The sequence below is a fragment of the Rosa chinensis genome, chromosome 2, assembly GCF_002994745.2.
Source record: "Rosa chinensis cultivar Old Blush chromosome 2, RchiOBHm-V2, whole genome shotgun sequence".
Lineage (NCBI taxonomy): Eukaryota > Viridiplantae > Streptophyta > Magnoliopsida > Rosales > Rosaceae > Rosa > Rosa chinensis.
The window spans coordinates 9397811-9467555 of record NC_037089.1 but is presented as its reverse complement, the minus strand read 5'-3'; the positions used below and the strand labels follow the sequence as shown (position 1 = coordinate 9467555).

Genomic DNA, 69745 nt, shown 5'->3' with positions numbered 1-69745 from the left:
GTGATGTAACAAATCCTCCATATTGTTGGAGGTGTATACAGATACAGAATATATATAGAGTACAATATAAACTCCTTGGAGTACACACCAAGATATATCCTATACAATTTACTATACTTGCCTTATTCTAGAAGATTCTAGAGAGATTTGAGGAGATGTGAGAATATCTCTAACAGATATGGGTTTTCTTACTTGGCTGCAAAACTAATATGGGTCTCGCTCAAAGTTGGGGGAAGGTTCAGAAATCCAAGCGATGATGATGATGATGAAGTTGATTTGGGTTTTAATTATTTAATAATGAAGATGAAATAATAAGCAAGTAGTAGTTACAGTAGGGTGTTTCGGAGTTCCCTTTCAAAGTCTATGGTCAATGACTCCATTCTTGCCTTCTCCTTCCAATCTCCTAAGGCTCATGGAAATGGACAAATTTTCCTATCTTATTTTATAAATATGTGAACCTTTTGTTATTTTTAGGACGTGAATATGTGAACCTTTGGCTTTTGCTAAATTTCATTTGTCTTTCGATTTGGGTATTCTTGTCACTCGTCGTCTTCATCACAATCCCAAACCCAGTCATCCTAGACGAAACCAAACCACCTCCGCTGCTCTCAGAAACACCGACGGCGGCGCTCTTCTTCTTGTTCTTCGGCTTCTTCATCTTCCTCGAGTAGCTGCCACTGATGTTGCCTGCGGATTGGAGTTCGCGGAGGCTCATACTGGCGCTCTTGGTCTTCAAATTGGAAGAGTGCGCAGGAGAGAGAGAGAGAGAGAGAGAGAGAGAGAGAGAGAGAGAGAGAGAGAGAGAGAGAGAGAGAGAAGGAAAAAAAGGATTGGCAACGGAAAACTGAACTTCAGAAGAAAAATGAAAATCAAATTAATTGTAACCATTAGATCTAACCATAGACACGTGTTTCAATCTGCTTGAAAGCTTAGATAGCTCAAGTAATATAGTAGCTTAGGACTTAGGAGAGGATACTTTCCCTTAATTAATAGTTCAGCAATAGTACACATAATGACCCACCTTAGTGAGGTTATCAGAAAGAGTCATTTTCTAAGTACACCCTTAGTTTCATGTCATTTAGCTACAAATTTTTACCAGTAAAATCATTAGTAGCTAAACCAATTTTTAACATTCCGAATGACAATTTATATTGAAGATAATAGGCAGGCCTTCTCAAAGTGCTTGCAAAAGGTATATCATCTTTCATCAGTCAGCGTATACCATGTTCTCAGTTATATTGAAGCTCATATCATTTACCAACCAAATTCTTAGATGATGCAAATTGCAAATAGAATATTTTATATGGGATCAAAACATTTCGATTTGCTAATCATATTAAGACATTTGTAGGACAACATTAACAAAAACCACTAAAGATTAAAAATGGAGTATGACACTGTAACCTAAAACTATACCTGTGATGTAAATAGCTCGTGACTAGGCATCAAAAGAAACTCACAACATAAACAAACCTGATAGCCATGACATTATATAACATACCCCTAGAGCAGGTAACCCACAAATCACATAGCATTGAGGTACCTAAAATTATATACCTCTTGACAAGGTATAAAAAATAAAACAAACAAATAAATAAATAAAGTCATAGCATAATACAACCTACCTCATAACCATGAACATCAATAGATATCATAACTTTGGAATAGCTAACCAGTGGATCGGAACTCATAACATAAAAATAAATAATAATAAAAAACTGGTAGGCGCGCATTAAATTTTTAGAACTTGAAAATCATGCCTGCTATACCTTATAGCCATGAGCCTATGACATTGAACATACCTTATATATAGCCATGATAGTAAATAACATTAAACAATCCTTATAGCCATGACATTATATAACATACCTCTAGAATAGGTAACTAATAAATCGAGTGGCGGTCCCAAGCGCCATTGTTGCCGAAGTGTTGGCAGTCATTGAAGCTTTGCAGAGTGCCTGGTCAAAGAAGTGGACTCATATTTGGCTTGAAACTGATTCATCACTTGTAGTTCATTACTTCAGAAATCCATTGCTAGTCCCATGGAGGTTGGGGGTAGCTTGGAATAATTGTTAATTTGTTTATTGTTCGCACAATTCATTTCAAACTTAGTCATATCTACAAGGAGAGGAATATGGTAGCGGATGCTTTACCAAACTATGATACTATTAATGTTGGCTCTAGCTGGTGGGATGCTTTACCTGCCATCATAGCTGGCCCGTATGGGTGTGATCTGTCCTCAGCAAAGGTTCATAGGTTTCGTTAGGACTTTGTTTACTTTTGTTTTATTTTCAGTAAGTTTGTTGGCTTTAGTTGGTCCTTGTATTAGTGCTTTAATGTTTTAGTTTGTGTATTGTGGAAATGGTTTAGGCCTATTCCCCCATTTCTTTGTATTTTTTTTTAATTATTAACAAAATTGCGATTGAGGGACAAGAAGTTGGCCCTTATTTCGCTTCCTTTAATATATATATATATATATATATATATAAAGGTAACTAATAAATCACATAGCAATGAGGTATCTAAAGCTATATACCTCTTGAAAAGTATCGAAAAAAACTGACAACATAAAACAACCTATGTCATATCCACGAACATCGCTAAATACCATACCTTTCGTATAGGTAACCAATGAAAACGACAAGTTTTAAACACACCTGTAACTCCTTAGTACATATCTTTGGTAAATATCCACGTTATGTCCACGAACATCGCTAAATATCATACCTTTGGTATAGGTAACTAATGAAAACGACAAGTTTTAAACACACCCGTAACTCCTTAGTACATAGTCCATACTCAATACACCACCCATTTAAAGTTCTCATTCTAATATTTTACTAAATAAAAAGCCCAAAGTACCTAAAATATGCTTAATCTAAAAAACCATGAAATATCTTATTATTTGACTATACTGTACTTGGCTTTATTGGTTTGATTTTCTAGGTTCTGCTAGAATGTCCCAGTGCTTTGTATTGCTATGTTTCAAGGCCTGGCTTTGGTCTAGTCCTCCGGCCTTTATGCATTTTACCTTATTTTCAATAAAATTAAGGGGTAAGATGTTGAGCTAGTCCTATTCCCACTTCATAAGAAAAAAAAGAAATAATAAAAAAATATTATACTAAGGCTTCTATTTAATATGATTAGTATATATTATTATATTGACGTTCTATAAATTATTTGTGTTAGTTATTGGGAAATCTTCTAAGTTTTGTATGATTTGAGTTCTCATCAATCAAACACCTTGTTGATCAAGTATAAAATTATGAGTTGAACATTCAACCAAAACTATATCAGGGGTTTCTCCACTGTGGCGGAACTACAAAATTGTCATTATAAGGACTAAACAAATTAATAATTATAAAGTTTTCTACCTGTGATATTTTACATTATAAAAATAAATAGACTAATCATAACTTTTAGAAGACAAAAAAATTAACTAAAAAATGGGAGACCTTTTATTTAAAAACACTTAATGCCATAGTGATTCCTCTCACCCCGTTTAATTACAATTTATTTAAGAAAAAATTAAATTAGATGGTTTCTAACTTTATTCTTGTATTAAATGAAGTGGCTATGTATAGAAATTTGTTGTGTTTATCAAACTATTTATACATAATTATAAAATAATATAAGAAAAATATAACTATTTTTTTCTTCTTCTAATGCATAAATGTCTATTTTGGTTATTTAACCTACCTATAAAATATGATTTGAAATGTAAAATAATAAAGATGTGTATTAAGTAGTTAGATGTGTGTGTTTTAAATTTCTTCAATGAAACTCATAGCATACAAAAAAAAATTAAAAAGCCAGTAGGCATTAAATATTTAGAACTTGAAAGGTTGCTACCTTATAGCTAAGAAAAGTTTTAAATACACACCTCTAATTACTTAATACACACTCCATACTTAATACACCACTCATTTAATTTCTCATTCTAATATTTTACTAAATACACAACCCAAAGTGCCTAAAATATCTTTAATCTCAAAAATCATGAAATATCCTATTATTTGACTATATTAAGGTTACTATTTAATATGATTAGTATATTCTAGTATATTAATTGAAGTTTTGTAAATGACCATATTGATTACTTGTGTTAGTTATTGAGAAATCCATAAAGATTTATTATTGTTCACTTTAAATAGATGCATATAAATAGGTTTTGTATTATTTGAGTTCTCATCAACCAAACACTATGTTAATCAAGTATAAAAATTATGAGTTGAACATTTAACCAAAACTATATCAGTAGTTTCTTCACAATGGCAGAACTACAAAGTTGTCATTAGAGCATCTTTAGCAATGCTAGCCATTTTAAAGTCAAATTTTAGCTAAATTAGCTAAAAAGTTATTTTAATTAGCCACTTTAGAATTACGTCTACATCATTGCTCTCTATTTTAGCTAATTTTGAATTTATATTATTTTTTAAATGAATATTAAATAGTTTAAATGTATTTCTAAATTACATAAAATAACTTAAAATGAATGTTTTAAATTATAGAGAGCTTCATCCCGCTCTCTATATTGAAAAGCGAGATAGCTAAAAGTTATAATAGAGAGCCACTTAGGAGTCTGGTGCAGCTGCTAAAATAGATAAAAAGTTAAACATGCTCTTCAAAATAGTTAAGGAGCCACAATAGAGAATCTGCTAAAGATGCTCTTAGAGGGGCCAAACAAATTAACAATTACAAAGTTTTTTCACCCGTGATGTTTTATATTAGAAAATAAATGGATTAATCATATCTCTTAGAGAAAAAAAGAGGAAATTAACTAAAAATGGGATCCGTTTTAAAAACATTTAATGTCATTGATTTTGAAATTCTAAATATTATGGTTTCTAACCTCATTTAATTACAATTTATATAAGAAAAAAATTAAATTAGATAGTTTCTAACTTTATTCTTGTATTAAATTAGGAGGCCATGTATAGAAACTTGTTGTGTTTATCTAACAATTTATACATAAATAGTTTAATATAATGAAAATATGACTATTTCTTTTTCTTTTAATGCATAGATGTCTGTTTTGGTCATTTAACCTACCTACAAAATCTAATTTGAAATATAAAATAATAGGGATGTGTATTAAGTGATTAGGGGTGTGTATTTAAAATTTCTCTATAGCTAATCATGACATTAAAATACATTGTATCCATGACATTAAATAACATACATTTAGAATAGGTAATTTGATATCACTCTGGTGATGTTGAAGAAGAAGTTGGGCAGGCCACTCCCAAGTGGCGAATAAGAATCCTCTCCCTAGCAAGAAGTTGAATGTTGCTACTTTGCAACTCACTTACCCTGTAGTTACTGGTACTGATCCTAGCTCTAAAGACAAGGGCAAAGGGAAGCTTTAAGTTTCCCTTCTCACCTATCACTAGAAGTATGGTTTTTTACTACTTGCATCTTAGTTCCTCTAGTTGTACATCAATTGAGTTCTCTAGGCGACTAGGTTACCACTCAAAAGGAGGTAGGTAGTGAGGATTTTTTTTGTTTTTTTTTTTAGGCTCAATAATGGAGCACATTTGTCAACAATGAGGATTATCTATCTTTTGCTTGGTGGCTTGTGCCATTTATGATTTTGGTAAGACCATCTGATGTACGTACCTTCTAGCCATAGATAAGTAATGAAATTATATATTCTTCAAAAAAAAAAACATCTAGAGTAGGTAATTAACAAATCACATAGCAATGAGGAATCTAACCTATATACCTCTTAACATGGTATCGGAAAAAACTCGTAGCATAAAAAAGCATAAAATAATCTACTTCATAGTCATGAACATCACTAAATATCATATATTGGGAATAAGTAAGTAATGGAATTCATAGCATAAAAAATAATAATAAAAAAAGTCAGTAGGAATTAAATTTTTAGAACTTGGAAATCACGCTTACTACCTTATAGTCATGTCATTAAACATACTTTATAGCCATAACATTGAATAATATATCTCTAGAATAAGTAACCAGTAAATCACATAGCAATGAAATATCTAAAACTGTATACATGTTGAAGGTACTGGAAAAAACTAATCGCATAAAACAACAAATCTCATAATCATGAACATCATTAAATATCATAACTTTGGACTAGGTAACCAATGAAACTCATAGCATAAAAGAACAAAATAAAATAAAATAAGCTGATATTGCATTAAATTTTTGGAACTTAAAATTCAAGTCTGCTAGTTACTTCTTTCTTCTTCTTTTTTTTTTTTTTTTCTTTTTCCAACTGTCACTTGAAAGTCTGGTGTTTTACGCAAGTTCATATATGTATAATAAGTATGATATAGTCGAATGAATCTCTATGTTAGGTATGCAACTAATACAAACCATTATACGAACTAAATTCTTAATGACATTTTATCGAATACATTGATTGTGCCGCAATGAAAAGTAAATAACACCAAAAAAAACCATGAACATTTCTGTATGGTATAGTGGAATGAACTTCTATATTAGGTATGCAATTAATACAAACCATTATACAAACTAAATTCTTAATGACATTTCATCAAATACATTAAGTGTGCCGCAATGAAAAGTAAACAACACAAAAAAATCATGAACATTTCTCTCCCAATATTAATCGCAAAAACAAATACTACCAATAGTAAGAATCAAAATGAAAATACCTAGAGGGCTTGCTCTTCTAGGGTTGGGAGAGCGCCACCTCCAGCCTCTCTATACCTTCCTCCATCATCAATAGAGTATTGTTTCGGTACCACTGTCAATGTCGGTTTTCTCACGCATAGCTTCTGTCGTGCCCTGTATCAGGTCGTGGTTTGCTTCTCAGCCTGTGGCAATCTCTTATTTTCATATCCATTCTGACCTTGCATCTATTCATTGGGGAGAAGCTGTTGTGAAATTTTAATTAAAACTTGCAAGCACACTAATCGTCGTTAGTATAGTGTGCAAGTACGAGGTCATTCCAACTGAGGATTGATAATCAATTTAAATCCCAACTCAATTAATCCAAAAACCAGCTCAGTCCCACGCCCGGTTCCATTTATTAAATCATAATTTTGCATCAAAGAGACATAAAACCTGAACCCTGAGCTATATAAGAAGAATGACAAATATCCTCATAAAGAACGTCCTAAATAATTGCATGAGTCTACTCTAACCATACATCATTAAGCATACCAAAGCTAGCAAGATGCGCTAAATGATCTGCGACACTACTTACTTCTCTATAGATGTGCCAAATATATATTACTAGATTGAAAAGCCATCATATAAACTTTACAATATTCTATTACTCGATCCACCTCAGAAAGATCATCTCCTCTTATTTATAGGGCAATAATCAATATGATAGAATCACTCTCAATATCAATATATGTCAAACCTTGGTGAATACCAAGTAATGGACCCACTCTACATGCTTCAACCTCCATATTTAAAGCTGAGTGAGCATGTACAAATAATCTAGCTAAAGCCGCCATTCCCACTCATCATTTCTAGCCACCACCGTAACCCTTCCTCTACCATCATCTCTAAAAAACCTCCATCAATGTTTATTTGGAGGTACTCGGGGGGGGGGGGGGGAGGACACAGCTCTCTTCATCTTCACAGTAGGCTTATAACGAGCTTTTTCAAACTCCTCCAAATGTCTAACAACCCACGCTAATTTAGGGATCTTCTTCGGTTCTTCCACGCTAATTTATTCCTTTCGTTCCAAAGATCCACAGTGCCATAGGAGAACAGGCAAATTTGCTCCCCCTCCAACACATATCGAAGTATAGTTATATATAAAGAAATGTATAATGTCAGATCATTTTCCGCGATGAGTTTTTTTTACAACTTTTGTCACATTGTCAATGAGATATCTTTATCGTTGCTCCTAAAAAAATTATAGAGAAGAAATAATTTGAAATAACCGTACCATTCATTAACAGTTTAATCAAACAATATATGAACTGCATATGTCTAATAATGTTAAATAAAAATGTGCAAATTTGGGGTCATTCATTCCAAATGAGCCGTTGAGAAGTTTAGGGTATGATGCTTACAATGACTCTCTCTTCTCAGGCAGAAGATACGCTTGTTTGTTTGTCAAGTAAGCAAATTAGTAATACGATAAACAAAGCGATTAAAATAGGGTTTGTTGAGCTCTGTTGTAACGGTGGCTGCAGGAATGTTTGAACTACAGCACAAGTTGCAATACAAATATACAATAATATAGTTTACCATCGTTAATTCAAATGATAACCATTCAATTCTGGCATTTTATATGATCAAAATCTGATATTCTTAAAGGGTTTAATGGTTTCAGTCATTCACCATTAACTGAATGTGGTTATGTATATGACAAAATGTGATATTCTTTAAAGTGTTTAATGGTTTCAGTCATTCACCATTAAGGCATTAACTGAATGTGGTTATATATGACAAAATGTGATATTCTTTAAAGTGTTTAATGGTTTCAGTCATTCACCAATGTCTAGATTGGAGATCAAGCAGAGATATATCGAATAACGGACGTGGGTTTGATGTTGGATGGCTAATTTAATTAGAAAGGTGAGCAGCGGTCACCGGTCAAATATAGTACACTCGCATCAAGAGATAGACTAGGTGTCCGGCCTCTGCTCCTTCAATGCATGTGTAAGTCGATTGATGTATTAATGTTGATAGAGTAACAATATCTAAACAATAAATACTTACCATAGAATGCTATGAGGAGTCAGCTTTTATAGAGGCGCTTAGCCTCGCTTGCTTGTCTGATTTCTGATGTGGGATTATTGATGCACATCAGCTTGCTGACCCTTACTGAGAAAGGGTTTTGTGTGAGTATGTGGGGGTGTGTCCCGACATGGCTGGGGTTGAGCTTGCTCGGAATTGGAAGTTTTGTTCTTGGCAACCGTGGATTACTCTGGTGGGACTGTAGCGTGGCCAAATCAGTCACCAGAAATATGTTGTTTTTGCTTGGCGGTATGCCGTAGGTACATACTTAGCCAAGTGTTGATATGTACTTTCGTTTAGCGAACATAAGTGTTGATATGTACTTTCCTTAAGCGCACATAAGTTTTCACATTTAAGAATGTACGACTGCGCGTACAAAGATGATAAAAAATAAATGCGCAAAATGCAGACTTCGTCAAAATAGTCAGATTTTTCGAACAAAGTTAATCATACTGCGACATTCTCTTTACTTAGATCTGGTCATTTTGATTATATTTTCCTCTCTCTTTTTTTCTAATTGTTTAGAGTACTACTTTAAGGAAAGGAGATAATTAGGTATATACTCTACTTTCCACAATCGTTCACATCATCAGGAGCTGGTTAATTAGATTTTATAAAGAAAAAGTGGACACATATCATTTTCCAGAATATCTATATATAGTTATATACCTTTTCAAAGTTGCGGTATATTTGTAGACAAGAATTGTCAAATGAGAAAAAGCAAAAAGAAATTCAAATCAAGAAAATAAAAAGGCTACTTGATCCTCCCTGATGCGGCAAAATATTATAAATAATAATATGGGCATAGAGATGAGCTTCCCAGCTTGACAAGGTTCTAAACCCCATTATTTTCAAAAAAAAAAAAAAAAAAAAGGCTACTTGATCTCTCTATATAATTCCAGATGCATCACCTACCACTAAACCGTGTTGCTAATTAGACTGGCTTTTGAATAAGTATGAAATTAATTTCATCATCTTTATCAACTTTATTAGTTGATTTGTACTTAGTTTAACTTGTTAATTGTCTCATTCTGTGATCTTTTGGTTGTCTAGAAGTGGTTGGAATTTTTCAGCTAATTCAATTCATTTCATATAAAAAAAAAAACTATAAGAAAATTGTGATGCCCCGGAAATTCGTAATTATTTTCTGAGGATTTTCCGGAATTAATTTTATGTTATTGGACGGTTTCGTGGCTCGTGGATGGAGCGGAAGTGTTTCGAACGAATTTCTATTCGGAAAGTGTGACTTTAGGGGTGGCGCAAAGGTTGACTTTTTATTCGTTGGGATTCTCCAAAAACTTCCTTCAATAAAGTTGTAGAGCGCGTCGATACGAGTTCGTGGACATGTGGAACGCGAGAATCGGAGTTCGTATGAGAAAGTTATGGCCATTGGAAGGAATTTCCATTTTGGTATAAATAGAAGTTTCCCAAAGGAGAAACTTACTATTTTCATAAGTTTCCTTTTCCGGAAAACCAATTTTCCTTTCTCTCTCTTCTCTCTCGGTCGACCCCTTCAGAAACGAAATTTTTCTTCTGACCCGACCCGAACCCGGTATTCCGACCCGATCGGAACTTGCATCTCCGACGACCTCTTCCGGTGAAAAGAGCCCAGATCAGTTCGCCTCCTTGCTCCGGTCGTCTTTGTGGTGGTCTCTAGCAGCGATTCTCCTTCACGGCGGCGCTGCAAGGTGGCACAGGTTGTGGAAATCAGACCCGGTCGGAAATCCTTGTTCCGACGTCGGCGAGGCTTCAAGTTTTCTTGGTTGAGCTCAGAGCAGCCTCGTTGATCGATCCTTGGTGATTGTTTGGATCGATTCACGTGAAACTTGGATCAACTCGGATTGGATTACTATTCACAATTTGTGAGGTAGTTTTCGACCCTTTATGCTTGTTTTCTGACTTCGAGCTAGTTAGGAAAGTTCACAAGCATGCTTAGATGAAGAACTTTGATGTTGGGAGTTTTGTGAAATATTGAGTTTTGGCCGGCGGCGGTGCGCCACCGCCACAGGCGGTGTTCCGGCCATGTATGGGACTGTTTCTGGTATTATATGTCTTCTACTCGTCGATACGGGCGTTTCGATATATAATATGCAAATTTTGGAGTTCGTTTGGAATTGTTATGATTTTTGCAGTTTCATACCGATCGATTTATTCTATCCGTGAGGATTTGAGCTTCTGATATACTTGTGGTTTGGCCACATCGATCGTGGACATATTCCGGAGACCTTGGGAGGTCTCGGATGTGGTTTTTCCTCGATTGGTGCCACTTTGGGGATTTTAGTTCAAAACAGGGGTTTCGGACTTAAATCGTTTGTGAATTATTACTAAGTGGGAACCGATTGTGATTAGGTACTTGACGAAGTATTTGGATGAGTTGTTGGTGATAGTTTTGGTTCGGTTCTGTATTGAAGACGCAGCAGGAGTTCGAGGTGAGTAATCTCACAAGGTTCATCAATGAACAGAATTACCATTATCGTTTTGGCGTTAATTATTTAACTGCAAACTATAGTTGGTATTAGTAGGCATTCCTGAGCGAATGACTACGTATATATATATATATATATATATTTACGTGAAATATATATATATTCTTGTGGTTGATGTGTGATGAATAATATGCATGATGGGTTCATATTATTGTTGAATGAGACTTTTCATAGAATCAATATTGTGGAAAAGATGTTTTCTATTGTTTGAAAAGTATTGAGTTTGAGGTTACATTTTGGAGTCAAGCGTGACTCATTTTAAATGTATTGGTCCTTGTACCAAGGGTCACAGATGGTGAGCAGGGATAGGGAAAGCCGGAACTAGATGGTCGTAACGTTTTTAGGTCAGGTGTGACTTACTTAACGTTGACTTGAGACCAGATAGGGTCTGAAAAGCATGAGTCGCAAATGGTGACCAACGGTTGGTTCTAAGACCAGACGGGGTATGAAAACCAAGAGCCACAGACGGTGATAGGTTGCAGATGGTGGCCATTGATTTATCTGTGTTATGAGTCTAGTTACCATGTTGTTTTTGAGTTATGGAATTAACTGTGACTATAGATGATATTAATGGCATTTCTGAGTGAATGATTACGTGTGTGCATATATATATATATATACATATGTATTCATGTATTGGTGGCATTTCTAAGTGATTGACTATGTGTGTACATATATATATATATATATATATATATATATATATTATGGGATATATATATATATACATATGTATTCATGTATTGGTGGCTTCGTGGTGAATCTGTGTTGTTGTGTTGTGTGTTTAGGTTGGACTGATTTGTTGCCATAGTACATCATGGGGGGTAGCGGGGAGCTATCTGATGCTCATGAGTACGTGTTTTTAAAAGGGAGTTTCGGGGATTCTTTCTTTTAAATGTCCTGGGAGGACTTGTTTATCATATTTAATTGTCAGAGCTTCAATTATTATGATTTTGTCACGGGGTGACTTGTGTTGATTTGAGAATGTGTTTTAAAAGGGAGTTTCGGGGATTATTTCTTTTAAATGTCCTGGGAGGACTTGTTTATCATATTTAATTGTCAGAGCTTCAATTATTATGATTTTGTCACGGGGTGACTTGTGTTGATTTGAGAATGTGTTTTAAAAGGGAGTTTCGGGGATTCTTTCTTTTAAATGTCCTGGGAGGACTTGTTTATCATATTTAATTGTCAGAGTTTCAATTTATATGATTTGGTCACGGTGTGACCTTTATTGTTTCTTTTGGGAAAAGAATGTGCTGTTTTGGGAAAACATGGTGTGTTTTCCTTATTCTCGAGTTGAAAGGTTTTCCTCATGTTTGGCGTGAGTTGTGCGGGCTTTCATCCCGTGAATTGGTGTGAGTTGTTTTGAGTTACTCATACGGGCTTGCAAAAGCTTACCGGGTTTGTTGTGTGACAACCCGGTACACCATTCCAATGGTATAGGGGTTATTCTGCAGGTCAGGTTGATCGTGGCTGATGCTGAGGTAGCGTGCTTGCAGCTTAACGGTAATAAGTCAATTTTGTGACCTTACCGTTACAGAGACTTCCGTTTGTAGTGAGCTCTGAGGAGTATTTATTTTTATTTTGTTGTTGACAATTTAATTCGTAAACTCATGTGTTGTGTGACTCTGTGGGGCGAGTCAATATAGAATTTGTGGGTTCAGGGCATCAATATGTACTTGGGTTAAAAGGGAATAATTTTCTAAGTATTTTGTATTGATGGCTGAACATTTCACGCATATATAATTATGAGGTTATATATCGATTTATTGTGTATAAAATCAGGGGCGTGACAAAAATTATGCTGAGGCACACAAACATAAAATTAGGGTTAGTTTTCATGATTAGCAAGCAGGTCAGCAAGTTTTTAGGGTATTAAGTTTTGACTTTTTCTCAAATTTTCCTTGTTTCTTTGTACTAATTCATTTGATATTTTTAGTTTATGGATTCATTTGCTTGTTGCATGTGTGGGATGTGATTGCACTTGTTCCATCTCATGCATCCATATATTGATATATATAATTAACATACAAATCTTCAATCTTATAGTGAAATTCTAGTGCATGTTTTAAGTCTTCATCGGGATATTACTTTTTTTTTTTTTTTGGCTGAAGCAGCTCGGTGAGGGAAGAATCAAGACCTCCCTCACATCCTAAATTTTATTAGAAAAAGGAAAAATTACAAGGAATAGGAACTAAGAAAAACCTCCGCAAAACCATAAAAAAATTTATAAAAAAAAAAAAAACAAGAACAACAACACAGCAACTCATCTCGTTTATTAGATAATATGCTTAATAAATATTAAATTTTTTTTTTTGGAAATAATATCATGTTGGTATATTAATACTCAGGCCAGAAATGACCATTACATATCCTCCATATACCATCTACGGGTAGATAAAGAGTTTATGGTAGTAGCACAGTGATACATAAATTAGGTCAAATCATTTGACGGTTCTATGATCATAAAAGGAGCCTATAGACTATTAACTACTACATAGTAATAGGCAGAGTAAACTAGACTCAATGACGCTCACTAAAACCTAGAAGCATAGCTCCCTAACAAAGTAGGGAATTATTGTAATCAAAATGACTAAACTAAAATACTAAAGGCCCAAGGAAACAAGACAAAATGCCCAACTCCAGGCCCAGTAGGATTGGCCTGACCCGAACCCAGGCTCCATCTCTTGCACCCGCCAGAAGCTTGTACAGCTCCGGTGTACCGCCGACCACGCTGCCACAGCCTCTGAGACCTGTATGGCCACGACCCTGCAGCCACAACCCCCTTTGCCTCGACCCAAGCAAACCGAGCTCACGCTGTTGTGAAGTCAGCGTCGCCCCGATGCAGCGCACGACAGTCCGCCCTACGATCTAAGTATCGCTCTAATTCTGGAAGCCAACGGAACCCGCCGACCACTGTACAAGAAGACCACTGTGATCTAAAAAAACGTCGTCCAAATCCCGCCGAGGCACCCTGCCAATACCTCGAGCAAAACATAGTCTCTCATGAACTCTCCCGAGCAATAGTATCAGTCACCCATCCGGCAGCAAACCGTAAACGTTAGTGAGGCCAGAGACTAGCCAAGATGTCACGGCACCGCCGGACAGGTCAAATCTCACAGAAAACGAAAAGATTCGACCTTAAGGTTTCATTTACGTCGTTTGTAGTAAATATCAATTTTTAAGATAGGTTGAACTGAATTTACTCAAACTATTTATTTCTTAATTACGTACAATTTTGGACATTGTAACTTTTTATTAACTGTATGTGATGTGATGCTTAAATATAATTAGAGAAATAAAATTAAAAAACATAAAACATGCCTGATCGACACAAACACAACACAAGTTTATGAATTGGCCGGCGTGGTCAAAGGATCTAATTGCCCCCATTAATTCGCACGGCTTAACATTATAAAACATTAAAGGATTGAACACAAAATGGTCCCAACTATCATTTTAGTTATAAATTTTTTTTTGGACGAGTAATAGTTATTAATGAGTCGAGGCAAAGCATGATCCCATTGTGCAGAGTGGTCACAACTGTGTTTTTAGACCACGCATCCTATATTCCCTCACCTGATTAGAATACTATCTGTCCTCACCAAACTGCACAATAGTCTAGACCAACCTGGTCCTTTTTAAATCATAGATCGTAAAATTTACGGTATTTTGTAGTTAAATATTTTAATGATTACAAGACATGTATACAATATTTTCAGAAACGGTATTATTACCGAGCTAATTTATTATTTTTGGAGTTGGTCTACTGTTGAACGAAACATATTATTTCCAAAAATCTCAAATAAGAGTGTAAATAAGTTGATTTGAGACGACTGCCAATGTGATCAAGCTCAATGTAGTGTGTTTATTAACAAGCAGAGTTCAACTCAAGCTTGAGCAATTTCTTTTTGAAGCTCAAGCTCCGCTCACCTTAATTCATTTTTTTCCAAGCAAAATCTCAGCTCAATTGTGAAGCAAGCTCAAGCTTCTATACAAGCTTATCTTGTCTTTTTTCGAAGACAAATTAAATTTATAAAAAACGATTCTGAATTCAAACTATATGGAGCCGTATTCTATTGTCACTGAGATAATAGTTTCAATTTTGTCTTTGTAACGTACTATATGTTAGTTTTGTTTCATATACTATGAAATCAAATTAATATTGTTTTTTTTTTCCTCCACGGTAAATATATTTCGGACATTAGTTTATCTATATTCACGTGGCAAGATGGGAGGGAAAGAAACCTGATCGGATCCGGTCAGACAAACCCGACACACGTAGCACGTGGACCCTCTGATCCAGCGCGCCAACCCCCTTCTTCTCCCTCCACACTCTCCTCTTCCTTATTCTTCTTCCTTTCCCCTCCTCGTCTATAAAACAACGCGTCCAAAACCCTCGCTTTTCCATCGAAGCCACTCTAACAAACCCCCCGAATTATGTTTACATATTCACTCTCAACCTAACCCCTTCACCCTTTCCCTTTGTTTTCTCATCCCATTTCTCTATCTTCATGGACGTTCGCCGGCGACCCCCACTACCTCCCCGCGCCTTCGTCGGCGAACCCATGAAGCAGCACCAGAGAAATCACCCCAAGGCGTCCGACGCGCTGCCGTTGCCGTTGTACTTGACCAACGGCTTGTTCTTCACGCTCTTCTTCTCCGTCGCTTACTTCCTCCTCCACCGCTGGCGCGAGAAGATCCGCACCTCCATTCCCCTCCACGTCGTCACGCTCTCCGAGATCGCCGCCCTCTTCTCCCTCTTCGCCTCCGTCATCTACCTCCTCGGCTTCTTCGGCATTGACTTCGTCCAGTCCTTCGTCGCCCCCCGCGCTCCCCACGACCCCTGGAACGACGTTGGAAAGGCGCGGCGGCCCCGAAACGATGTCGTAAGGACGCCACGCGTCAGAAACGACGTCGTAAAGGGGTCGCAGTTAGTGCCGCAGTGCGAGAACCAGCGCTGCGGCACTAACTCTCCTCCTCTTTCTGTTTCGGTACGGCCCGAGCAGGAGGACGAGGAGATAATTAATTCCGTAGTGTCCGGAGCGACGCCGTCGCACACTCTGGAGTCGAATCTCGGGGACTGCCGGAGAGCCGCCGCCATACGGCGGGAGGCCCTGCAGCGAAGGACGAGTCGTTCGCTGGAGGGACTCCCCTTGGAAGGCTTCGATTACGACTCTATACTCGGACAGTGCTGCGAGATGCCGATTGGGTATGTGCAGATTCCGGTGGGAGTCGCCGGACCTCTGCTGCTCGACGGCGAGGAGCTCACTATCCCAATGGCGACCACCGAGGGCTGCCTCGTCGCCAGCACCAACCGAGGCTGCAAGGCCATTTACGCTTCCGGTGGGGCCCACAGCGTCATTCTCAAGGACGGCATGACCAGAGCTCCGGTCGTGAGGTTCAACTCCGCCTTCAGAGCGGCCGAGCTCAAGTTCTTCCTGGAGGACCCGGAAAACTTCGATTCTGTTGCCATCGTTTTCAACAGGTTTTTTTTTTTAACACAACCGGTGTTTTTCCATATTTTACTATTAATCCATGTGAATTCTGGGTTTTTGAGGGTAGAAATGTTAAATCTTTTTTTTTTAACAGATCTAGTAGATTTGCAAAGCTTCAGGACATTAAATGCGCGGTTGCAGGCAAGAATCTGTTCATGAGGTTTACATGCAGCACCGGAGATGCGATGGGGATGAACATGGTCTCCAAAGGGGTCCAAAATGTGTTGGATTTTCTCCAGAGTGACTTCCCCGACATGGATGTTATCGGCATCTCCGGTAAGAGTTAGATTTCTTTGTTTTAATCACCCGAAATTAATCGTATACGGCTTGCGCTGTTCTGCCATGAGTTATATATATGAACAAGGAAGGCATACAAGAATTGAAATACCTTGTTAATGACGTAGGAGCTAGTAGTAGTAGTAGTAAGAATTCAACTTCATTCCCTGCTCTAAAGTCTACTCCAAGGAATGTTTTGGTAGGAAAATTCTATGTTGGATTTGACTGGCCGGTTCCCTTTTTAACTACTAGGATGTAGATTCTAATTTACAATAGATTCTGCTACTTGTACAGGATGAAATCTTCGGATTTCCGTATACGACAGTCAATGGTATTAGTTGTTTCCGGTTCACATCACTCTCTCTTAAGTTACATCACTTCTGTCATAAGTAACATTTTCTCAATATGCTTTGGCTTGATGATCTGATGTGCGACTTATGCCAACTATCAATTTTGCCGGGTTTAGTAATTGGTACAGCCGATAGGTTTGTTGATTTAATTAGTAAACTATCTCCGTGTTGCAGGGAATTTCTGCTCAGACAAGAAACCGGCAGCGGTGAATTGGATAGAAGGGCGAGGCAAATCAGTAGTGTGCGAGACTGTGATCAATGAAGAAGTGGTGAGGAAGGTACTGAAGACCAATGTAGCTGCCTTGGTGGAGCTCAACATGCTTAAAAACCTTACCGGGTCTGCAATGGCCGGTGCTCTTGGTGGGTTCAATGCCCACGCCAGCAACATTGTCAGCGCAGTGTACATAGCTACCGGCCAGGACCCTGCTCAGAATGTGGAGAGCTCTCACTGCATTACCATGATGGAGGCCATAAACGATGGAAAGGACCTACATGTCTCAGTCACCATGCCTTCCATTGAGGTACAAAACAAAACAACTAACTAAAGCTAATTCTTACCGCTTGCTTTTGGGGTATATTTGCACATTAATGGATTCACCTCAGTGAATTTGTCATTTTCTCCCTCTAATGATTCATAGTAGTTACTGGAATGTGGACAAAAAGGGTTGGTCCATGGGTGTGATTCCCAACCATAAGCAATAAACATGACTCGATTCACAGATTTTGTTGTTTTGTCTATTGGGAAAGAAAACACTGGTGCCATTTTCACTTTGAGATCCTCACTCAGTCAAATTTTTGCTTTTTAAAAACTTACAGGTGGGAACAGTTGGAGGTGGAACACAACTAGCATCGCAGTCAGCCTGCCTGAACTTACTGGGAGTTAAGGGTGCCAGCAAGGACTCTCCTGGTTCAAACTCAAGGAAACTAGCCACCATTGTTGCAGGTTCTGTTCTAGCAGGAGAGCTCTCTCTCATGTCAGCCCTTGCAGCAGGTCAGCTAGTTAACAGTCACTTGAAATACAACAGATCTAGTAAGGATGTGTCGAAACTTGCCTGCTAAAGGTGGAAAGAAGAATAAAGTAAAAAACCCCAAAGGAAAGAAAAAATAAAAAATAAAAGATTGAGATGTAGAAAGACTTCAATAACATCACAAACGGACACTGTGATGGGGTTGGGGGTTGGAGGGAAAGAACATGTTGGTGGGAATGTCACATGTGTTGGGGAGGAAGCTTACCAGAGAATGCACATGGCCGGGAAAAAAAGTCACAAAAAAGAAAGAAAGAAAGACGTTAGAAAGGGAAATAAGGGCGTCTGTGGAATAGTGTCAGTAGTCTTTTCAAGATGTATTGAAAAGCTGGCAAATTGAAAAGTGGAATAGGTGGAGGAACAAGAGGCTTTCCCCAAGTATCTGGTATATATAGCAAGCAGGCTTGTAATCTTTGATCTGTTTGGTGTTAATTTGTTGTCTTTTAGTTTGTAATTTTAGGGATTTAAATTAAAGCATTTATCAGAAAAGGGTTTTTGTCCTTGGGCTTAATTATTTTTATCTCACTATCAGGCTGGATTCTTGTTTTTCTTGCCTTTGTTATAACCCAACCTGGAAACTGTTCTTTGATCTGTGATATTTTGAGTACCGGTACCCATTGTGAGACAACAACCTCTCTATGATTTGGGGTTTTCAACTACAGGAATATATATATAGGCAAGGCACTCATTGTGAGACAAACCAATTCTCGTGTGAAATTGACAGTTTCAATTGTAAACCACTCGAATCCAAAGTCCGATGTTTGAGTTTACAGTCACCCTATGTAGTAGCAAAATTGAAGGCCGCTGCCTTTATGAGAGACTAATGATGACATTTGGCGAATTGTCTGAAAGAAATTAATGCTGGGTGACACAACCAACCAACCAACGTGCATCGATCTTCATTTGCCTTCGAACATGCATCGCGACTCACGAGTCGAGTTGGTATCCAAGACAATCAACTGAATCAAGTCTCTTCTAGGACTATGGGGTCATTTACTTCAACTGGATTTGGACGATGGGAGTAGTTTCACAATAAATACTCCCCCATGGCAAATGATGGGTTCTGGCAGCTTAGATTCATTCGCCATACGCAACATATAACATAGTCGACATAGACCTACAAAGCAGATCAAACATTCTTAATTCGTGTTAAGCAAATTAAGGCATGCAATTACAACACGAATCCAGCTACAAGAGTTGGGTGGAGATCTTTATCCACGCTTCGAGATAGGGACAGTTTTCACAGGATTTGAGTCGACCTCTTTTTGCCCAAAAACAAAAGCAAGAACATAACAACAGCAAATAGGGCAGATTCAAGGGTCCACAGTGGATTGAACAAATCGACCCGTAAAAGTATATATGTCAAATGGGGGACAGCTCGATTTCGCAGGCCACAACAAGTGTCAAGTCAACAACAACAGAGAGAGAGAGAGAGAGAGAATATCTGATGCTTTAGAAAAAGACAAAAACATAGATACGCCGTCTGTGGGAATCGAACCCACGACCACGTGGTTAAAAGCCACGCGCTCTACCAGCTGAGCTAAGACGGCTGGTCGATCTTTTTACACTTCGTTTCATTCATAAGTGAGACTTGTTATGGAAGTATAATGTCGGTAGTAACAGTTCAAAATTATGATGGTCCATGACAGCAACGGAGGCCCATATCTTACATGGAAATACGAGAACCCTGCTAAATTGGGTCCATCCTTCTTCAGTGAATAATGCCTTTTTGGACTTCATTTGGGTCCATTATTGCTTCTTCAATGAATAATGCATCTAACCTAGGGGTCGTCAACGGGCCGGGCCGGGCCGGGCCGGCCCGGTTCATTCATAGCGGGCTCGGGCCGGGCCTTGCCATATTTTTAAATAATTGCGGGCCGGGCCGGGCCGGGCTTTATTAAAAATCAAAGGATCCAAGCCCGTCCATATAAAGCGGGCCTTGCGGGCTTTTTCGGGTCTGGCCGGGCTTGGCCTTGCGGGCTTTTTTGGGCCGGGCCTTGCGGGCTTTATTTATAAATAAATATTTAAAGACACAAGTTTTTTTTTTTAATCAAGCTTTGGAAATTCAATGGATAATGATCAAATACAACCAAAGATAATAGATCTATATAACTATATTGTACCAAAAAAAATCTATATTTATATATAGATACTAATTTATTGATAAATAAATTTTTAAAGACACTAATTTTTTATAAACCTATATTTATATATCATACACTCCAAAGAGCAACCCCTATCAATTCAAAGAAAATGGAAAAACCGACCGTTGGATGAGTTTATTACAATAAATTATGAGTATGGTAAAAAATTTAGCCAATTTCACCATATTTTAGAATCCGATCGGATTGGTCAACCGTAGTTACTTATATGTTTTATTGTTTGACCGATGGCGTGGCAACCGCGAAACGTACTTATTTTTTCACATCACGTTTGTATATATTCCATCGATGGATGTGCGTGGACATAAGATAAAAAAAATTAATTTTAATTACAAACACATTGGTGTATACCAATTTTATTCCTTTAGTTGTATGACTTATACATTGCATTTAAATTGTTTAGGTTCATTCTAAAGCAACCATGAAGTAGAAAATGAATTCGGAGAAATCAACCGCTCGATGGAGAGATTGTAATGTTTTATGGTGATTGTAGAAAATCTAGCCAATTTCGTTATTGTTTCGAATTCGATCAACTAGGTCAAACGTAGTTACTCTTATAAACCTATATTTATATATCATACACTCCAAAGAGCAACCCCTATCAATTCAAAGAAAATGAAAAAACCGACCGTTGGATGAGTTTATTACAATAAATTATGAGTGTGGTAAAAAATTTAGCCAATTTCACCATATTTTCGAATCCGATCGGATTGGTCAACCGTAGTCACTTATATGTTTTATTGGTTGACCGATGGCGTGGCAACCGCGAAACGTGCTTATTTTTTCACATCACGTTTGTATATATTCCATCGATGGATGTGCGTGGACATAAGATAAAAAAAATTAATTTTAATTACAAACACATTGGTGTATACCAATTTTATTCCTTTAGTTGTATGACTTATACATTGCATTTAAATTATTTAGGTTCATTCTAAAGCAACCATGAAGTAGAAAATGAATTCGGAGAAACCAACCGCTCGATGGAGAGATTGTAATGTTTTATGGTGATTGTAGAAAATCTAGCCAATTTCGTTATTGTTTCGAATTCGATCAACTAGGTCAAACGTAGTTACTCTTATAAACCTATATTTATATATCATACACTCCAAAGAGCAACCCCTATCAATTCAAAGAAAATGAAAAAACCGACCGTTGGATGAGTTTATTACAATAAATTATGAGTGTGGTAAAAAATTTAGCCAATTTCACCATATTTTCGAATCCGATCGGATTGGTCAACCGTAGTCACTTATATGTTTTATTAGTTGACCGATGGCGTGGCAACCGCGAAACGTGCTTATTTTTTCACATCACGTTTGTATATATTCCATTGATGGATGTGCGTGGACATAAGATAAAAAAAATTAATTTTAATTACAAACACATTGGTGTATACCAATTTTATTCCTTTAGTTGTATGACTTATACATTGCATTTAAATTGTTTAGGTTCATTCTAAAGCAACCATGAAGTAGAAAATGAATTCGGAGAAACCAACCGCTCGATGGAGAGATTGTAATGTTTTATGGTGATTGTAGAAAATCTAGCCAATTTCGTTATTGTTTCAAATTCGATCAACTAGGTCAAACGTAGTTACTCTTATAAACCTATATTTATATATCATACACTCCAAAGAGCAACCCCTATCAATTCAAAGAAAATGAAAAAACTGACCGTTGGATGAGTTTATTACAATAAATTATGAGTGTGGTAAAAAATTTAGCCAATTTCACCATATTTTCGAATCCGATCGGATTGGTCAACCGTAGTCACTTATATGTTTTATTGGTTGACCGATGGCGTGGCAACCGCGAAACGTGCTTATTTTTTCACATCACGTTTGTATATATTCCATCGATGGATGTGCGTGGACATAAGATAAAAAAAAAAAATTTAATTACAAACACATTAGTGTATACCAATTTTATTCCTTTAGTTGTATGACTTATACATTGCATTTAAATTGTTTAGGTTCATTCTAAAGCAACCATGAAGTAGAAAATGAATTCGGAGAAACCAACCGCTCGATGGAGAGATTGTAATGTTTTATGGTGATTGTAGAAAATCTAGCCAATTTCGTTATTGTTTCGAATTCGATCGACTAGGTCAAACTTAGTTACTCTTATAAACCTATATTTATATATCATACACTCCAATGAGCAACCCCTATCAATTCAAAGAAAATAGAAAAACCGACCGTTGGATGAGTTTATTACAATAAATTATGCGTGTGGTTAAAAATTTAGTCAATTTCACCATAGTTTTGAACCCGATCTAATTGGTCAACCGATTACCGATATGTAGAATATATATATATATGCACATATTCTATATAGAATAATAGAAGTATAAGAACTTCCACACACTCACACACACATATATATATATATATATATATATATATATCTCTATATATATTATTATATTATATATATAAACACACACATATATAAATATATATACATATATATATAAACACACACACACACACACATATATATATCTCTATATATATATTATATATATAAACAAACACACACACACATATATATATATATATATATATATATATATCTCTATATATATATCCTCTATATAAACACACACACACACACACACACATATATATATATATCTCTATATATATATATTATATATAAACACTCACACATATATAAATATATATATACATATATATAAACACACACACATATATAAATATATATATATATACATATATATAAACACACACACACACACACATATATATATATCTCTATATATATATTATATATATAAACACACACACATATATAAATATATATATACATATATATAAACACACACACATATATAAATATATATACATATATATATAAACACACACACACACACACACATATATATATATATATATAAACACACACAAATATATATATCTATGTGTGTGTGTGTATATATATTTATAAACACACACACACATAACTACAAATATATATATATATATATATATATATAATATTTTACGGGCTTTTACGGGCCTGGCCTAGCGGGCTTTTACGGGCCGGGCCTAGCGGGCCTTTGGCGGGCCGGGCCTACGGGCCGGGCCGGGTTTTTGCGGGCTTTAGGCGGGCCGGCCCTCGGCCCACCAAGGCGGGCTTTTGCGGGTTTTTTGACGGGCCGGGCCGGGCTAAAAGCCCTCCGGGCCGGCGGGCCTCCATCGGCCCACTTGATCCGCGGGCTTTTTGATGAGGCCTTTATTCTAACCTACGAGTTGTCTAATTTTTTTAAAAAAAATTTAAATTTTTTAAAATGGGGTTTAGAACTCAACCTAATTGGGAAGCGCAGCCCCACACCTAATAATACATATTACCTAAATCTGACTACAGGAGCTTCATTAAACTTTGCTTCTAATCAAAGGGCGAGGCAATATCTGTTTGTTTTGATGCAATTGCAGGAATAAACTATTTACTTACACAATATGTTGATTTTTTGTAGAAATCAAAGATTATTTAAAAGTCAAATAGTTCAAATTTTAGATCTACACTGCCAAGAATATACAAATGAAAGAGAGTTCGGTGACAGAGACTGATTAGACCTGAGTTCTTTCTAGAGTCTACTTCAGTTGGAAGTCTTTGTAAAAGTTCAAATGTATGCAAGCAAAAGTTCTTGAGAAGTTTTAGGGCAACATTGAAATATTTGGATTATTCCTTGCTTCCAGATGGAGTGGATGACTAAATGTTTAAATGCAGAAACAGGAAAGAAGGTAATGCCCAAGTGAATGGCCAAAATGGTACACCATTATCATTATGAACAGTTGAAAACAAGAATCTGATATACCATGCACAAAGCACAAATGCTGAAAGTAGTGAAAACTCAAGGCATTCAAACAAACATATGCGGATGTATAAGGTTGCAAATGTCATAACATGAGTTTAGTCATCTGCGAACTTATGAACGAGTTCAACAATTGGATTGTCAAGCTAAATGCAATAATGATGACTGCAAATATCCCTAAATCTTTCCTGTCCTTTTCTTGCAGCCAAATGACAGATAGTTAATGGCTCCTTCCACATCAGAGTTTTTATTCACCCTGACACTCATTAAACTTTGCTTCTAATCGAAGAGCTGCTCTTATATCCTTCGCCAATCTCAGGTAGTCAATCGGTCTTCCCCTCCTGTGATCCAATCTCTTGCAAGTAATGTTCTGCTTCCAGAGCTGCCATGCACCCTGCATCATTATAGAACGAAAGAAATTAAGTCATACAGGTCATAAAGACTAGAACACCGACAATGGAGTTAAAACACAATTTTGAATTTACAAAAAAGAATACATCTAGCGTCATACGGTTGCTCATTCAGAGTGAAATATAATGAAAGTCATGAACAATATAATAAAAGGTCAGTTGGATCAGATTATGCAGAACATATGTAGCAGGCAGGCAGCCACTGAAATCCATCTTCAAGTGTAACTATAAGAGTTCATCTTTTACTGTGGGCTTACAGCACAAACAACTCAAGTATATGAACAACCATGAGGCTAACTTGACCCCATGAACTTGAGCCTAGCTCAAACTCAAGCTTAATCTGATAAGGAATTAAATTCATTTACAAGATGGCTTCAAAAATGGGTAGGGACTAGGGTGAATTCAATTTCATGGTATTCAAATCTGGAGACAGTGGAGAGTTCACCTCATTTATAAACCTACTTTAGATAAATTCATATACAAGATGGCTCCAAAAATGGGTAGGGTGAATTCAATTTCATGGTATTCAAATCTGGAGACAGTGGAGAGTTCACCTACTTTAGACATGCATCATGCGTGGTTCAGTTCAAGTTCAAGGAGAGTGTTGGGGGGTGGCTTCAGTCAAGTTTAAAGTCAGCTAGTCTGCATAGCCTAGACTGCTACTTGCTATATGGTTCAGCTTAAGGAGAGGAGGGGGTGGCTTGAGTCAGAGCTTGATGTCAGCTACTGTCCTCGACTTCGTTATTCAGTCAATGCATATTGATCATGAATAGCGAAGCCCTTCTATGCTCCTAGATTGCGGCATTATCTAGTATGAGTAAGAAACTAAACAACAATGCCCTTGCAGATACAATTGATCTTTTAATAACCTTTGGGTCAAAAACATAACTTATATGTACACCATGTCAGAAAGGTACCCACATGACCTTAGCAATCATATATACATAAGCAATATTTACCAAACAGCCTCCAGTCCATCATGGAAAGGAAGGAATGAAGTGCCCCCTAAGTTATCTTAATTAATCAAAAGGATAGAATAAGAACAATGCAGGAATATGTTATCTTGTGAAACAACCTTACAAGAAGACTATCTAAACTATTAATCATACAAAAATATTGTTTGAACGTGTGTAACAGTTTGGCAACACCAACATATCCCACATATGTGCAATATATCCCAGTGGACAGTGGTAAGTGAACATTTGTTACGAAAGCACATTTATGCTGATTTGAGTTATAGCTCTAAGCCACCAAGCAATCCAAAAAGGGCATCATAAAGTATACATTTCTAATCTTAAGCAGCAATGAGGTTCCTTTATAGCTTCAGCAAAGTTAGGGATCAAGAGGAGCTACTTACCAGTCCCGGCAGCAGTAACAGCCTGCCTATACTTCTTATCCTGCACATCTCCGGCAGCAAAAACTCCACGAACGCTAGTCTCCGTTGTGCCTGGCTTGGTCTTAACATACCCATCAGGATGAAGCTCCAATTGCCCATCCAAGAACTTAGTCGCAGGCTCGTGACCAATTGCAAAGAAGAGCCCCGAAACCTTCAAGTCAGACACTTCTCCGGTCACAACATTCTTGACCTTCAAACCTGCAAGAGGGCCCTTCTCGCCTTCCCCATAAGCCTCCACCACCTCAGAATTCCAAAGCACTTTGATCTTAGGGTTACTGAGAGCCCTGTTCTGCATAATCTTCGAAGCCCTAAAGGTGTCCCTCCTGTGGATTATGTTGACCTCAGACCCGTACTTGGTGAGAAACGTGGCCTCCTCCATAGCCGAGTCACCTCCTCCGATCACCGCCAAGGGTTTGTTCCTGAAAATCGGAGCAGCTCCGTCGCAGACAGCGCAGGCCGAAATCCCTCGGTTCCAGAAGCCTCCCTTGCCCTCGCCGGAGCCAGGGAACACGAGCCGCTTCGCGACGGCGCCGGTGGCGACGATGACGGTGTCGGCCTGAACGGTTTTCGCATCAGTATAGACCTTAAACGGCGTCGTCGAGAAATCGACCTTGGAAACAGTCTCGGTGAAGATCTGAGTACCGAACCGGACCGACTGGCTCCGGCAGCGGTCCATGAGCTCCATGCCGAGAATCCCTTCCGGAAACCCCGGGAAGTTCTCGACGTCGGAGGTGGTGGTGAGCTGGCCGCCGGGAGCAATATCATTGGCCATCCATCCCTCAAAGAGAATCGGCCTCAGCTCGGCCCTGGCGGCGTATATCGCCGCCGTGTGCGCAGCCGGCCCGCTGCCGATGATGCAGACCTTGGTTTTCAGGGCTTGGAGTTCATCCATGGCGGAAGGTGACTTGGGCGGCACGGTGGCGAAAGATTTTGAAGAAGAAGAAGAGCTAAAAGAAGCGGCGGCGCTTCGAGCTCTTTTGAGTAGACTGCGCAACTTGTTTGGGCCTGAGAACCTCATTTTTCTCTGATATCTCGGGTATTAAAAGGCCCGAATTCTCGCCCCGGACGCGTTTTATGTGTTAAAAATCAAAACGGGTTTTTGCTGCTGCTTGTTGATGGTGATGGAAAAAACATAAGAAAACACGTTACTGTTGAGTTGACTAAATATAGGGATTTTTTTATGCACCCAAGAGGGCAAGAGGTGGGAGGAGCAATTACTTGCTAACCAAGACTGTGCTTGTCTTATGATCAAGGTAAGAAACTCTGTTCTTGTTTGTTAAAGAAGGTAACATTGTTCTTTGCTTCTGGTACTTAAACCAATTTGGGCTGAGAAGCCGAAGTATCCATTGGGGGTGGATATTTTAGCACCGAAAACCGCTTCAAATTATTGAAATTTTACTGTTGAAAACCGACTCGAATCATTGAAACTGCACTGTTGATTTCGGTTTGGTTGTCTAAACTGAATTGAAAGCTATTCTTGTTTGGTAAAGAAATAGCTTTGTGTTACTTAACCCAACCCTACATAAAGGAATGGTCGCTTTGATTTGTAAATGAAAATATTTTTATTTCTTATAAACTTATACATGTGTCAATTTTTTATTGGTTGATTGGACAAAATTGTCAATCTGACTCTCGATTGGAGAGTCTACATCAACTTAGGCCGAAAGCTAAAAGCTCAATACACAACGTCCCCTTCAAAAATTAAATAAAAGTGAAAAAGAATGTTTACGGATTAATTAATGACTAAACAATTTTATGATTTTTGATATTGTCGATAGAGTTGCAAACGTTACTATTAGACTTATTAATTTATAAAGGGAAAACGATGCAACTCATGTCTACATCAATTTCTAATATCAATTTCAATGGGGCCTTCTTCCTCATGAATTTAACTTGTTGACAAATTCTGTTTAAAGTTTTCAACGATCTTTTCGGCTCAGCAGTCTAAACTAATGACTTGTGGGTTCTAATAGCTTCACTTTAGCTAATGCCACCGCGTTGCCACTAGACTACCAAGGAGACAGCGTTCCATGTAGTCATCCTTAATTTAAACGACTTCACGCTGGTTGGGCCGTTCGCCTTGTCCAACCAGCAAGATCCCACAATTGGCCCAAAGAAAGTGATGTTCGGTTGACTATCTTTTAGTTTTTTCTATTTTCCAAAATCATAAGTATAAAATTAAAAAATAATGAAAACAAAAAAGTCGTGAACGATTTAGCCTATAACAACAACTACCTCGCGGGAAAAGGGTACCATCAATTTATTTTATTTGTCAACCATTTTATTCAAATAAATGTTATCTAGGCTCTAGGCTCAAATGGTCATGCATTTGGTTTCTTGGACGTATAACGTCACCTCTTGTATCCATAGTTCAAACTTTTCTAAAATTTTGAAAGTGTGAAATATCTCTTTCCTCCATTTGGCACGCTTAATGCAAAATGAACTCTAACACCATTTGAGTAGTTGGAATATTAGAGTCAAAGTTCTCGCCCAAATGAGTTATTATCATTTAGAGAGAAGCCTATATCATCAAATTACTTGCCTATAGCAAGTGGCGGATTCTGAAACTTTTCTCATAATGGGCAAGACTAAAATTGAACGGTCATTCAATATCAAAAGAATATTACTCTCATAGAGTCATAGGTGAAGATCAATTAAAATTCATTGATCACAATATATATATATATATATATATATCGATAAAATTTACGAATAAATAATTGATTAGAATTTAAAAAAAATCTCTAAAAAAGAAAAATTAATGAGTGAAACTCTATCGAAATGATGAACATCTATCGGCTTCAATTGATTCATTAATCAAAATAAGAAAATGAATTGATGGAGGGTCCCTGCCCACTTGGAGCTTGGAAGGAAGAAAAATAAAAACCAATAGCAAATCAGCAATAGAAGTGCAAAAAACACCAATAGTCAATGAGTTATGACCCTTTCGACACTTAACTCATTGACTTAAAAATATCACTTAACTCACTCATAATATTTACCATTATCTTATACTTAACTCACTGTTGTTAAATCTCTTGTTAGAAACAGTTAAAGTTGAGGACTTGAGGGTATATTTATTTAACACTAAAGTGTACATTTCCAACTTGAAAAATATTTTTTTTTCTAAGGAAAAAAATAGTCACTTTGGTATGACCAGTTCGGCACCATTGATCGACTTTTCAAAAATGTTACTTAACTCACTCATATTTACCATTATCTTACACTTAACTCACTACTGTTAATGCTACAATCTACTCCCGTTTAACATCTATTGTCTTCTCTGCTAGGGTTTCTCATTGAAACTTTTCTTCGACAAAATACCCAAACTTTCAACCTAGATCTCATGTCGGATTCTACTGCTCTCATGGCCACTCTCAACCCTTCGGACTCTGCTGGTGTAACGTTGGGCTCGGCGGGAATGGCAGCTTCGCAAGACAACCATTGGTATATGGTTTGCCACTTTCTTGGTCCAAAAGCTAGGTTTCCTGGCTTCAAAGGCACTATCCCCTCAATCTGGCTCATCAAATCTCTCATCTCTATCCATGATGTTGGTGATCGTTTCTTGTTCCAGTTTGTTTGGGAAGCCAATAGGAATCGGGCTCTCTATGGTGGGCCTTGGTTTTATAGGAATACAATGCTGGTGGTTGGTGCTTATGATGGTGTTGGTTCGGTGGAGGCTATTTCCTTGTGGAAAATGGAGACTTGGGTAGTGATTAAGGGGTTGCCTATTGCTCTCAGAAACAAGGTAGCCTTAACGCTGATTGGGTCTTCGATTGGTCAGGTGATTCACTTCGATCAGCCGGCGTTCCGGAGAAAGGAGGATTTAGGAGCAGCGGATCCGGTTAATTTTTGATACTCGAAGACGCATGAGAACCTGGATGCTCTTCGAATTCTTTGCTTCGATTGAACCTGAGATTACACTGATTTATGAGAAAGTGAAAGGCTTTTGCAGGGATTGTGGATTGTTTGAACACGATGCTACTGGCTGTGATGGTTTCCTGGTGAAAGAAAAGGAGAAATTGCAACGCATGGCGCCGGCGGTAGTGTTGGCTGGTTTGTCGTTGGATGTCGGTCAACTGAAGTTGGATTCCACTACACCGGGCGGGCTGATGATGGCTGTGGATGAGACTAATGCAAGTATGGATCTGGTTCTACCTTAGGGTGCAGTGTTGAATGGTGACGCGCATGGCTGTGTAGAAGGCCATGCGTCATTGGGAGGTGAAGGAACGTCTAATTCCTTTAAGGCTGGCTTGTTTATTTGTTATGAACAAGTTCTAGCCAATATTGGTGATACAAGCTTTTTCAAAAACTGGGCTTTTTGGTGCCATCCAATCTGACCAAGATTGCACCTTTGGAAGTTCAGCCTGCCACAAGGAACGTGTTGAGAAAGACAAGATCGATGATGGAGGCTTCTATTGCTATCCCAGTGGATTCTAAGCATAAGGCTTTTCTTGAGCTCACTAAGACTGGTAAGAAGTACTTGGCTCTACCAGCACCTGCACTAAAAGTTGATGAAAATATTACTCTGATGTTGCATCATAAGAATGGGAAAATAGTGGTTTCTCTGAGGAAGAAAAAGTTAGGGCGTCCTCAGGGAAGTAAAAATAAACCCAAAGCTGTCCGGGTTTTGGAGATGGAGATGCAAGAGAAAAAAACCTAGAAAATGGAAGAGCCATGATGATCACTCTGGTGAATCTGGTGTTTTTGCTAGCTTGAATGACACTGACTTTGCTGAAGTTGAAGCACTTGAGAAGGAGGAAGGTATGGAGGGGGTGCCTGCCTTCACCTCCCCTGCCCAATGCTATTTAATCTTGTTAAAAGGTCGCAAAGATTGGATTCTCTGAGGATCATTTTACATTAAACTCACTATCATTAAATCTCTCGTTAAAGACCGTTAAAGTTGTAGGTATATTTGTCTAAATACTAAATTGTACATTTCCAACTTGAATTTTTTTTTCTGAAAAAAAAAAAAAAAAAAAAAGAAGATTTTTTTTGTTTTCAAATTAAAATTCAAATTTTTTTTTAAAAAAAATCCTTTTATATTATAAATTATCATAAAGCTATAAAAAAAATTTGAAAAAGAAATCTAATAATTTTCTTCAAAAAAATTATTTATTTAATTTTAATTTTTTAAAAATATTTATATGTAATTTAATGAAAATGACCATCTTCTTACAAATTTTTAACAACATAATAGATGTCAGTAGACGGAAGTAAGTTATGTGAAAGATAGATATTAAAGTGAGTGAGTTAAGTGATATTTTTTAAAAGTTAGTGAGTTAAGACTCAGTGATCTTTGGTGATATTTTCCTCTATGAGACAAACAAATTGTGCTTTTAAATTTATTCTTTCTTATAGTTTTGTGGGAAAATTTCACAAATGGTCACTCAACTATGAATCATTCGACACTTTGGTCACTAAAGTTTCAAATATATCACTTTGGTTACTCAACTATTACACTGTCAATCACTTAAGTCACCTAAAGAGTATTTTTTATAATTTTTTTTAATGAAAAAAATTAACAAAGTGACTTTGTTTTGTTTAATGAAACTATTCCTAAATGGCATCGTTTGGAGGATCTCTTTTATAAAAAAAGAATCAGAGCATCTTCTTCTTCCTCAACGTTGTTCTTCCTTTTTGCCTCATTTCTACCATTTTTATAGACCCCAAGGTCTTTTTTGCCTTAAACTTCTTAACCATCTCAAAAGATCGAGGTTGGGCAACTGCCAAATCTCGTCACCCCCTGAATCCGCCCTTGCCTATAGCATCAGTGAACCACTAGCCTTGGGCTAACAACGACATTTCTTAACCCATGCTTCAACATTTTTCCAAAATTTTATAAGTGTCATATCCTTTTAAGAATTATGTGCTATAACTAAGTAGTATATCTTTGTTCAAAAAAAAAAAAAAAGAGAGAGAGACAAGCAATACTCCATAAGCTAACTTTAAAAAACCTAACCTTTTTTGACCTGTAGTTTATTATTGTAAAAATTCTTTCCAGAAAATAAAGAGATAGAAGTTCAGAATCCAGATTAATTAATCGAAAGTGGTGATGTATTAGGTGGTAAAAACAAACTACATAATCTGCATTTAAACCTACTACGAACCTTCCCAAGATAGCCGCCCAGGCCAAATCCCACTATCCTTTCAATCATGCAGAAAAATAAATAAAAGTTCTACCAATTCTCATACTCGATCATCAAATCTGTATACACAAAATTCTGCAAGAACAAAATCATATTCTTGCGAGAGAAACATAGGAAATTAAAGACAAAAGCCTAGAAAATTAGACCCTATATTTGAATGACCACTACGGGGTTGTTTTACTTTTCTGATCCACAGAAATAGAAGACCTCTTGATGAACTCCAAGCAATCAGCAATGGCTTCTGCATAGAAAGAATTCGACCTTCCATATGATCTCAATCTTCCACAATCAACTCGACTACCCTTGTTTTGTAACTTCTTTCTGACCAAACCTCTGCTACTGCTGCTTCCATTAGAACTTGTAGTACTAGCTCTTCTCATGCATGAGCATCTCCATCTGCTCAAGAACTTGAAGAAGCACAAGAACCTCGTGCGCAGTCTGGAGACCGAAAATCTTCTCGGGTTTAGCCTGAATCCTCTGTTTGCCCTAACATTCCCAACTCTGTTGTAGCTCATGTGACCCATGAAGAATCCAGTGAAACCCTGGAGGCAGAAACCAACTAGTATAAAAGCTCTGCTCGTTCTGGAGGGTGTATCATATAAATAAGGTTGAAGAAGGACTTTTTGGGTGGTGAGGCTATGATTGGTTTGGAATCAATGGAAGGAAGGGACTTGGATCAATTTGTGGTGTTTGTTTAATGGAGTGATTGTAAAGGTTAATAGACAGCATTGTCAATGACATAGGTGTGGACAGTGGAATTATATGTTTAGGTGTAGACTGGTTTATTTATACATTTGATTAAGCACGCAATTAGGGCAGGTATGATTTGGAATGATTGGTTTGGTGGGACTAAATTAGGGAAAAAGAAAAACCAAAGGGATTTCTTTTCAAATTAGGTGACTAAAGCAGCTCAAAAGTATTGGACCAAAGTTGATTTGTATGAGCGTAAAGTTCAAAGTCCGGGTACGTTGGTGACTTGCGGGATGTCTTTTTTCTAGTAGACTGGCTAACTTCATCGATGGACTTGTTGGTGATCAACTTCTCAAAGTTTTCGGGAGGGAAAAATATATAGGGTACGTCTTTCAATGTTGAAAAACTACATTAATTTACACAATATTGTAAATTTGTTCCGTATGTTAAACTCACCATTTTAATCTTTAGGGTCTTTGACCCAAAACATCAAAATTCGCCAAAACTATCCCACTTGCCCCAGCAACAAATTTTTGTTCTCATTAACCCAATTTAAAATAAAATGACAACTTTGCCCTTTACATGATTAAAAAACTACAACATGCCACTCTCTCATCTCTCTCCTCCCTCCGATCCGGTTTCTCTCTCTCCCCTCCCCTCCCTCCCTCCCTCTCCCCGTCGCTCCGTCGGTCCCTCCTCGTCGGAGGCGGACAGACGACGGAGCTGATCTCCATGCTCGCCAACTGCGGCTTCTGCGATCAGAAGATTGGGATTGGAGAGCCCGGTCGGCAACCTCTTTCGCCTCGATTCCACTGCAGCCACCACAAATCAGTCATCTCCGGCGAGATTCACGTCCCATTTAGGGGGATTTCGAAGCGAGGATCTCCGGGTTGGGTCCGCTCCTGCCCAGTCTCTTCATTTCCGGCCAGTTGTGGTGTACAAATGATCAAAGCATCTCATCGGTGCCGAAGTCTCAGTCTCTTAGGTGTCAAAGTGCTCGATGTTAATATTGACGAGCTTACCGCTGCTGAGATCAACGGCGTGGCAAACTGGCAGCACATAATCTCCAGGTCGTATGGAAAATCACCATCATTTCTCATGTCGACGATGCTCCAAATCCGAGTTGTTCTTATAGATTTTGCACCAATTCCTGCAAACCTTCTGAGCGCTCTTCAAGATGTCAATGGCGCCCAGCCGCGAGAGTATCGAGTATCGACTCCGTGGCAACATCAGGGAGCTCCGTCTAGTCTCGATGTCATCACTTGGAGGTGTCGCCTATTTCTGGGTCTCAGGGTTTGAAATTTTGTGGTGTACAGGATCTTTGCGACGGTGCTACTTCTTCTTCTTTTTTTGGTAAATGGTGGTAGTGTGGTACTTCAGTTGCAAAACAAAATAGTGGTGCTACTTTTTTTTTTTTTTTTGTAAATGGTGCTACTGCTGTTGCAAAGTAGAAGGTCCAGAAGGAAAGAAAAAAGAAAAAAGAAATGTTTTATTGTCTCCTAATAGACATCTATTGGGGTCAATAGACGGCTATTGGGGAGCAATAAATGTTTTGAGTTTGTACAATTTTTTTTTCTTAATCATAGTTTTATTTGTCTAATTTCATAGAGATTAAGGTTCTCATTTTGGCGACCGAGATGTCTATTGGGGGGCAATACAGGTTTATTAGGAGGCAATAGACGTTTTGAATTGATATAATCTCTTCGTTTTTTTTCTTTAATCAAAGTTCTATTTGTCTAATTTTATGAAGATTAGTTCCAATTCCGACGACCGAAAGTTCTATTGTGGAGCAATAGACGTCTATTGGGGAGCAATACATGGCTGATAGAGTCTATTGGGTAGCAATAGATGTCTATTGGGGGCAATAAACTTTTCCTGTGGGCGGCGGTCGATGACCTGATTCCGGCAACTGGTGGCTGGAATCCTGATACCGGTGACCGAATTCCGGCGAAAGTTTGCCGGATTCCTGTGACCGGGCTCGGGCGAAGTCCCCTATGGTTTCTCTCTCTTCCATCTTCTCTCTCTCTAAGTAACAAAGGTGAGGATAAAATGGTATTAAAAAAAAAAAATCTTAATGGGGTATTAGGGAAGACATCCTTAGAGTGTTTTGGGTAAGAGGGAATTAAAAAAACTTAATGGGGTAAGTGGGAAAAAAATCTCTAAAAATGGGGTAAATAGACCAAAACCCTAATCTTTATACTTAACATTGTTAGCAATATATGTTATTCCCGACCACTTGATGTTAAAAATTAATATAACTTTCATGTAATCGATGGATGAGAAACATTTAAGATCATAATTGCATACCCAAAACCTAAAATTGTAAAACTCGAGCATATGAACCAACATTGCAACATGACTTAAAATATAGAGACCAAAAGTATCAATGTCCTTAATATATGGAAATTAAGAGTGATAGCTATCTTTATAGCTAAAATTAAGATATAAGAGCATCTTTAGCAGACTCTCTATTTTTGCTCCTTAGCTATTTTGGAGAGCTTGTTTAGCTTTTTATATATTTTAGCTGCTGCATCAGACTTCTAAGTGACTCTCTATTATAACTTTTAGCTATCTTGCTATTAAATATAGAGAGCGAGATGAAGCTCTTTATAATTTAAAATATTCCTATTGAGTTATTTTATATAACATATAAATACATTTAAATTATTTAATATTCATTTAAAAAATAATATAAATTCAAAACTAGCTACAATAGAGAGCATTGATGCAAACGTAATTCTAAAGTGGCTAGCTAAAATGACTTTTTAGCTACTTTAGCTAAAATTTAACTCAAAAATTTCTAGCATTGCTAAACTTTAGAATTACGTCTGCATTAATGCTCTCTATTGTAGCTAGTTTTGAATTTATATTATTTTTTAAATGAATATTAAATAGTTTAAATGTCTTTATAAATTACTTTTTTTTTTTAAACAATTTATAAATTACATAGAATAACTTAAAAGGAATATTTTAAATTACAGAGAGCCTCATCCCGCACTCTATATTTAGGAGCGAGATAGCTAAAAGTTATAATAGAGAGCAACTTAGGAATCTGGTGCAACAGATAAAATAGATAAAAAGCTAAACATACTCTCCAAAATAGCTAAAGAGCCACAATAAAAAGTCTGCTAAAGATGCTCTAACTAGTTAAATATTGAGTTATGCTCCAGCAGAGTACCTAAATTCTAGGTTAAATTCTCTCTCCTCTCTAGGGTTTTTTAGACAAAGTTAAATTTAGCTAGTCTGTTGGAGATCAAACTTAGTCTAAAATTAGTTAAATTTCAATTTTTTTTGAAATAATTATTCTATTGGAGATGCCCTTAGGTAGGTAGGTCCGTACGTGGGTGGTCAAGAATATGTGGATTGTGCATTGGAAAACAGTTCATGTGGAAAGAGCAAGGCGTGTGGGATTGTATGCCTAATATTCCTCTAGTGCATAAGTTTAGTTAGTCTCTGGTTAAGTGTGGTCTAGCCAAAAATGCAATTGACAAATATTGAATTCTCTTTCTGTTATATTAAAGAGCATAAAATTCATGATTTAGCTAAATTTTATGAAAGTACTTATATTGAAATTGACCGTCTATTTACTTGAAGCAATCGAATTCTAATGAGTGTGTAATGTTTGTTTGTGTTATTTTTTACAGAGATAATATTTAAATATTAATTTAACTTTTAAATGGTTAAATCCTGAATTTAAATTACTGATTGTATGCAAATAAGAGATAGTTTAGAAAAGAAACATCTTGAGGCCTTCGATTTTCTTGGAGCGACCTCGAAAAACGAAACTTAGGGTTTCGTGTTGCTGGCGGCGGTGAAGCTTCGCTCCCCAGACCAGGCAAGGCTGCGGCGCGCTCTCAGGGTGGTGTGTGACGACGGAAAGGCAACGGTGCGGGTTGGAAGGCAGATCTGTTGAGACGGCTTCTGGGCTCGTTCCAAGTTTTGGTTCGACGGCGACGAATTGATTATGGGTTGTTCCAATCTAGGTCCTCTGGGTTGGTGCAGATCGGCATCTGAGAAGTCGACCGAGGTGGTGTTACTGTATAGTTGAGCGGCTTCAAGAGCAGGTGCAGGCTCTCAGTCCGCGACGAAGGTAACCGAGCTCCGTTGATCATTTTTTGCTTGCAGTGTTAGTTCCGAGTTGGGTCCAGTTGCTCCTTACCTAGATCGGCGATGGTGGAGGACTAGGGCCGGCCGCCTGATTAGTGATTGAAGGCTGCCTTCTCGGCGGCTCGTCGCAGGTGGGTCTGGTGAAGGGAGGTGGATGAGATGGGCTTTGGCTGTTTGGGCCTCCGCCTGCCTAGGTAATTGTTTGTGGCCTGGCTGGGCTAGCCCATCTCTTTTATTTTCCTTTGATGGATCATGTCTGTTTGTGGGCCTTTGGGGAGTAGCATAGTGTTTCTTTTGTTTTTCGCTTTGAATAATTGAGCTCGACTCGGCTTCTTCCCTTTTTGGTCCTTGATCGTTGCTGTGTGCTGCTCGATGAGTGGCGATGTACAGCATGTAGGTCTTAGGCATCAATGCTTGTCATGTTGGTTGCTCTGATTTAGGGCTAGATAGGTGTAGGGGTTTTTTAATGTCTGCTTTTGTTTTTTAGTTTGCTTTTTTCTTTGGTATCTCTGTTCTTGCAGGCTGCTTTGTGCATTGTGATGTAATATGAGGGATTTTTGAATTCCTCTAGCTTGACCGAGAGATGTCGTTATTATTAATGGAACTTGATTCTGTTCCCCTCAAAAAAAAAAAAGATAGTTTAGACACACACGTCCAAACCAATTTGGATGTAAGTATTTTATTTAATATCTTAATCGGAGGTGAGATAGCAAACCACCTCAGTTACGTTAGCAAATTAGTAATACACCTGCACAGTCAGTATTTGAACTCGGACCGAGGTCCACGAGGATATTTCGACAAAGTCATACTAATCCCCTGTCGCAGGCGCACAAATTCGAATCCTCTTCAAACCTGCTGGATTCTAACTGGTGAGAATTAAGACTCGAACGCTACATGGGGGGTTACATACAAGGTCGCTCGACTAACCTTACTACACTAACCACCGTATTTTCCTTAATTTTAAATCAATTTCTCATTATTGTAATGATCGATCATATATTTGTATATCGATTATTTTAGAAGAATCACAAGTCTCCTTTATATCTTGGATTCAATACATCATTATCACTATAAAAAAAAAAAAAGGCTGATTTTTTAATGAAGATACGTCTAAGCTTTAGAATATGAATGAGCTAATTTATTTTTTTCTTCATAAAACCCCAAAAAATAGGAAAATAGAAGTAATAGCGGAATCAAGAACTAAAAATCATAATGTGAGCCCCTGAAAATTTTGTTTAATTTTTAGAAGATAATTTTTCGAAAATAAGATTTTTAGCCAGGTGATTTAACTGAAGAAATTGACCTTGGAGATTAATTCGGTGTCGAGACTTCGATTTGGGCCTTATAATTTAAGTTTGGGCCAGAGTCCTTCGTTTTGGGCCTAAAAGGTTACTAAGGTTTATTGAAGCAAAAGATTGTCGGGATTATGATGAAAAGATACAAATTGAATTTTTAGTATTTCGAGTTTGGGCATACGATGGAGTCGACTAAGAACACTAGTGACGAAAAACGAATAAAGAAGCGAGCTCAAAACCCGACTCAATTATTGGTTGAATTCGTCGCAGGGGTAGACTTGTCATTTCATATGTACAAGTATAAATAGGAAAAAAAAAACTAAAATCCCAAAACACTCTCTCCCTCACTCTCGGCCGTGTCCTCTCTCTCTCCCCGACCTCTCTTTCTCGCACACTCTCTCTTCTTCCCTCTGCAACCACCAGAAAACACCATTTCCGGCCACAACCTCACAACACCGCCACCACCAATCGACGCCGCACCTAAACCCGACCAAAACCCACCCGGAATCACCGACATGCACCGCTGGCAGCCTCCACCTTGATAACCCATGACTGCGACGCCGCTGTTCCTTAAGCCTCACCGGTTTCGGGCCATTTCCTCGCCCTTCTGCCACTGTCATTCTACTCAGCAAGCAAAGCGGAGAAAAACCCAGAAATCCCTCAGCCGGCCGACGCCTGACGACGTCGTTCGAGCATCACCGGAGCTCTCGGCTCTGCATGTCTTCATTTTCCTGCCTCCAGTCCAAATCGAGCTTCAATACCTCCATAAACGAAGTTGAAGCCACACCATCGTTCGAAACCCCAAACTTCAGATCTCCGATTTCGGCCAGAGCCCCCGCACGCGCCTCACGCGCCACCGCTGGCACGTGAGCTACCCAGATACATCGTGAGCGCCACCGGCTTACTCTTCCATCTGGTGAGCTAGATTTTGTCACACTTCTCCATACTTGAAACCTCTAGTTTGATTTGGACAGAGAACCCTAACTCTATCGTTTGAATTCTAGATTGTGTGAGGTTTGGAGAATCTGCGTTTTGGGTTTAAAGAGGAGAGCCCGAAGCTGAGGCTTTGATTGAATCACCGTTGAAGGAGAAGGGGTAAGGCCTTGATTCTGGACTATACCTTATCCCAGCAATTGTACAATCTTTGGTTTTTTATGGTTGTTGAGGTAGTGTTGGGGTGATGTTATTGTAGATTTGAAGGCTCTAAAGAAATCGAGTTTCATGTCGAAGGCTATCGTAGCAGAGGAGTTAATTTTGGAGAAGAAGAATGGTAAGGGTCTGGGTATTTGGATATGTTTTGCTGTGTGTTGTTCATACTTAGTGGAATTCTGGTTTTCTGGATTATTTGAAAACATATTGATATGTGTTGGAAACTTGCCATGGTAGTGAACAAAGATGAAAGTGGTTGAATGCTTGAATGTATGGAGAGAATTGGGTGTTCAATTAAATTGGTTTGTCTGTTATTAATTTTGAAAATTTTTTGTTTTGCAAGAACGGACAAAGAGAGACCAATTTTGTGGTTTTTGACAAGTTAACTAAAATTGTGTATGACGTTAAAGGAAGTGAGTAATTACTGTTGTTGGAAGGGTGTTGATAATGAAAATGGTGGATTTTATTTGATTGAGCTAAATTAGGATATTGGATTAACCTTCTTGAAATAAGGTTAAAAGTAGAGTATTCTAGTGTCGCTATATCCCGGAGTTATCGTAATAATGTGATCATTCAGGAATGGTAATTACTATTTATTTGCTAGTATTTAATGGTTAAGTAAAAAGGGTCCAACTAGTTGACTTGGAATTCATTAAGGAAATAAGTATAATCACCATATCCCGAAAGAAGTATGAAAGGCGAAATCATTCGGGAATGGTAATTATTATTTAATTGCTTAAAGTTTAAAAGCTAAATAAAATGAGGTCAAACCGGTTGACGGAAATTTTAACATGGAAAGAAGTGTGATCACCATCTCCCGAATGAGCTTACCACGTTAAGTGAATTGTTCGGGAATGGATACCATTATATATCGATTCAGAATAAATTGGTGACTCATAAATAAATTGAGCAAATGAGTTATGAATTGAGTACTTATTGGATTTAGTTTTTGTTAAAGGACTCGAGCGTGTGCACTTGGGATTTGGACAAATGATCAAAAGTCGGGAACGAATCCGAATGTGAACGAGCACTCCATATCCAGGTAGGGTGAGCTGTCCCTTCCTTGTTAGAGGCTTTTCTATATGTGGAATGTTCTAGTAGAATAATATGTTGCCTGGAAGTACGTTTTTGGTTGTTCATTAGTCGATGCCTCGTGATATCCGTGTTTCCATAACTGATAATTGCTTATTGCGAAAACCGAGGCTAGACTTGCGTGTTGAGATACTGTACCCTTTGCATTTTTGTACTTGTGATCTGAAAGTGAATGGGACCTAGACGCGTAGATTCCTAGGAATCCCACTGTGTCGATAACCGTGAATCTCCGGAGGGGGCTGTGCTCCTATGTTTGTCGAGGAAGAGTGAGTACTGACAGTGAACCAGTCATAGGAGACTCAGGGCCAGGAAATGGATACTTTCGCTACTTGTAGTCACAAGGACTATAGAGTAGTTGGCCGGTTCTCGAAGGATGACGAGCCAGGTCGGTCACTGATTTGTTTTAGTTTAGCCGGCAGGTAAGTATCTCGGAGTTTCGAGTTGTGTGAAGCATATTGCATATGTTTTTATAAAAGAAAACAAATGTTTGTGGTTGCCTCTTTTCTTAAAGTATTTTTCAATAAACGTGCACAATGTTATGTAGTAAATATTTTCGAGTATATTATTTTTCAAACCTATCATGGTTGAGTCAGCCCCTACTGGGCATGCGAGGACGAAAGCTCACCGCTACAACAGTGTGCAGGTTTTGAGCATGTGGTCGGGGAGCTTGAAGAGGAGGCACATGGCTTGGCTTGGCGCATTTTTCTTTTACTTTATTAAAAGAAGGTTTTTGTCCCTTATCGGATTTTGAAGTAACTTATTTATTTACTTTCTCACTAATTTTTTTGTTAATTTGTTTTCTACTCTCTTATTTACAAAATTTCGAGAGACTCGTAACCCTGGGGCGCGTCTCTCATACTTGTATTGAGTTAGTGATTTATTATTTTCCAAATTTGGCTCCTATTGTAAGCCCAAATATTTTAGCCCACTTTAAATTCCTCTCTCGAAAATATGTTGTTCGGTACTTCGGTTGCTAGAATGTTTTGTGACTTTTGTCCAAGAAAGTGTTTTGTAAACCAACAACCTGAACCTAAAAGGCCTTGCGAATTCGAGTTGATGAGTTATCGGGATGTCATTCGTGACATGTCGGTTTCTCATTGGCTCGGGGTCGCGGCGCTGTGTGACCCCTCTCTGGGGTCACCACACATAAGGTCGGATCAAGAATTTAAAAATCATAAAGGTCTTCCATACTTTCATTTACCACCATTGATGGTGAGTGTCATCAATAAGTTTTTAATGTTATTTCCAAATCTGAATCATCTCCTCGACAATAGTCACTCATTAGACATTTAGATGGACTTGTCACTTAAATCCAATAAATTCATTCTAAAAAAAAAAAAAATCCAATAAAATTTAAGTTGAAGGGCCATTTTTTTTTTCTAATTTTATCATCAAAAACACTTTTATTAAATTAAATCAAACATTGTACAACAAGAACTAAAATTCTAAAATAATCAATAATTATATACAACTTAGAGCATTTTTAGCAGACTCTCTATTTTGGCTCATGTCATGCCCTGATTTTTAAACAACATTTAAAAATCAATATAATCCTAAAATTATACATGTGTGATGGTTCAGTCATCAATACAAAATACCTGGAAAACATTTTCCTTTAAACCAAGTACATATTGATGCTTTGAACCCACAATGTCAATATATACTCGCTCTGCAGAGTCATATATTATACAAGTTTACGAATTAAATTGTCACAACAAAATAATAAGTAAATGCTCCTCAAAACTTACTACATAGTGGAAGTCTCAACAACGGTAAAGTTATAAAATTGGCTTCCTACCAACAAGCTTTAACTATCGGAACACGACTTTAGCCACGATTACCCTGATCTGCAAGATTAACCCCTACACCATCGAATAGTGCATTGGGTTGCCAAACAACAGACCCGGTAAGCTTATGAAAGCTTGTATAAGTAACTCAAATACAAAAACACACAACTCATACAAAACGAGGAAAACCTTTCAACTCATGAAAAAGAACGCATACCATGCTTCCTAAAAACAATATTATTTTCCCAAAAGAAATAACAAAAGTCACACCGTGACAAAATCATATAAATCGTTAACCTAACAATCCAAATATGATAAATCGATCCAACCTGGATAATAAAAGTCAACACACAACCAATCATATCTATCGTTAACCTAACAAATAGAATATGATACCTCGGTCCAACCTAGACAATAAAAGTCAACACACAACAAATCTTATCTATCGTTAACTTAACAAATAGAATATGATACATCGGTCCAACCTGGACAATAAAAGTCAACACAGTGACGAAATCATATAAATTGTTAACCTAACAAATAAAATATGATACTTTGGTCCAATTTGGACAAAATGTGTACTCAGGAGTTGTAAGTAACCTACTTAGATCCATGAGGTACGATGGCAAACAGACTAGAGCTTTAACTGATCGTATACATTCACCCAATTAAAGGTGTGAAATCTCGATATATTACCTGAGGTCACAACCTGCGACCCCGGATCCTTAGCCCAACTTGACTCTTAGATCAAAATATTTAAACGAGTTGCACTAGATCCAAAATGTTTCAAATCACCAAAAAGGAGAAATCACAACCTGTAACTCTCAAATCCTTAGACTACCGGTCGTCAGATTAAAACATTTAAAATGGTCATACCAGACCTGAAATGTTACTCAACTCAAAAAGGAGAAATCACAACCTGCGATTCCCAAATCTCAGACACTTTTCAAAACAATAGAAAATACAATTTCCCACAATAATTGTTTTCTGAAAAGCCACACCTCAAAACAATAAACGAACACAATCATGCATATTATTTTCAACAACCAACAAAACCACCAACAAATATATTTCATATATATATATATATATATATATATATATATATATAGTCATTCACTCAGGAATGCTACTAATAACAACAATAGTTTGCAGTTAAATAAAGGGCTAAACACTGTTTAGTACCCTGTGGTATGGGTCCAACAGTAATTCAGTCCATTGACTTTCAATTTCATCAAAAACAACCCCACACTAGTATTTCTTGTCCAATAGGTCCCTCCGTCGAGATTTCGTCAATTTCCGACATTAAACTGCTGACGTGGCATTGTCAACTCAGCAAAGTGGGGTCCACATCGAATCCAATTTCCCAAACTAACCCTGGCTTCCAACACTTCTCCACACCCTCCCAAGACCTCCTCGACCCAAACCCACCTTCTTTCTCTCCCACCACCACCACCACCACCACCACACACTCTCTCTCTCTCTCTAACTCCAACCCGCTTCCACTCCCTCTTTCACTCTCTACCAATAAACATATAAAGATATGATATTTGTCCATAGACACAATAAACGCATTATATCACTTGTACTTTCTTTCTTTGTTTCTTCTCATTAATTATTAACGAAACAGAGGGGGAAGTCCAATAATCTGGGGATAGAAATTGAAGAACTACCCTAGGCACTGATTCGGGTTGAATCTTGTTTATGGCATTGCATAGGATGAGATCATTTCTCAGGCAAGGAATGAACTCCTTCTCCACAAAGCTTTCAAGCCACTCAACAGCTTGTAATCGCCTTGATGCTGCCAAATTTACCAAATGCAATTAACAATGGAAAAATTCACCCACCCAGAAAAATCAACAATTACGCCCTTATAAACAAAATGTAACTTTGGAAGAAAATCAATTCGTCAATTCAATTAAACCAATTGTTCTTACTTGAAAAGAATTATATATGACCATACCACAAATCGTACCAGTTTCTTTTCTATTGGACTACCAAACCCACATATTGTAAAATCAAAACCAAAAATGACTTGAAAGATGAATCAACCAACCTGATTCTTCAGCCTTTCTTGAAGCCCTAGTAAAATCGTGCAGCCCAGTTCTTGATCGGTCCTCAATTTCTCGTTTCCTGCAAAATTAGAATCCAACAATTAAACCCCATTTCATTCCGAGAAAATTCCACCAAAAATCTTCAACAAAGAATCAACCAAACAACGAAACAGAGAAAAAATTCAAGAACATACTCATTTGGGTCTTTCTCTAAAACCCTAAAAGCTCCGAACCCAGAAAGATTTAGAGAGAGAGAGAGAGAGAATCGACGCCGACAAGCTTCGACAGCTCCAGCGGTTCTCCAGCTTTTTCTGGCCATCGTTTGAGGTGCATGAGATACGAAACATGATCATCTCATTGAGTTCTACGTCATTGTATATCTAGTTTCTGATTTTGATCAAGATTTGAACGACTTCATATTTTGGGTGTATCATCGGGTTCACGGCGTTAATGCCGATGTTTCTGGGTCTATTCTCAATGGTGTTTCCATCCTAGATAATGAACTGAGGATGGGTCGAGCTTTGATCATCGATTGGGCTGAGTTGAAGAACTCAGAATTGAGAAATCGGTTAGGCTGGTTTTGCTTGTTGTGTTCTTCATCGGAGGCGCATACCTGTAATTTGGGACTCTGGTTTGATATAGCTTGATCACAAGTTGAGTTGGGATCTTTGTGAAAACTTTGAGAATCAGATTGTGTAGTCAATATCTGGAAATTGGTTGCCGTGTTTGTATCCTTACTGTGAAATCATGTTTTGAGGGAGGTGAATTGAGTTTGTGTGAATTAAGAAAGAATTTGGATTAGTTAGAGGCGAATAGGTAGAGAGCGAAAGAGCGAGTGGAAAAGGGTTGAAGTTAGAGAGAGAGAGAGAGAGAGAGAGAAGGAGTGGTGGTAGTGATGGTGGTGGGAGAGAGAAAAGGTGGGTTTGGGTCGAGGAGGTCATAGGAGGGGGAGGAGAGGTGTTGGAAGCCAGGGTCAGTTTGGGAAATTGGCTTCCATGTGGGCCCCACTTTGCTGAGTTGGAAATGCCACGTCAGCAGCTTAACGTCGGAAATTTACAGAATCTCGATGGAGGGACCTATTCAACAAGAAATACTACTGTGGGGGTGTTTTTGATGAAATTGAAAGTCGAGGGACTGAAATGATGTTGGACCCATACCATAGGGTACTAAACAGTATTTAGCCCTTAAATAAATAACTCCAAAAACGATAAGGTAACTCCGTTCGTAAATGAACATTGTGAGATTACTCACCTCTGAATCCCGTTGCGTCTTCTATACAGAACCGAGCTAACACAATCATAATAAATTGTCTATTACAACTTCGTCAAGTACCTAATCACATACAGTCACATCTCAGTACTCGAAACACAAAGCAATTAAAGTTTGAATCTCCAAATTGAACTACAACCCGAAAGTAACGCCAATCGAGGCAGAAATTCATCCGACACCACATAAAGTCTCCTAAATACATCTACGATCGATATGACAAAACTACCAGTCTATTGAAAGGTAGGATCCTCAAGGATAAAAAACCGAGCGAAACGAAATCGCTAAAAACCCTAACAAATTCATACGATCTCCAATAATTACGAATTATATATCAAAATATTCGTATCGACGAGTAGATGATATATAAAACCAGAAACTGTCCCTAACATGGCCGGAAACGCCGCCATGCGCCGCTACTGGCAGTCGTACACCGTCGCCAACCAAACTCAAAACCACAACAATCCAACCGTCCAAAATGTCAAGAATACCAAGTAGAGCAATTTTAATACTTGGAGCTTGAACCACCTCGGCCTAGATTGCCGCCGCAAGCCAAATATTACTGTTCACTGTGACTTGACTATGCTCTAGTGAAAGTAGTCCAAAACCACAACTAAGGGTCAAAGGAGGAAGCTTCCCCGAACCCAACAAGACCGGTTTAGTGATCGGCCGTCGCTGGAGGAGGAAAATCATGTTTGGTATGCTTTCACAGCCGCGATCCACCTTGTACGCTTCAAATCTCCTCAAGCCACCATCGTAGGGAGGACCGCATGGAAGGGGTGAGCCTGTCTGTGCCGGTCTCATGGCCTGGGTCGCTGGAGCTCATCGGAAAAGTCGGGTCTTGGAACCATGTTCAGGTCGGGTCAGACGCAAAATCTCCAGATCCTAGGGTTTTGATGAGAGAGAACGGAGAGAAGGAATATTTCCAAAAAGGGAAATTCTGAAAATTAAATAATGAAATTCCCAAAACAGAAACTTTTATTTATAGTAATTTCTAAAATTAGTAGAAACTTCCATTGATCATAACTTTCTCATACGAACTCTGATTTCTGCATTTCACATATCCACAAACTCAAATCGATGCACTCTACAAATTTCATGAAGGAAGTTTTTAGAGAAACCCAACAAATAAAAAGTCAACCTTTTGACCATTCGAAAATAAAACATCTTGAGAAATTATTTGTCTGAAATACTTCCACAACAACCCCGAACTATGCACTAGTACCAACAACCACTGAATTAATTATGGAAAATTCTCGGAAAATAATAACAAATTTTTGGTGTATTACAGCTCCTTAGCTATTTTGGAGATGATTTTTAGTTTTTCATTTATTTTAGCAGCTGCACCAGACTCCTAAGAGCATTTTTAGTAGATTCTCTATTTTGACTCCTTAGCTATTTTGGAGAGCAGGTTTAGTTTTTTTTTATCTATTTTAGCAGCTGCACGAAACTATTAAGTGGCTCTCTATATTATAACTTTTAGCTATCTCGCTCCTAAATATAGAAAGTGAGATGAGACTCTCTATAATTGAAAACATTCATTTTAAGTTATTTTATGTAATTTATAAATATATTTAAACTATATAATCTTCATTTAAAAAATAATATAAATTCAAAATTAGCTAAAATAGAGAGCACTGATGTAGATATATTTTTAAAGTTGCTCGCTAAAATGACTTTTTAGCTACGTTGGCTAAAATTTGACTAAAAAATAGCTAGCATTGCTAAAGATGCTCTAAGTGGCTCTCCATTATAAGTTTTAGCTATCTCGCTCCTAAATATAGAGAGCGAGATGCGACTCTTTATAATTTAAAACATTCATTTTAAGTTATTTTATGTAATTTATAAATATATTTAAATTATTTAATCTTCATTCAAAAAATTATATAAATTCAAAACTAGCTAAAATAGAGAGCACTAACGCAGACGTATTTCTAAAGTTGCTAGCTAAAATGACTTTTTAGCTACTTTTTCTAAAATTTGACTTTAAAATGGGTAACATTGCTAAAGATGCTCTTAGAGAAAATAAGATTCAATTCTAACCACAACAGTCGCCCAAACTATATAGAACATACAATTTTTTTTTTTTTTTTGAATCAAGCCCAACCTAAAAGGGCGGCAATTTCATTCATTTCAAGTCAAAATGACAAGTCCGTACCCTTCCTCTGCAATCTATAGACAAAGAAGAAGTTATGTTAGTACCCATAGTGGTATATAGAACTAGCTAGGTCCACTCATTAAACATCACATAAATCAAAAAGCAGGTCTGTGCCTTTGATACTACTGCAGAAGATTCACTAAAAAGTAAAAACACATAAAAGTGCAGAGCTCCCTAAAACATAGAGACTTATTGAAAATATCAAACCTACTAAATAGAGTTCCCTCTACGAGAATTAATAGAAAGAAAAAAAAATCTAACTAACAGAGGCCCAAAGGAAGTCAAAACCTAGGCCCAACGCCTAATATCATTTGGTCTAGTGGCATAAGTCTTCCCTTTATAAGTTGGAGGTCATGAGTTTGACTCATAATAGACAAGTTGTTGTATATGAGTTGTTTATTTGATAAAAAAACAAAATAAAAAAAAACTAGGCCTAACAGCAGGCTCAGACTCATTTTGATCTCCTCACCTTGTGCAAACCGTCATGTTCTCCATTGGTGATCACCGCACGTCTCACCGCGCCACTTCGCTGCCACACAACGCAACATGATCGCTGCCCGACTTGATCTACAACAACCAACGCCACGACCCCCGCCACCTAGAGGACAAAAGATGCCCTGGGAAGAGAAAGAAAATCCAAGTAAGGACCCTGTATCCAAAAACCTCCACCTGACTCCTAACCTTGTGCAAACCGTCGTGTTCTCCACTGGCGACCACATCATGTCTCACCGCCCCACTTTGCCTCCACACAACATAGCACTACCGCTGCCCGACTTGACCTACAACAACCAACGCCATGACCGCCGCCACTTAGAGGACAAAAGACATCCTGAGAAGAGAAAAAATCCAAGTAAGGACCCTGCATCCAAAAATCGCCACCTAACCTCACCTTTACAACCTCGCGTTGTCTCTCCATCGGAGTTCATGTACGCCCCACCACAGCAATGCATCGACCAGAACAGTCCAAACACCACCATGCCGCCTTTGAATTAAACTATCCCGAGAAACCACCCGACCGACAACAGCAACCTGACCAAAATCGATGTTGATGCCTACCAGCACCGGACGAGCAAAGAAATCGGCTAGGGTTCAAAAGGAGAAGATAGGCGGCTCAAAGAGAAAAAGTCTATTAATTTTTGTAATTACCATAGAATATACAATTTTGAGACTCGAGAATAACGATAAATCTTTTATATATATATAATTAAAAAAAAATTATACTCCGCTTGAGATCCATCCTTATGCTGGGGCCAGACTGCTCAATCTCGGGTCAGACCTGGGGCAATGTATTGCCATCCATACAGGTCACCCTTTACTGGCAAAATCTTTCCAAAAACGAAATATATTCGTAGTAATAAGTTAGCAGGAGCAACCACCATAGGTGGTCGAGTTGGTAAGAGCCTCTAGGTTCAAATCCCGCAGACACTTATTGGAGTTAAATCTTAATATTTTCTTGGCCGCTGAGGGGAAGAAGAGCTTTTGAGGAAAAAAAAACTGGCAGGAGCAAGAAGGAGAAAAAAAATCTCGAAAGTGACAACTATAACTCCGAACCACCCGTGTGTGTGTATATATATGTATAAAATTACACAGCTTAATGCTTTGGCAGAATTATTGAGGGGCAGACATGTCATGCAACTGCGATATCGAAATTGCAGCTCTTCTTCCGCCTGAATCTGAATCTGACCCATCTCACTGTAATCCTCCGCTACCCACATCCCAACATCAAGAACAATCTCTATCTCCAAACCAAGTCCCGGAAGTTGCAGAACCAGCGATCCTGGGATCATCGTCGCCACCGCCGGAGCTAGACTTCCCAATCGAATGGCCCCCCGACGGGAAGCTCAGCCTGGAGTGGGTCCAGAACCTCATGTCCGTCTTCGATTGGTCTTCAAGAAATCTAACACCAACCCAATTCCCGGAGGTTCTTCCCGTCCGGGTTTTCGATTCCTTGGTTCTTTGCGCCTCCAAGATTCTCCACAAAGAACCCAATTGCGTCAAGATCGACGACTGCGGCCCTGACTCCACCGTCGTCGTCGTCGGAGACGTCCACGGCCAGTTGCACGACGTTCTTTTTCTTCTGAAGGATGCTGGGTACCCTTCGGAGAATCGAGTCTTCGTCTTCAATGGGGACTATGTCGACAGAGGAGCTTGGGGTCTTGAGACTTTCTTGATTTTACTGGCTTGGAAAGTGTTGATGCCGAAAAGCGTTTATCTTTTGAGAGGTAACCATGAATCCAAGTACTGTACTTCTGTTTATGGGTTTGAGAAGGAAGTGCTAGTCAAGTATAGAGATGACGATGATGGTAAAGATAAAGTAGGTAAACACGTGTATAGAAAATGCCTGGGATGCTTTGAAGGGCTTCCTCTTGCGTCCATTATAAATGGCCATGTATATACTGCTCATGGAGGGCTGTTTAGGAGCATTGCAGTGACACCAGCTAAGAGGGGAAAGGGAAAGAAGAATCGAAAGATTGTTTTGAATTCGGAGACTAGTACTTTGGTTCTGGGGTCTTTAGATGAGTTGTCTAAGGCTCGGAGATCGGTTCTTGATCCTCCGTGGGAAGGTTTGAACTTGATCCCGGGTGATGTGCTGTGGTCGGATCCCTCCATGAAACCTGGTCTTGCTCCCAATAAAGTGAGAGGCATTGGTCTGATTTGGGGTCCTGATTGCACTGAGGACTTTCTTAAGAAATTTCAGCTCAAGGTAATGTCAAAGTTGGAGTTTAGTATGCTTTTTGTAGTGTTTCTCATCACAGGCAATGGTTGTTGACTTGAAGGTTAATTGTTTTTGAAATGATGTTAGGGTGGGAAATTATGTTGACAATAATGATTTTTAACTGTAGGTCTTCTGGTTTGTATTTAATCCTGTACACTTTAGATCTTGCATGCTATTGATAGTGCAATGTGACTGTCAGTCAAGGCATGCGTTAAGGGGACTTTTGAACCCAAATTTATCTCTCACTAAACCTTGTAAACCTTTTCGGTTACTAGTCTTTCAAGTGTGGTGATGGTTGCATAATAAATTAGCCCTTATTGATCTTCCCATTATGACTTGAATTTAGGGAAACCCCTGGTCAAAGCTAACCTTTGGATTCCCCTCTCAACCGTCTTCTTTCATTAAGTGGTCAGCTGGACAATGAATACGACAAATTGTTTTAACGACCGAGTCTTCTCATCTTTCGATGTTCTAGTTATATTTATGAGCACTAAAAGGTTATTTATGAAGGCTCGCATCGAGCATGGAGGTGGATATGGCTTTGCTTTTACTTTGCATTGAACTTCATCAGGTAGATGTTGAGTGGGGATCAGGAGTAAAAGAAATGTTCTGTTTCCTTATCAACTTTATGTTTGGCTTGTAGCTGTAATGTTTCTAAACTGCATAGGGAATGCTCTTTACGTTTCTCTCACTCTGCACGTGAGATGATTTCTTTTTACTCTATTGTTGCTTTCACTTAAGTATCAAACAGAGATGCAATACTAAAATTGTGGTTATTCTACATTGTTAAAACATCAGTTGATTATCAGATCGCACGAAGGACCTGATGCGCGTGAAAAGAGGCCAGGTCTTGGAGGCATGGATCAAGGGTACACCATAGATCACATCGTGGAGTCAGGGAAGCTCATTACTTTATTTAGTGCTCCAGATTACCCACAATTTCAGGTGTGCTCACAATCCCTTGATGATGATTATTCTTCAAGTTCATTAATAGAGTTTTATGTGAAATCCTTGCATGTGTTTGGAAACTGTTATTGGCAGTTTGGCACTTTCTATCAGAGGTTGTGGGTGCATTAAAATTCTAGTAAGCAAAGTTTGAGCATGAAAAACTAAGACTTCCAATAACTTTAACTTAATTTGAAACAAATTTCTCTTTCACCTCCTTAAATTGTTCTTTTTGGGATGGAAATTTCTTGTCTTAACACCTCTCATGTGTTATGCGTTAAATGCATCTTTCCTTCTGGGAATTTTGCTCATTATTTCAGCGTGGGACTTCAGTGCATATCGTGGACCATGTGGAACCTGTCCACATATGTTGATGTTTCTAGCTATTAAGTATATGAATTCAACGTTTGTTGGGTTCTTGTAAATTTTGAAAATACAATGTGAAAAATACATATTCATATGATTATATATATATATATATATATTCTTTTGTTCATTTTTTCTCATTTTTTCTCTGAAATTTTATATTCCTTGAGCTTCGATACTTATGCCAGATCTTAGGCATTTTGGGGAAATCAAAACCTCATCACATCTTTAGTAGGATGTGTTTGTGGACCGATCATTATGATAATATTCTCTTTTTGAGATAAGGTGGGGAATTGTTTGAAATACAACTCGAGAAACTTTAAATTATATGGAAGGTACAATAAATTAATACTTGAGAAAAAGATTCATGCATAACCGACCAGCAATATTTGATCTGACAGACGGATTTCAGTCATAAGTCTCGCCAATCAGGTTTGAGCGGTGGTTTCTCTGATGTTGTAAGAGTACCCTTTTCACAGTCTGTAAAATGACATTTTATCTCTTAGTAGGTTAGTGTACAACTACAAAGATCATTTGTTTCATTACATTTTGATTATTTGATATCACTTTGTCTCCCCTACAGGGTACTGAGGAGAGGTATAGAAATAAAGGGGCTTACATCGTTCTGGAACCCCCTAATTTTGATCATCCTGTATTTCATAGTTTTGAAGCAATTACTCCAAGACCACAGGTATTGGTCATTACTGATCATAATTTTGGAAAAACATTAATGTGCTTTCGGTTTTGTCACAGCTAAATGGTTCTGATAATTTTTTAAATTTTTTATAATGCTTCCATTGACGTTCCATTGCAGGTAAAAGCATATTATGATTATGAAGAAGCAATTGATTCTGATGAAGAGTTGGACATGGCATCAATGGCAACTAGCCCGTGAAGGTCCATCATCAGTCGGTGTTCATCGCAAATTTTACATTTTCTTGATTTTATTGTGATCATATCTTTCTTTGTGAGAAATTCTGGATCTAAGAAATACAAATAGTTGCTCATATGCGAATACTATTTTTGTTAGTGCAACACAATTCTTGTAAGTACTCTTGCTGTCTTCAATTCTTTAGTACATAATTCTTTACACCATCAAGTAAAAGCTAGATCATTTGAAAGTTAATTAGTTTGAAATAGCCTAATTCCTATTCAAATTGTTATATTAAGAAATATAACAATTGGTAAAACATGATATTTAGAATGTGTTTCAATTAACGGAATATCAAAACAAGATTTTTTTTTATTTTATTTTTTTATTTATTTTAAACTTTCTTAATTTATTACACATTTCAAATCCTAAATAAATGTAACCAAATAATAGAAATTGTAATTAATTAAATTTTATATTGATGGAGTTAAAGATTCCATCATTTAGTGATTTTATAATTTTCTCATTCAAACGCACAGTAATAGATTTTTATTTTTGATGATTTTTAAAGTTAAAAAGCAAGAAACTTATAAAAAAATCCAGTTTGATAATCATTAGTTCAGACTTTCATGCTCTATGAATACTAAGTTCATGATATAAGAAGCTGTTGTACGTCCAAACATGTCAAACTATGTCGATTATTATTTTTATTCATACCATGAACTCACTTCAGGAACGAAAAAGAACAAAAATTCTACTCTTCTAGCGTCTAAAAAGTTCTAAATTTTTTTCATATAATAGATTTAGACTTTTATTAGTGTTCATGCAAATAATCAAATATTTACCGAGTAATGACTATTTTATGGAGGTATATTACCCCTCAAGTAACAATTTAACATTCATATGCTGAACAACCATCATATATATTTCATAATTTAAATATGTAATTTATTTAACTATTCAAATTATAACGAGTTGCATCTTTACAAAAAACCATTATTAGTAAGTGAACTGGGTGTATTAAGAGGTTTGTCGCGTTTAACTGATTCAATGTCATCAAGCCTCATGGCTGCAATATCAACCAGAATGTACGAGGAAATGAATGAATAAAAGGTTCCTTGCTAATAATCACTAAAGGAATGTTGGTATAAGTACACAAATGGTTAGGCTAACTCCTGTACTAATCTAGTCCCCACGAAGTTCTGAGACATCAGATTGAGCAACTGGTACTAACCAAGTAAACTGACTAGGCCTAATTAAGGTTGAGAAGAGCCTGGTTTCTACACAAAAGATGGTTAATTTATAGTAAGATAGAATAAGGATGGACATCCTAAACTGTTACTGTTCCAACTGCTCAAACGGGACACGAACAAACAATTGTCCATGCAGGGTGACCACGGCCGATGTATGGTGAGGATCAATTCTGGATGGTAAGGACACAGCCTGTTCACATAAAGCCAAATACAGTATAAGTCACTAGTTCAAAGTATAGACATGTAACATCATTTGAAACAATCAAGTAAAGCTAAAAATGTGAAACAAATGATAATAATTAATTGAAGACAGATGCAATAACCAAGCTTTTAACACTTCTCAGATTACAATGTTCCTTACAGGAAATCTACAGTCTAGTTGCCAAATTAGAGTAGCAATGAACAAAGGAACCACAGTGCCAAGGTGCCAAACTTTTGAAGATTTCATGGTTTTAGAGATTTTTTTTTTTCAGGTAAGAAGTCTAACATAATTCTCAGACAACCCCTAGTTCATCTTTCTTGTAAACTTTTCATATCATTTCATCATGCACTAACTCCATCAAGCATGCCATTCCTTGTTACACCTCTCAATTTGCAGCCCAAAGAAAAGGAGAGAAAAAATATCTCACCTTTTTGAAAGGTGTGACACCCCATGGATTATCAGGATGCTCAGGTTCACCACTTATAACCAGTCGCCCAGCTGGATCTGTCTGAACACGCACCTGAGATTGATTGCCGAAAAAACATGTTGAGAGATATACTTGCTGAACTAAAAACCTTAATGGATGTACTTTAAAAGGTGGTGTACTAAATCCACCTGATATGATCGCTGAACTAAATCCAAAAGTCTAACATGGACGTACTTTAAAAGGTGGTAAACTATAGAAGGCAAGATTTAATGGCAAGTAAAAAAAAAACGGCCTAATGGAGTTATCAGCAAGCTGATTGGCAGATTCTTCATTCTTAAATTTCATAAAATGAATAGTTCAAGCTAAGCAGTTCATTTTTAAACAATTAGGTTATATATATATATATATTTTTTTTTTTTTACAACAAACAGTTAGTTGAGTACAGCACAAATATCCCCACGGTTACTTATCCCAAAGGGGTCAGAAATTTGATCTGATCATCTTTCAAGGATATGCTTTATATGTGGAGCTATTCCCACAAATTTGTATCCACTATTACAAGCAAATTCTAGACTATCAAAAGGCAACATGACCATCTGCCAATATAATTGACAACATTTGTCTACATGGCTTCTAAAACAATAAAGTTGATGTCCCAAGAATGTAAAATATTACAACGAAGCAGAGTACAATGAAGAAAAAGAACCAAGATTCTGGAATATGTATAGTTACCTCCTCACGTAGAAGTCCTGGTACTAAAGCATAGACCTCAAAACAATCTTTCTGCACACAAGACATTTCACATTGTACTGAATAAGTCCTCAAAAATTCTGCAAATGCATAATTCCTTGAGTTACAAAATGTGTTGCATAAACTTACAGTCTTCTGCACATTGACCTTCACCCAATCTGCTGGAGGTCCGAGATCAGAAACATCTACATCCAATCTATCCAAACAGACACAAAACAAAAGCCAGCAATCCAATCAATCCAATTTAATTCTGATTGTGAACAGTCAACTCAGTAGCTTCATGATATATATAGACAAGTATAACAAATATTTGACATAGATCTTAACTGTAACTTTGTTGGTTTAGTACGTGCAGCTTGTACCACGGGATCCACATTGGGTGGCTTCTTTCTTTTATGTGAACCTGAAGTGAAGAGACAACACTCTGAAGTGAGAAATTATATACAACGTTACCGAAAATAAGAGTACGCGAGTTCCACTGAAGGACATTACCACTGGTTTTAAGCTGCTTTTCTTGCTTTTGCAAAGCATTAGCATTTTTATCCTAAAGAGACAGAAAATTGGCATTTATTCAGAATCAGACATCTAAGCAGAAAAGAATGAAGAATGAAAACCACAGAACAAATGAGAGCAAAATGTCTTAATATACAGCAGACCTTTATGATCGGTTCACTGACTTCACCATTACCAAGGAGACGTTGTGAGTGCCAACCTTGCATGGCACGTGCTGCAGCATCCCTTCTTGTTCTACCTGATCCGGAAGCCTAATTAACATTATCATGCATCAAGTGTGGGGAATAGTGAGAGAAAAAGAGACAGTAATAGAGAGAGCATGGCCTAAAAAAGCTATTGCGCTAAGAGAGAAACCAAAAGTAGCCGAGGTTGAGCATCTTTGTACCATAAAATATTTGAATAAAGTCAACTGCAACTTAGTCACTTTGTAAAATGTTGACAATCATACCATTTAATATTCTATACTTTCAGAAAAAGCAGACTCTATCACCACTGGAAAGCAATTCTACTCAACATGGTTATATACTGAATCAATGATCTACTATCATTCATTGCAGATCCCAGAAACTAAACTTTTCTGCTAGCACTCGGACTTACCTCAAGGTCATCAAATATAAAGCGTGATTGGTATCATATGAAGTATCTGTATTTACCATCTTAGAACCAACGTAAAGTAACAGACGTCATCTTAGTAATATAAACAGGTTCATCTCAGGTTAACTAAGCATGAGGAGCTACGAGCCCACCCAAAAAACCCCCCAGTTAGCCACTTTAAAGATACTCACTGGTTAGCAACTCTTATCCATTAACTAACAATTTTCAAGTTTGACATGTGATAGCTCATTTTTGTTTCCAGCAGTAAAAGAAATAAACTGCCAAAAGTTCTGAGTCAAAGATCAACTCTTACCCGATTATCAATATTAATAGGCTTTGGCTGGGAAGGGATAGGTATACTGAGCTCACCACCATGCATTTCATGCTTTTCATAATCAAGGAGTGCCTGAAGTATTCAACGAACAATAAGTAAAAAGAAACAAAATCAAATATTGAAGAAGTTTAATAAAGTTTAATAAACAAAATCAAATATTGAATATCAAGTTGTTTTCTCTCTAGACCTAGGGTTTCCCCATTAAAAAAACTTTTACTCGTCCGGCGGCGCACCCTCGTCGGCCCGTGGCGCGCGCAGCCGGACGGGATCTGGCCTTAGTGGTGATGCTTCTCTTTGAGGGCAAGGATGGTGGTGGCCGAGTTTGGGCTGCTGTTGAGATCAAACCACTCGCTCCCGAGCAGTTCAGATCGGAATTTAAGTCGAGTATGTGGGATGGCCAGTTAGGCAGCAGTGCTTGGCAAGGGATGGATGGGAACAGGCGGTCTGGAGGGATGAGATGGAGGTTTAGCGTGGTTGCTACTACGGCGTCGATCTGCGGCTCTGGGGTTCCGTCCTCTTCATGGTGTAGCGCCGGCCCAGTGGTAGTCGCTCGAAACCTATGGGGTCGGGGTTGGGGTTTGGGGATCAGGTTGTCTTGGATTGGGGTTGTGGGTATTGCCTGATGTAGGCGAGGCTCCGATGCAGGCGGTGGTGGTGGGTGTGGCGACCTGCTGAGATTTTTTGGTGTTTGGTTTCTTTATTTGGTTTTCATCAATAAGTCTTTTGTAGGTTTTTTTAATTTTAGCTGTTGGGTCGCACTGCAATTTTTGGTATAGACAATCTTCTCTTCGCCGGTCGAGAGGTTGTTCCTGTTCTGGAGTTGGGTCAGCAGCGGTGGCGAAAATGTCTGGCTATAGACAATCATCCTTGGCCTTCTAGTGGGTCCTTCCTGTCTGTGATCGGGTCAAAGGCGATGGCGATTTGGAGCAGTGGTGGATGGATGGTGTTGACAAGAGGGTGGTGATGGTGTTGAGTTTTTTAGTCCCAGGTCTGATTGTCTGCCAACCTTTATGGTCGGGTTTAGGCCACAATGAGTGTTGGCTTGGTCGATCAAACGCTGGTCAGGAGGACTCTGGTGGGTGAGTTTAGTGTCGACACAAGTAAGTTTTCTAGTTTAGAGTTCTTACTGGCTGGACTAGAGGTGAGATGTCAAGGATTCACTGCTTCTGCGCTTTTGTTTATCATACAGTTTTGTCTTTGCCTTTTGTTGTAGTGCAAGTTAAGTTTGTAGTTGAGTCGGGGCTTTGTTGGCTCCGTTAGTCTGTCATTTTGGAGTTCCAGTGTGAAGTCCCGTGGCCATTTCTGTGTATGAGATGATGCCAAAACTCATTGTATCAAGTTCATTATTAATGAAGTTTCTTCTTGATAAAAAAAAATATAGAATAATACTGAAGAAGTTTAACAAACTATTATAGAACCTTAAACAGACGGTTGAAACAATGGACTTGTGGTAAATTTCAGCAAGCTCTAGGGAAATAAAAGAAGCCATAACGAAAGCTTCTTCAACTCAGGGCATTCACACACGTATACTCATGGTCAACCACCAACCAGATGGGCAGACCAAGTTTGGACCTTCAGGCCAAATCTGCCCAATTATAGGAGGTAAATCAGTCCCATTCAATTGATTCAATCGCATGTTTCTTGATCCAGTAGTGTGCAATGACACACACATATTGACATGCTAAAGCTAATAGTTTATGAAGAAAACATAAGATGTTTTCTTGCACAAGCTCACACGCATACCTTCTCGTAGAAACCTCTGAATGACCATGAAATTGTAGTGCATGTCCTGCAGTAGAGATAAGAAAAAGTAATCTATTAACACATAGTAAACAATGTTAGACATTCTAAAACCATACTTCCCACCAACCCACTTTCTCCTTTTTCACTTCCCAAAACAACAAATCAGGGTGAGGTAAAATGGGAACAGAACATGCTAGACCCAGAAATCCCAACTCACTTTGCAGACTCGAAACTGGGGCCACCTGCCAAACTTACAATTTCAAGTAAAAAGGAAACTCTAGTAAATAGCTAGTTACGGAATGTGAGGGGGTTCGAGCCCCAGACCACATCAGAGAAAACCACGGGCCTCACAATTCCTACAAACCCCTTGTTGGTGGGACAGAGGAAACTTAGTAACAGAGTGACATCTCCAACAACATTTATATGTTCCCTATAACTACATTTTGCTTTATGTTATATTTCTTTCTGACACAGTAGTTTTGTTGCAAAACAGCATGCTAAAAAGATCAGAACGTGTGACCCTCAAAATACCATAGACCAATCACTAATAACATATTGCCAATGAAAAGAATCTCCCAATTTCAGTACTCACAGATTAGCAGTATCTATTATAGAATTATGACAAACTATCAGTTTTTCTAAAATTTTAAATATCACAACAAAACTAATCTGCAGTAAACTGAAAAGTAGTTGTGGAATACAAAACATAGCTATTCATCCATATCTCCAAATAACAGAGTTTGCATTGTAACAAGAATGGAGTGGTATATGAAACATATGTTGTTCCTTACCTTGGAGGTTTAAAGGACGCTCCCACTTGCCTCCACAGCTTAGATGAGGTCACCTATCCATAAGTACAAGCGAATCATATATGTGCTGGTAGCAAGAAAAGGATGGTTCTAAAAATTGAAAACTCACAACAATATATACATAATACGAAGTAGTAGGTTTCTTATTTTCTTATAATAGTTATATGTCGTTTGCCATATACTAGGTCGGGGCTTACCTTATCATAGCCTCCCAGTCTAGTCACAATTCTATACAGCCTTTGTCCCAATAAGAAGGGAAAATACATTAGTACAAAGTAAAAACATTACACTATTTGTAAACAAAATGAGACAGAGAGGTGACAAGCATGAGCTTACTTAAGGCAATTCACACAGTCTCCATAGAACTTAGGAGGTTTAAATTCCATGCTCCTCTCCTTGAAGAAATTTTCAATCTCCTTCATGAAATCCAATTGTTCCTCTTCTGTCCCAGAGTCATTACCATCATACGTGTGGCTGTCATCGGAAAGAAACATGTACTTCGAGCTTGACTTTCCATTGTTCATGGGTGTAGTAACTTCTTTTCCATTCACCTTATTCTCCAACTCTTTCCCATTCTTATTTTCATCTTTTATATCAGAAAATCCAGCATGAGGCGTAGCAGGTTCATTATTGCTTGCAGTTATGATATCTCCAGCAGCACCACTATTTGGTTCAGCATTCTCCTCATAGCCATTATCACTATTTAGGGGCAACTCCCGCATGTCAGCCTTTACATCTGACGGGGGCTCATCACCTGGCTTGTCCAACTCTTGATCATCATCATTCAAGGTATCACCACCCTGCTTAACTAACTCTCCATCATCTCCCTTTTCTGGGACCAAGGGAGGAGGAGGCTCTTGATTGGATTGGCCCGAAGTGGACTGTGGTCCTACATTAGCGTCATCAGCTGCTGTCATCTCAATATCCGTGTTTTCGCGTAGAGTTTCTCCATTGTCAGTTGGTTTTGGCGTTTCCTGGCCTTTTCCAGATTCTACTACATTATCTTCATCAGCTGCTGTCATCTCAATATCCGTCTTTTCGGGTACAGTTTCTCCATTGTCAATTGTTTCATGGACTTGTCCAGATTCCACAGAATGAAAAGAATATTCCTGCTCACTATTGTCGGTTTTTCGGGCACTATCTGAACCATCAACTGCTATATCCTCTCCAGTATCCCCCTTTTCCTTGGTTTCACTCATTTCCTAATTACAACACTAGTAAATTCTCCATTCACAAAAAAAAAAAAAAGAAAAAAAAAAAAAAAAGAGTAGGGCATTTGAAGCAGGAGCAGAGAAAATCACACAGAGTGAAGCTAAAAGCAAAGCACATTACTCAGAACTAGAATTTCATCATTGTTTTCCTCTAAAGCTTTAATCTTTATCGCAAAAATTCGAAGAAATACAGAGCTGATATAATTGGGGACGGAAATCAGGGGATTGGGAAAGAGCTGCATACCTGGTTTGGAATCGGAGAAGACGAAGGCTTGAAATCGTGGCCTGATGATCGTATACGTACCATATAAAAAAAAAAATTATAAAAAAAAAACCCTAATTCCTCTCTATTCTCTGCCGAATTTTTGTTTTCGCGGTTTTGAATTTGATGGCCTTTTTCTTTTCTGTTCGGAAATTCTATGCATATGAGCGTTTCATGATCAATCAGACACGGTTTCCGAGACGAGTTGCCAGCAGCGAAACGGCGTCGTCTGTGAAGAGGTGAGGTTTAGATATTTCTTAAACCTCGCGGCTCGCGGACACGGACCCCCGTTTTTGGTAAACCCGATCCGACTGACTGGTTGCTGTCCGTAATCAATTTTTTTCTTTATTGAAATATATGCCGAATTCCCTTTCGAACAAACAAAACAAAAAATGCCGAATTCAGTCTCGCTCAACCACTATTGAATTTAGATTTAATTAATTATTATTATATGACCAAATTCAGTCTCGCTCAACTACTATTAAATTTAGATTTAATGGTAAAAATAAAAAGACAGCTAGAATGTTCATTATTCTCCACTTTTAAATTTAAATCTAATAACAATTGAGCACGATTAGTTTTTCAAATGACCCTCCACAATGTTAGTTTTATAAATAACTCTCAGCTCGTGTCTAAGAACTTCACAAACACAAGTATACAAGTACACAACACTTTATTGTTTGGAAAATTTTCACTTTATATATATATATTTTTTTCTCTTGATGAAAAAGTAAAAGGAACATTTGAGTATTCGAGCAGGCTTGTTCTTAACATTTGCGTCAAAAGAGTCGATGAACCTAGTATGGTCGGGAGAAATACTTTTATTTTAGTTTTATATTTTAAGAGAATTAACACGATCTATGTTGGTTAAGAGATATATCGTTGGACCAACTTGATCTAGGTAGAAAATATATCTTTAATTTTTATCTTAATTTTTTTTATTTTAATTAGAAATATGAATTTATTAACACAGTTGAATATTACATTTAAAGATTAAAATGTGACCTCGTTAAAAATTTCACCCTATCAAAGCAAATAAAAAGGAATACCACACCCTATACATCAATTGTGCACTAGAATAAGGGATTGTAGCCGGGAGATCCAGCCTGTTTCCAAAATCTAAAACCATCTCCTAAACATTGGCCAAATTGTGTGCCACTGTTTTTTTTTGGGTTCAAAAATTGTGTGCCACTTTATTGCTACATTAATTTGATTGCCAAAAAGAATCTATTTTCATATTTCCCTGAGAAAAATAAATTCAAAGAATGATGATGCAATGGATCCGACGGCACTAAACTTGGTAGTCCTTGAAGCTCTGCAAGGTTTGGCCAATTACCAAATCATTTGCCCTAAAGCCCTCAATTGAACCCCATTTCTCCCTCCCTCCTCACTCCCCTCCACATCTCTCTTGTTTCTCTCTCACTCTCCACACACTCAATCTGTGCCTGCATCAGTTCTGTGAGCTCTTCACTCCTGCTTAACCTCTCCAAGTCAGGATCTTTAGCCCCTCTGGAGGGCTGTCCTGCCTTTTGCTCAAAAGGGTACCCTTCAAGGTTCTATCTTTCCTTTTCAAAATTGATATTTTCATCAAAAGGTTTCTACTTTATGAGTTATGATTGAGTAGTTTAGATTAAGTTGTTGATTGATTGTATATATGTATACATGTAATTTTTGGATCAAAAGGATGAGTAAACTATGCCCATTTGGTAAAATGGAGTTTGAGCCATTGAGCTTGGGGAATGAGGTTGTTGAATTTGACCTGATGGGTCTTGGTGACATTGACCACCCTGTTGCTGACATTGACATTTTTGACGATTCTCTTGCTGTTGTTGGTTCCAATCCCATTGCCCTACCTTACATTGTCGAAGGAGAGACTAATCTCGAGCCGTATGAGGGGATGGAGTTTGAGTCAGAAGAGGCTGCCAAGGCCTTTTACAACTCCTATGCTCGCCGCACTGGCTTCAGCACTCGGGTCAGCATGTCTCGCCGCTCCAGGCGGGATGGTGCCATCATCCAGAGGTCTTTTGTTTGTGCCAAGGAGGGTTTTCGTATGGATAAGCATGAAAAGCGTGGTCCTGAGTGTGATGGCAGGGTGAAGCGCCCTCGTGCTGAGACTAGAGTTGGTTGTAAGGCAATGTTGGTGGTCAAGATTCAAGACTCTGGGGGATGGGTTGTGTCATGTTTTGTTAAGGAACATAACCATGAGCTGGTTCCCCCGGATAAGGTGCATTGCCTCCGCTCTCATCGTCACGTCTCTGGTTCTGCAAAGTCTTTGGTTGATACCTTGCAGGGTGCTGGCATTGGGCCTAGTGGAATCATGTCCGCCCTCATTAAAGAATATGGTGATATTAGCAAAGTTGGCTTCACGGAGCGTGACTGCAGGAATTACATGAGGAGTAGTCGGCAAAGGACCCTAGGAGGTGACACTCGGGTGCTCTTGGATTACTTGAAGAACAGGCAAGCCAACGACCCAGCATTTTTCTATTCTGTGCAGGGTGATCAAGACCAGTGCATGAGCAATATCTTCTGGGCTGATCCTAAGGCAAGGAGTGATTACACTTACTTTGGTGATACTGTTACCTTTGACACAATTTACAGGTCAAACCGGTATAGATTACCTTTTGCACCTTTCACCGGGGTTAACCATCATGGACAGCCTGTGTTGTTTGGGTGTGCCCTCTTGGTAAATGAATCTGAGGCATCGTTTCTTTGGCTTTTTAAAACATGGCTTATGGCAATGTCTGGCCGACCTCCAGTCTCAATCACTACTGATCATGATAGGGTGATCCGCATGGCTATCACCCAGGTTTTTCCTGAGACTCGACACCGCTTCTGCAAGTGGCATATTTTTAAAGAGTGCCAAGAGAAACTGTCCCATGTACTTTCTGAGCATTCCAACTTTGAAGCAGAGCTTCACAAATGTGTCAACCTGACTGAATCTATTGAAGAGTTTGAGTCTAGTTGGTTGTCTCTAATTGAAAAATATGATCTCAGAGATCATGAATGGCTTCAAGGGATATATGCTGATCGAAGGCAGTGGGTACCTATATACTTGAGGGACACCTTCTTTGCAGAAATGTCTATAACACAACGTAGCAATACCATGAACTCATATTTTGATGGATATGTCAATGCATCAACATCTCTACAGCTGTTTGTTAAGCAGTATGAGAAAGCTCTTGAAAGTCGGTATGAGAAAGAAGTGAAGGCAGATTATGATACTATAAACACTGCCCCGCTTCTCAAGACCCCTTCACCGATGGAGAAACAGGCTGGTGAGCTTTACACGAGGAAATTGTTTATGAAATTCCAAGAGGAGCTGGTTGAGACATTAACTTTCTTGGCAACCAAAGTTGAGGATGAGGAGGCAGGATCCATATATCAAGTTGCTAAATTTGGAGAAAGTCACAGAGCTTATTTTGTCAGATACAATGTTCATGAGATGAAAGCATTTTGTAGTTGTCAGATGTTTGAGTTCTCTGGCCTTCTTTGTGGACACATCTTGACAGTTTTTCGGGTGACAAATGTTCTTACTCTGCCATCTCATTATATTTTGAAGCGGTGGACGAGGAATGCCAAGAGTGATGTCATATTGGAGGAACGTGCCAGCAATTTGTTGAATAGGTCGCAAGAATCACTCATGGCACGATACAATAATCTTCGTCATGAGGCACTCAAGTATGTTGATGAAGGTGTTGGAACTGTTGAAATTTATAATGTGGCTATTGCTGCCCTTCAAGAAGCTGCAAAAAAAGTTGCTCTTGAAAACAAGAGTGGCAGGAGGTTGGTCAATGTTAACAAAACTGGCAGAGATGACGATTTGCACTGGGGATGTCAAGCAAATACATTTGGTGATCATATATGGGGCTTGGAAACTCTGTCTCCGGTGAGTTTTTTCTCTTTAATTGAGTGATTGAGTCAGTTACTTAGTTTCTTGTTTCTCAAGGATATTCTTTAACATGCTTGTTAGTCATCTTCTTTCAATGCTTTCTTGGAGTTCTTCTTCGTTTCTGACATCAGAGAAATATGATTTTAACAGATGCCAGCAAATCCATAATATGATTTCCTTCTATTTGAAAGTGCTTATAGGATAGTTGGGACTTGAGGAGATAAGAAAGAGTACTGGACAGCTAACTTCATTTGGAAAATTGGGTCCATATACTACATATAGGAACGAGGAGTTAAACATGTATTTCTTGCGAGACAGATCCATAGGCGAAGGAAACTAGGGATGAGAAGGGTCTTACCCAACCCTCAATGTTGTGCAAATGCTATATTATTTTCTGTTCCTTAATCCTAGTAGACTTTTAACTCAAGTTGTTATAGTTACTGAATATTATTTGTGCAATTTTGTAGGATGACCAGGACAAGAAAATACAGAAACTATCGCGTCAACTTGAGCGTGCACGACGAAAATGTGAAGTGTATCGAACGCATTTGTTTTCGGTTTTGAAAGACATTGAGGAGCAAAAATTACAACTCTCTGTGAAAGTTCAAAACATTAGAATAGAAATGGAAGAGTGTAATTGATAGAATCAGCTCCCTCCTTCTCTCTGAGAAAATACCCGTGTTTTCTATGATGAGTTTAAGCACCAAGTGAAAAATGTAATATGAGGCGCATATGCTACTGTATATAAATCATCGTTTTTATTTAGAATAGATGTTTAATTTACAGAGATTACAAACTATGCCACTTCTACAGCTTCAGATGAACGTATCAAGTTTTTGTAAGCAAAGCCCATTGTGTATAAACAGCTTCTGGTTATGCCACTCGATCCTAGGTCCTGATGGGCAATGCTAATAAAGCAAAACCACCAAGCCAAGAAGGGACTGGCATGGTGTATAAACAGCTTGACCACTAAGTAAACATCAAAAGCAAGTTTCCGATTGCCATTTCCACCATTTAACTACATACAAATTGTTATCACTAAATTGTCCACAAAGTGAACAGAAGAAGAAATGACAATGCACGGAGGAACATAGAATATCATCTGATCAAAGAATTTCCAATTGAAGATCAGGAAAACCAGCCCGTGCCTTGTGCTTTTCAAAAAGATCCTTTAGTGCTTCAACATACTGACCATGTACTTCAATGACCTGGAATTCATTGAGACATCTGATAAATTTACTTCTGCTTCAAGTACAAAATATCAACAATCACATGCTATGGCTATGTAGACGATATGTAGTTCCATGAAGTGAAGTCTCAATGGCCAAAGAAAAAAACGGACGGATGAATTTTGGCATTAGAGATACCCTTTGGTCATTACATCATGAATGTTTGATAGCATTACCCATTTTCAGGCATCTTAAAAATTGTTATCCTAATTGTCTTCCACCAGTGCTATTTACAGCATTAATTCAAAGTTGATGTATGTAGAAGATGAACCCTATGGAAACAAAGACACAGTGCAAAACAGTAATTTAAAGAGTCCAAGTAATTTCAGAAGTGATCAAACACATACATTACATTCAGGTTTTCCATCGGAATCCTTACCTCTTCCATGGTGGGTTCTGGATTTTGCTTGAGAGCTATTGGTTTACCTACTACCACATGCATTGGATGTCTGTAGGGTAAAGGGGACCTGCAAGTGAGAACCATGATATCAGGCCTCAATAATTTCTGAAACCTGTGGCGCTGCTAACGCTTGATATCGTAGAGATGCAACAGCAAGTAGTGGGAAAATTTGTCAGACTACAGAAGAACACCAATTCCTTGACTCAGAAATAGCCCCTTTTTTTTGTACCAAACAAATGATATTCTAATTTCTTCTCATTCTGATCCAAGATCTTAGACAATATTTTTCTTTTATCCAGTTTCTAGACATATATGCCTAAGAACTAATTGCAAAGACACAAATTCTACTCAGATAATGCCTGAACATTGAAATCTTTACCAGAATATAGTTATACTAATTATTTGATTGTAACAAGTACAGAAATCTGGCAATGTCTATTGAAATACACACTAACAAGTGAGTGACAACATGTCTGAGGCAGGAAAACCAATTTTCGCAGTTAAAAGCTTTAAGCAAGAACATAATGTATATAGCTCCATTTGAACAAAAGAAAACATCTGAGTTCATGTACAGAGGAGAGGATATTGTTGAGAATGAAAGCGACTTTTTTGGAGAACTGTTCATTGGGGAGTTGAAGTCTGGCTTTGGAAATACCATGCTACTACAGCTTCATTTTCTAATTTTAACATGGTTTTTGGGTTTGACCCCGAAAACAATTTTGTGACTGGATTGGCTAACACTCCAAAATGGTTTCGAGCTTCCCCTCGATAAAGTAGCAAAAAAAAAAAAAAAAAAAGAAGAAGAAAAGATTAAAAGCAAATAATAAATATCAAACAACAAAATACATACCCAAACATTCCCCAGAAGACAACAGGGGTGAATCTGATAGCTCTAGCAAACTTCAGGAATAACTCCCCACTTGGCTTCCACCACTTATAAACATTTGACTGCAGCACAGATCATAAGATTAAAAGGAGAACATCATCTTGTTGTGAGGTGAAACACATGCTAGATAGACAAGGAAAGTATTACTCAACCACTGAAGAAGTAATAAACATTATGGCACCCCTTTAATGAACAAAAGTGGCCAAGCAGAAAATGCAACAAACTGCCCTTAACAATTAGGTAACGATTGACATCCATACACGTTTAGACCAGTAAAGCAAAAGGCAGAAATGCAAAACAACTATAATACAACTGCAGCAAGAATTGAAACTAATAACTCTCTAGGTATACCATGAAAAACCAGATCATAAGAAGGTGATACCTGACCAAAGCAGAAAACTGGAACCAGGGGATAACCATTCTCCATGGCTATGCGAACAAATCCTCTTCTTGTACTAAGGAATACTTTCTGCAAAGTACACAAAGTGATTACTACTGAAATTACAACAATGAAAACAGAACAGATATGTGTCATAGACCTGCCTAGTTATAAAGAAGGGGAAAATACAATATGGACCATATGCTTCCCTAACTAATCAGAAGAAATCTAGTTCATCAACTCGAGCTGTTTGAAAGTGTGTACCTCTTTACCATGCTCCATAAGAAATGTCTCCCGCACTCCACCAGGCACAATGACGCAACTATAACCAGCGGCCAAGTTGGAGATAAAATTACTCTTTGTGGCTGGTGTAAGACCCAACCACGTCCATATATGCCTTAGGAATGGTGTATAGAACACCTAAACATGATTTCCCACACAGAATGAGCAAAACTAAACAGACTAAATGAACTGAACAAAGAATCTGAGCAAACAAAGAAAAGACTTACAGCGGTACTGGCAAGGACCTTCATCTTAGGGAGACCCAAGAACCCAGTCATGTCAGCCAGTGCAACTACACCAATTGGCAAAACTGAATGTGGTTCATACCCAAAGACTACATAAATCAAACAGATCCAAGATGTTACTTATTTCAGTTATTTGACATCATAATATGGCAATAACGGATTAATTCACTAAAGAAGACGACGGTGTATACCATAAGAGCAATTAGGATCAAAGACGTGTTTTTCCTCTACATACAAAGTCACTGGAAAATAACCACAGGCATACTTACATATGTACCTACAAAACACAATCCAACCCAACAAATTTGAAAATAAATCACAATATGCTTATCTTGTTCACTCTGATAAACTTGAATGAACTTAAATTCCAGGTTCCAAAGAGAAAAGGGTACACCCCATACCTGGCCACTTTTCTTCCTATTTTGCTCTTATCATCAACTGGGATTATCATAAACAACACAAGCAACCCAAATACCCTGAAATACAGATTTTGCAGCAGAACATAAAAAACCCAAAATAATGCAATTTACTTCACAACAAAAATGGAGAAATGGGAAATAGTACTGACAATATGGCCTTGGAAATAGGAAGGAAGCAAACAGTGAAGAGAATCAAAGCCACGTTGAAATGAATAGCTCCAAGCCACAAACCCATCGCCACAAACATGTTCACGATTCTCAATCCGATAGCTTCTTTTCCTTTGATTATCGTCATTCCCTCCTTCTCTTCTTCCTGCTTCATCTCCACCATTTTCTGGGTTCTTACGATACTCTTCTGGGTTTCTCCGCTTTTGGTCTAAAAATCAAAACTTTATTGCTAAAGTTGAAAACTTGAGGTCTAAAAATCAAAACTATGCTCGAAAAAATAAAACCTGGTCTCTGCATTAATAAACATTGGTGTCACCGTTTGGGCATCTTCTGGGTGCTTCTGGGTTAAACACGAATCACCCACATTGGCGTCATTAAATAATAGGTGAGATGATTGATAGAGACTACTACATGATAGAATTTTCCAAGAAATAAATAAGCATAGAGTCGCAGACTCGCAGACCCATTTAGAACAAGAAACTTAGGAGAGACCCAATACAAAACACCTGGGAGTTGGGATAAAGTTAAATATGCAATTTTGGTAACAAACTCATCTTTGTGACATACATAGATTTCACTTTCACTTTGTTGGTTTTATGTGTTTTTTACTTGGACACGAGAGTTGATGGCCTCAACCACAAACCAACTAACTGTGATCAGCTTTGATAGACTAGACAATGCATGAGAGTTATGATGACCCATCTCTTTTTGGCTAATTATTGTCATGGTGGTTGCTTCGTAGCCGTCACATGGTAATATGCACGTTACCTAAAAGAATCGATATACATACACTATCATATTAATTTAATTAATCAATGAGCCGTTAGTCCTGAATTGTTGGTTAATTGTCATATTAACATTGTGAAATCACGAATTTCTTAAAGAGTATATGCTGATATGAAATATGAAATTATATAATTTTTTTTTAAAGCGATATGAAATTATATTAAAGTCAAATGGAG

The 69745-nt window shown here is 38.0% G+C and overlaps 7 protein-coding genes, 1 long non-coding RNA gene and 1 other non-coding gene across 12 annotated transcripts; 4 read left to right on the top strand and 5 right to left on the bottom strand.

Moving 5' to 3' along the window:
- Positions 1 to 15542: 15542 nt before the first annotated feature.
- Positions 15543 to 18560, top strand: LOC112187592 (3-hydroxy-3-methylglutaryl-coenzyme A reductase 1). The gene is made up of 4 exons (XM_024326456.2): positions 15543 to 16674; positions 16779 to 16960; positions 17485 to 17831; positions 18127 to 18560. The coding sequence occupies exons 1-4, from the start codon at positions 15701 to 15703 to the stop codon at positions 18367 to 18369; spliced, it is 1746 nt and encodes a 581-aa protein (XP_024182224.1). The 5' UTR covers positions 15543 to 15700; the 3' UTR covers positions 18370 to 18560.
- Positions 18561 to 19812: 1252 nt separating this feature from the next.
- On the bottom strand, positions 19813 to 19885 carry TRNAK-UUU. The gene has a single exon. It is a non-coding gene; the product is annotated as a tRNA-Lys (tRNA).
- A 4397-nt stretch (positions 19886 to 24282) lies between these two features.
- Positions 24283 to 27224, bottom strand: LOC112187365 (thioredoxin reductase NTRB). The gene is made up of 2 exons (XM_024326125.2): positions 26105 to 27224; positions 24283 to 24731 (listed from the first exon to the last, which is right to left on the bottom strand). The coding sequence occupies exons 1-2, from the start codon at positions 27159 to 27161 to the stop codon at positions 24661 to 24663; spliced, it is 1128 nt and encodes a 375-aa protein (XP_024181893.1). The 5' UTR covers positions 27162 to 27224; the 3' UTR covers positions 24283 to 24660.
- Positions 27225 to 39237: 12013 nt separating this feature from the next.
- LOC112185022 lies at positions 39238 to 40542 on the top strand. Its single transcript, XR_002930117.2, has 3 exons — positions 39238 to 39479; positions 39577 to 39654; positions 40492 to 40542. It is a non-coding gene; the product is annotated as an uncharacterized LOC112185022 (long non-coding RNA).
- Positions 40543 to 43561: 3019 nt separating this feature from the next.
- Positions 43562 to 45363, bottom strand: LOC112183354 (kinesin-like protein KIN-14L). The gene is made up of 3 exons (XM_024321708.2): positions 44661 to 45363; positions 44469 to 44545; positions 43562 to 44213 (listed from the first exon to the last, which is right to left on the bottom strand). Exons 1-3 carry the CDS (start codon positions 44783 to 44785, stop codon positions 43987 to 43989), a joined length of 429 nt encoding a protein of 142 aa, XP_024177476.1. The 5' UTR covers positions 44786 to 45363; the 3' UTR covers positions 43562 to 43986.
- A 3987-nt stretch (positions 45364 to 49350) lies between these two features.
- Positions 49351 to 53007, top strand: LOC112188176 (serine/threonine-protein phosphatase 7). Of its 2 annotated transcripts, XM_024327238.2 has the most exons (4): positions 49352 to 50594; positions 51405 to 51551; positions 52501 to 52608; positions 52732 to 53007. In XM_024327238.2, exons 1-4 carry the CDS (start codon positions 49515 to 49517, stop codon positions 52810 to 52812), a joined length of 1416 nt encoding a protein of 471 aa, XP_024183006.1. In that variant the 5' UTR covers positions 49352 to 49514; the 3' UTR covers positions 52813 to 53007. The 2 variants fall into 2 exon arrangements, 1 of the variants encoding a protein (XP_024183006.1); XR_005806720.1 differs by lacking the exon at positions 52732 to 53007 and having other exon boundaries at positions 49351 to 50594; positions 51416 to 51551; positions 52501 to 52594.
- An 870-nt stretch (positions 53008 to 53877) lies between these two features.
- Positions 53878 to 61190, bottom strand: LOC112187990 (AT-rich interactive domain-containing protein 6). Its single transcript, XM_024326977.2, has 13 exons — positions 60869 to 61190; positions 59750 to 60615; positions 59611 to 59650; positions 59396 to 59448; positions 58605 to 58650; positions 56841 to 56933; positions 56077 to 56184; positions 55913 to 55964; positions 55748 to 55823; positions 55550 to 55616; positions 55403 to 55453; positions 54671 to 54763; positions 53878 to 54231 (listed from the first exon to the last, which is right to left on the bottom strand). The coding sequence occupies exons 1-13, from the start codon at positions 60929 to 60931 to the stop codon at positions 54127 to 54129; spliced, it is 1713 nt and encodes a 570-aa protein (XP_024182745.1). The 5' UTR covers positions 60932 to 61190; the 3' UTR covers positions 53878 to 54126.
- A 793-nt stretch (positions 61191 to 61983) lies between these two features.
- LOC112186923 (protein FAR1-RELATED SEQUENCE 5) lies at positions 61984 to 65545 on the top strand. Its single transcript, XM_024325488.2, has 2 exons — positions 61984 to 64772; positions 65243 to 65545. The coding sequence occupies exons 1-2, from the start codon at positions 62541 to 62543 to the stop codon at positions 65414 to 65416; spliced, it is 2406 nt and encodes an 801-aa protein (XP_024181256.1). The 5' UTR covers positions 61984 to 62540; the 3' UTR covers positions 65417 to 65545.
- Positions 65517 to 69265, bottom strand: LOC112186924 (diacylglycerol O-acyltransferase 2D). 3 transcript variants are annotated; one of them, XM_024325490.2, is made up of 10 exons: positions 69068 to 69262; positions 68765 to 68991; positions 68598 to 68672; positions 68388 to 68473; positions 68179 to 68285; positions 67934 to 68089; positions 67673 to 67759; positions 67255 to 67352; positions 66384 to 66471; positions 65517 to 65983 (listed from the first exon to the last, which is right to left on the bottom strand). In XM_024325490.2, the coding sequence occupies exons 2-10, from the start codon at positions 68944 to 68946 to the stop codon at positions 65882 to 65884; spliced, it is 981 nt and encodes a 326-aa protein (XP_024181258.1). In that variant the 5' UTR covers positions 68947 to 68991; positions 69068 to 69262; the 3' UTR covers positions 65517 to 65881. The 3 variants fall into 3 exon arrangements, with proteins under 3 accessions (XP_024181258.1, XP_024181257.1, XP_040370076.1); XM_024325489.2 differs by having other exon boundaries at positions 68765 to 69262; XM_040514142.1 differs by lacking the exon at positions 65517 to 65983 and adding an exon at positions 66100 to 66276 and having other exon boundaries at positions 68765 to 69265.
- Positions 69266 to 69745: the final 480 nt, after the last annotated feature.

What these genes read in the sequence shown, in the direction of transcription:
- LOC112186924 (XM_024325489.2), bottom strand. Translation starts at nt 68,946, where the DNA reads ATGGTGGAGATGAAGCAGGAAGAAGAGAAGGAGGGAATGACGATAATC. An exon ending in TTATGGAGCATGGTAAAGAG is followed by an intron (nt 67,760 to 67,933) that starts GTACACACTTTC and finishes TGTACTTTGCAG; the next exon opens with AAAGTATTCCTTAGTACAAG. An exon ending in CAGAACCCACCATGGAAGAG is followed by an intron (nt 65,984 to 66,383) that starts GTAAGGATTCCG and finishes AATGAATTCCAG; the next exon opens with GTCATTGAAGTACATGGTCA.
- LOC112187592 (XM_024326456.2), top strand. Translation starts at nt 15,701, where the DNA reads ATGGACGTTCGCCGGCGACCCCCACTACCTCCCCGCGCCTTCGTCGGC. An exon ending in GGATGTTATCGGCATCTCCG is followed by an intron (nt 16,961 to 17,484) that starts GTAAGAGTTAGA and finishes TCCGTGTTGCAG; the next exon opens with GGAATTTCTGCTCAGACAAG. An exon ending in TCACCATGCCTTCCATTGAG is followed by an intron (nt 17,832 to 18,126) that starts GTACAAAACAAA and finishes AAAAACTTACAG; the next exon opens with GTGGGAACAGTTGGAGGTGG.
- LOC112187365 (XM_024326125.2), bottom strand. Translation starts at nt 27,161, where the DNA reads ATGAGGTTCTCAGGCCCAAACAAGTTGCGCAGTCTACTCAAAAGAGCT. An exon ending in TGTTACTGCTGCCGGGACTG is followed by an intron (nt 24,732 to 26,104) that starts GTAAGTAGCTCC and finishes ATAATGATGCAG; the next exon opens with GGTGCATGGCAGCTCTGGAA.
- LOC112186923 (XM_024325488.2), top strand. Translation starts at nt 62,541, where the DNA reads ATGTATACATGTAATTTTTGGATCAAAAGGATGAGTAAACTATGCCCA. An exon ending in GCTTGGAAACTCTGTCTCCG is followed by an intron (nt 64,773 to 65,242) that starts GTGAGTTTTTTC and finishes GCAATTTTGTAG; the next exon opens with GATGACCAGGACAAGAAAAT.
- LOC112187990 (XM_024326977.2), bottom strand. Translation starts at nt 60,931, where the DNA reads ATGGTACGTATACGATCATCAGGCCACGATTTCAAGCCTTCGTCTTCT. An exon ending in CTATTAATATTGATAATCGG is followed by an intron (nt 56,185 to 56,840) that starts GTAAGAGTTGAT and finishes AATGTTAATTAG; the next exon opens with GCTTCCGGATCAGGTAGAAC. An exon ending in AGGTCAATGTGCAGAAGACT is followed by an intron (nt 55,454 to 55,549) that starts GTAAGTTTATGC and finishes TCTTGTGTGCAG; the next exon opens with AAAGATTGTTTTGAGGTCTA.
- LOC112188176 (XM_024327238.2), top strand. Translation starts at nt 49,515, where the DNA reads ATGTCATGCAACTGCGATATCGAAATTGCAGCTCTTCTTCCGCCTGAA. An exon ending in TTAAGAAATTTCAGCTCAAG is followed by an intron (nt 50,595 to 51,404) that starts GTAATGTCAAAG and finishes TTAAAACATCAG; the next exon opens with TTGATTATCAGATCGCACGA. An exon ending in CAATTACTCCAAGACCACAG is followed by an intron (nt 52,609 to 52,731) that starts GTATTGGTCATT and finishes GTTCCATTGCAG; the next exon opens with GTAAAAGCATATTATGATTA.
- LOC112183354 (XM_024321708.2), bottom strand. Translation starts at nt 44,785, where the DNA reads ATGGCCAGAAAAAGCTGGAGAACCGCTGGAGCTGTCGAAGCTTGTCGG. An exon ending in TTAGAGAAAGACCCAAATGA is followed by an intron (nt 44,546 to 44,660) that starts GTATGTTCTTGA and finishes CTAATTTTGCAG; the next exon opens with GAAACGAGAAATTGAGGACC. An exon ending in AAGAAAGGCTGAAGAATCAG is followed by an intron (nt 44,214 to 44,468) that starts GTTGGTTGATTC and finishes TAAATTTGGCAG; the next exon opens with CATCAAGGCGATTACAAGCT.